The 72,089-nt window shown below is 37.7% G+C and overlaps 4 protein-coding genes across 5 annotated transcripts; 3 read left to right on the top strand and 1 right to left on the bottom strand.

Annotated features, from left to right (window-relative positions):
- The first annotated feature begins 16,787 nt into the window (after nucleotides 1-16,787).
- Nucleotides 16,788-21,448, top strand: LOC134671369 (upstream stimulatory factor 2). Of its 2 annotated transcripts, XM_063529207.1 has the most exons (7): nucleotides 16,788-16,917; nucleotides 17,094-17,137; nucleotides 17,292-17,378; nucleotides 18,355-18,438; nucleotides 18,992-19,113; nucleotides 19,980-20,164; nucleotides 21,186-21,448. In XM_063529207.1, exons 1-7 carry the CDS (start codon nucleotides 16,865-16,867, stop codon nucleotides 21,337-21,339), a joined length of 729 nt encoding a protein of 242 aa, XP_063385277.1. In that variant the 5' UTR covers nucleotides 16,788-16,864; the 3' UTR covers nucleotides 21,340-21,448. The 2 variants fall into 2 exon arrangements, with proteins under 2 accessions (XP_063385277.1, XP_063385278.1); XM_063529208.1 differs by lacking the exon at nucleotides 17,292-17,378.
- Nucleotides 21,449-21,567: 119 nt separating this feature from the next.
- Nucleotides 21,568-24,291, top strand: LOC134671375 (mRNA export factor Gle1-like). The gene is given in 3 exon segments (XM_063529213.1): nucleotides 21,568-21,906; nucleotide 22,060; nucleotides 23,118-24,291. Coding segments are annotated over 3 exon segments (708 nt in total). The 5' UTR covers nucleotides 21,568-21,745; the 3' UTR covers nucleotides 23,664-24,291.
- A 6,757-nt stretch (nucleotides 24,292-31,048) lies between these two features.
- Nucleotides 31,049-43,078, bottom strand: LOC134671362 (zinc finger and SCAN domain-containing protein 12-like). The gene is made up of 10 exons (XM_063529199.1): nucleotides 42,861-43,078; nucleotides 41,887-42,080; nucleotides 40,752-40,804; nucleotides 39,860-40,046; nucleotides 38,384-38,892; nucleotides 36,710-37,167; nucleotides 35,692-35,814; nucleotides 34,098-34,246; nucleotides 32,577-32,671; nucleotides 31,049-31,470 (listed from the first exon to the last, which is right to left on the bottom strand). Exons 1-10 carry the CDS (start codon nucleotides 42,966-42,968, stop codon nucleotides 31,256-31,258), a joined length of 2,091 nt encoding a protein of 696 aa, XP_063385269.1. The 5' UTR covers nucleotides 42,969-43,078; the 3' UTR covers nucleotides 31,049-31,255.
- A 6,505-nt stretch (nucleotides 43,079-49,583) lies between these two features.
- On the top strand, nucleotides 49,584-51,453 carry LOC134671097 (protein FAM177A1-like). Its single transcript, XM_063528878.1, has 2 exons — nucleotides 49,584-49,854; nucleotides 50,505-51,453. Exons 1-2 carry the CDS (start codon nucleotides 49,696-49,698, stop codon nucleotides 50,781-50,783), a joined length of 438 nt encoding a protein of 145 aa, XP_063384948.1. The 5' UTR covers nucleotides 49,584-49,695; the 3' UTR covers nucleotides 50,784-51,453.
- The last annotated feature ends 20,636 nt before the right edge of the window (nucleotides 51,454-72,089 follow it).

The following is a 72,089-nucleotide window of genomic DNA, read 5'->3' as shown; positions in this document are numbered from 1 at the left end:
TGAATAGTAACCATTTTATACTATTCGACCGTTCTATCCTTAAAATGAAATCGACTAAGTAAATGACTAGGAGGCTGATTTTGTTATAACAATTTGATATACTTTTCACCTCGTTTTGATATACATAAACTTGAGTCATGTGACCAGACATCTCACGTAGTGACGACGCTTATCAGTGAACAAAGTGGCGCCTCAAGATTAGGAAAGCCGACCCCGCGTAATAGGATAATGCGAGGATAAAGAAGATCAAGGTGGTATCAAAACAAGATGAGGCAGAATCGGCCCTTGGCTGTGAACTGGGCGAGGCAAGTTAGACAAGAGTAAAAATTAAAATCTCCATTCGCGTCTTGTCTGCTCCAGACGCAATAAGCTACAATGGAGTTTATTTTTGAAATGGAATGAAAATCTTTATTTAAAGCGGCAACTATTTATTTTTAAGTGTGAACCTTAACTGCGAAAACGGGTAGAAGTTTTTGAATTGCTCCTATATATAAGGCAGTACAACTTTAATATTGAGGACAAACGATTTCGAGTAGCATGATACCGACGTGAGCGACATCTATCAGAAGAGTAAATGTATCGCACCCACGCCTCAATTCATTTTGAGAAATGGTCAGTAGCAATCATACACTATTTTTTAATTTCATTACGTTTTTCATTTATTAAAAAAATCTAAATTATGTGAGTACTTCGATGAAAACGATTATCCGATCTTAAGAACTCTAGTCCAATAAAAAACAGGGTCATATTTCTTCTTATCCTGTTCGCATTTTGCGGTAGCTTTGAAATTTCTTGCAGATACTTGCGGATTTCAAATACTTCGCAAAGTTGGTATGAGTAACCACAGGCGCCGATCTTGAAATTATTGGCAATCCAATTTAAACTTTCTGCAAGGATCGTAAAGTTAAAATTTCATTAACGTCACGCTCATAGAATATTAACTTAGCCTGTCGGTTACAAAGTCTCGCCCCCGTTACACCTACGCAGGATTTATCGGTAATGGGGTTGCAAACCTATGTGTCAACAACCGGTGTTGACACGTGTTTACAAGTTTTACAAAGTGTTCTTTTTTTTAAATCATTTACCTATATTTACATACAATATATATACAGTGGTACTACTAAACGAAATTAATAACTAGATTAAATCTAAAATAGGCCCCTGAGGCATTGTACCAAGGATGCTGGCGGCATTTCCCCGCTGTATCGCAAAGTATTCTAGTTTAATAGATTGAAAATATCCTGGATGACTTCGAGAAAATAGTGATAGGCTGTGCATTAATTTTCTCGAGTTCGCTATAAAATACTGAGCAAACTACCTTAACAAGGTAGAACTTTGAAGAACATTAATTAATTAAGAAACGAAATATCTAAATAAGTAATTTAATATTTTTTCTTCTTTTCTAAAGCCTCTTGTCAATTGTTTGTGTCACAAATAGAATCAAGTTGTGAATAAATAAAAAATGTACCAATCTATCTATCAACTTCATATGTATATATCCGTCAACTTCCAAGAAATCCGAATCCCACGTAAGCTGAGCTTAATTAGGTAATATTGAAGAATGTAATGGCAATATTGTATATGATATCCTCTCCTTTTATTTCCCACATACATTATGTATAGTTGACATTTCCCTCTAAAGTACGAGTAACCGAATAACCGAGGCACTGACGCATCTTATCCGTTGTTCCGCTGGGACCCGCATGTAAATGAGCCATGCATGTCAAGCTTACGGTATTCCCAGGACATTTTAGAGTAGTAGATAAAACAGCTGCGTCGATTTCGTGACAAGGTAGAAACAGTTATTCTTGTCAAAATATGGCGAACATTTCAACGCATTTATATCGCGGACAAATCACATATTTACACGCTTTTAGTAGCTTCACTTCAAATTTTTTATTCGATCTACAGAAAATTAATGAATCGAACAGGAAAACGGCAGTTGAATTATACCTATTACGAAATTTAACATGTATTTTTTTAAATAGACTAGATCAGACAATCTAACGTCAAATTCCACATACCACATAAAGGCACAGACAAAACATCCACCAAACTGAGCATAGTCGTGCTACCCCCTCTGCCACGCGTACGGTAATTTTACTCGATGTTCGAGTCAAAAGTTCGAGTCTTTGTGTGACGTCCGTGTCTTTAAACGGACCAATCACGGCACGGGACTTCGCTCACCTCGTCCCACGCACCCCCGCATTTTTGGCATCATCGGTTGCATGAAATAAGGTACTTGCGCCTAATAAGGCCCACTTTTAATTTAATTTTCTATTTTTTTCATTTTTGATATGAACTTGCAATTTTGTCTATGATACTAACCAAACATGGGCGAGAAATTTAAACTCATTTACACTTATAAAAGTGTGAAATTTTGAAATTGAGCAAGCTTTAAAACTGGGCCTTATTAGGTGCAAGTACCTTAATTGCTCTAAACTCGGTCTAGAGGAATCCTAGTCTATGCATAAAGGGGACGACGGACGACCTCAGTAAATCTCAGGAAAAGGCTATCATTTTGCGGTACAATACGTCACAGTAAGGCGATAAAGGCTACGTAAAGAGGGTTTAGTGTCACGGAGAGTAACGTAACATGTAAGATTACGCGAGCTCGGTGGAGTCGGATTCTTGATCTATCCAATGCACTGTACCTTAAAGATCTTGATGGATAGAGTTTTTCTCTCGGAGTCAGGGGTTCCACACAGAGCCACTAACATCAAACAGCAACACTCGTAACTGTACATCGGTGGACCTTATTACAAAAGGCATAAAAGGTCCACCGTAGCCTAACCTTTTGGAATAACACTAAGGCACATCACAATATGTCTAAGGGAACTAGATGTATCGTGGGAATGTTTGGAATGTTTGTGGGAAACATTCATTTTAGGATGTTTGAGTAAGCTTTAATCTATTTTATGTGGTAATATTTAGTTAGTTAATATGCTACTCGACTGAAAAGGAAAGGTAATGTTATTCGAATACATGTTGTATGCGTAATATTGTATTTTACGATTACAGTTTTAAAATGTGATACCAAAACGATAACAATATTAGGACATACGTCTAAAGAAAACTATCTATATAGTATAAAAGTATTTATCCTACATGGAAAGTGTTAGATCCTCTGTATAATTTTTTGCACATTATTGGTAGGTATGATTTCAATACGATGACTTGTAATTTAAGGATGACTCACTTTAGACCGGGCCGTGTCCGGACCGGAGGGGCCGGTGCATCGTTTTCTATGGAAAGCATCACGTGATCGCCTGTCATGTCATAGAAAAACAACGGCCCGGTCTAATGTGAGTCATCAATTATGCCTCGATGTAGACCATTCCGCAATTGCCATCGGAATTCTATATGTATCCCACATTTGCATGCGTATCTTAAGTATTCCCCAAGCACTCGGCAGGTAATAAGAGATAAGGTGCCAATAATGCCTTAGGCTGTTCGTGATATAGGATTATGGACTTTAAAAGAAAAACCTTAGAGTTTGTTTTAAGAAATGTATACATTGGCGCAGATATACTGCAATTTGAATATCACAAATTGCTGTAGAGAACTCTAACCAGGTTATTTTTTGCAGGAATACTCGAAACGGAACCGCGGTAACTTCAATGTAGCAATTCATTCATTTAAGATAACATTTAAAAACATTGGAAAAATTATGAATAAAGCAAAAAAATATGATTAAGTGTTCAATATGAACACATAATCATATTTTTTGCTTTATTCATAATTTTTACCTGGTCTATCGTAAACCCAGAAAATTAGAAGGGAAATCCATCGGGTTTTTTTTTCGTAAAAGTGAATATAAGTGGAATGTGAATGTAAGAAAAAGTATGTAGCATTTTTTGAACTCAATGCATGCTAACTTATCTTATCTCATGTAATATTGAAAGACCGCTGAAACGGATCCGGAAAGCGGTTTACTGAATTATTCAGGTAAACGTAAATTTGTAACTGTGAGTCTTGACAAAACATTTCCGCCTGAGATGTTACGAGGAGAGATAATCTCTCGCGTAAGTTAATGTGGAGATGTGTACCTACCTACGGTGAAGAAGATGAGAATCAACAAGCGACTGAGTAAAAGTTATCTTCCAAAATATTTGGATACTTAAGTATATTTTTTTGGTAGGTAAAGGCAAAATACATACGAGTACAGTCAACAACAAGAGCTATGAATACAGGCAAAGTGCCAAAAATGTGTATACACGACCTTAATGTACAGGCAATAAAGTACTGTATACATATTTTTGACACTTTGCCTGTATTCATAGCTCTGTTGTTGACTGTACATGTTGCTGTGGCTTACATAAAGAAAGAGAAAAAGCTTTTAAAGCAGTTTATCTAATATCCCCCGATTGCCCACTTTATTATAATGTAATTTGTATGTTTAATTTTAATTTTTTGGTCATTTTTATTTATTCATTTATTGACGTGTAAATTCACATGTCAACAGATAAATTTATGCTTTCACGAGAAGCTTTATTCACTGGGTTTTCTTCATAATTGTGAATCTTATCTTTCCATCTTCTTATTCACCTTTCAAAAACACTCTTTACCTATCTTTACTGTTTATCCAACTTTCTCTCGCCCACGATTTCTTTTGTATTGTAAAAACAAAACAGTTTTTTCAAATAAAGAATACGTAAGATAGACGGGCTCCGTGAATCTTTTATTATTAACGTAGGTAGATCTTGCAGATTTTGTTTATTTCACAGAGCAAATTTTCGTCTTCATCCAAAGACCAGAATAAAGCCACTTGGCATGTTTCGATGTGCAGTGTGAGGAGGTTCGTAGAGATGCAACATTTGCTTTCAAAAAGCTTTTCGCTGTCCTGGATTTGCCAATAGCGGTACGCTTACGTTTCATAGACATTTTTAAGCATACCGATATGTAGCATATTAATAAATGTACCTATTACTTTATTTGTTTGTATTATACCTATGTATTCTAGTGACCCGCCCGGACTTCGCACGGGTTAACAAATTATACACTCAAACCTTCCTCAAGTCTTTCCTCTTGTCTTTTCTCGCACCTAAAACTATGTTTGGCATGATGACTAGCGTTAAAATCCCAAGTTCTGAAAGTTCTAGTTCTAGCCTGTTGACCGTTAGGAGTATAATCTGCCGTAATTGAACTTCAAGATATTCACAAGAGACGACACGTACTAGATCCATTCTAGATACGTTATAGTTTAGATATCAACTAGTTCTTCTTTGCAGCGCAATTCGGGCAACCAATGTCACTTTTACGTTAGATATAGAGTAAGATATCTATTAGATGTGAATTGGATCTCCAAGTCATATCCAGTGGAAATCGTTCAAGAGTATATCCAGAATCGCGCAGATGTCAAATTTGACAGGTTAGATCTTAAACATATCGTTATCGTATTTTGGTGATGTCTAAAAGAGGGTCCCCGCTCCGAGTCGTTCCTTGTGCAAAGGCTGTCCGTGGTGATCCAGCGTGGAAATGCTGCGAGCATCACCTTTGCACCGGGAACGGCAGGGAGCGGTTTGTTTTCTTAAATTTATAGTTTTATTTTTTATTTGTGCTAGTTGTAATTTGTATTCCTATACATCAAACCATGTAATCATTTTCTTTCAAATAAAATAAAAGATATCTAGTAGATGTCTATTTCAAAATCCGAATCGGGCCCAATGTATCTGGTTTGTTGTACCTAATCCGGCGACCCTAAGGTATCGTTTGTCTTGTCACTACACAAACGCCGCAAACGGACACTGTTAACTTAGGACAAAGACCTTTAATAAAGCGGCTTTAAGATAACGACCCTGTTCATGTTTGTATAATTAAATGGGACGACATTACATGTAGCGTCGTCTGACCTGTTAGGGTAACATTCCATTTCTAACCGCAGCTGCATTACTGTCAATTTTACTATGGAAATTGACAATGACAGCGACGCGTTCAGTACCGGTAAGTAGTGCAGCTGCGGTTAGAAATGGAATGTCACCATTAGAATAATCGCTGTCATTGTCAATTTCCATAGTAAAATTGACATTAGTGCAGCTGTCGTTGGAAATGGAATATTACCCTAAGTTGCGTTCTCTCGCGCGACTCCATACATCTTGCGCGACTTGAACTATGGACTCGCGCACGAGAACACAACTCATGCTAGACGGTCTGGAGGTATTTTTGTAATTGTTATAGTCTGCCCACTTTTCTAAGATCAAGTACGCCATAGTAAATCAATGGCGAACTTAATCTTAGAATTAAGACAGATATGTATAGTATGGACTATTGCTATGGATTTTATTTAATCGTCAAAGAACTCAAAGGCTGTTTAATAACCTCAGGAACTCAAATAAATTCACATCAAAAGGAACAAAAACGAGTAAAATTAATGTTTAGTAGGTATACCTACCTACATAACTCGTGTACGAAATGAAGATGCCTAGGATAGATATTTGATTTTTTTATTATCTATTAGATAATATAAAATTCAAAAGTGTAACTAAAACATTATATGACTCGTATATTAAAATCAAACAATCAAATGCTAAAATATTCAAATGATATTCAAGATACACGGCGCGATTCGAACTTTAAGATATCGCGCTGTTAGACATTCACTACATATGAAATAGTAAAGATATGTGACGTTCCACGGCAAAAGGTATCTACCTTATGGCAGCTGGCGCTTACGCTTATTATTAACGCCGCTCCAATATTCAGTCGGGATAATGGTACCTTTCGCCGTGGAACGTCAAATATCTTTACTATATATTATCTAGTGCATCTCTAATTCATTTCCCGAATCGCGCCGACAGTGAGAGGCAAAAAATGTCTAAATTATTTCCGAACATTTTTAGACAGTGATTTACAGACTTCCCGGTCTTTGCGGATGAAAGATCTCAAAGTTAACCCACTAAATCAAGCTTCACAAAAGCTCCGGAGATAGCGATTTGAAATACGTGCTTTTTTATGACATCAAAAACGGGATCTTTTTTTAGAAACAGAAATTATACTAAATGTAGTCTGTTATAATTACGAGTACCTATATAATTTTTTATGTATAGGTATCCTGCCGTAAACACCTGCTTTTAGTGAAAATGCGTTTTCCCTGGTTAAAACTAGATGAAAATTCGTTTTCGCCAGGTAAAACTAGTTTTCCGTAAGCCCTCGGTAAAAACTGGTTCAAAACGCCAACGTTTATTGACAGTCAAAACCAGATACATACTTATCATTGATTTATTTATACAATTTCTTCAATATGTAGTTTGCCCATAATACAATTTCAGGATACTGATCATAACACCTACTTTAATCGTAACGTGGTAACCCCTCTACCTCCATTATACAGGTACTATCGTCTAAACCTGGGAGCTACAAATCATCCTTTCTATTCGCTCTTTAATTTCACAACTAAAGAGTGAGAGGGATGCAATGAAAGATACATTTACTAGTCGAGTTAAAGCCTACATACTAATTTACCGTCTGATGCGAGTAACACATTGTGCTTGGTAAATTGGTTAATTTAATAGAATAATTAAGAGCCCTTCAACGTGCACACTAGCGCCACAGCTAAATAATCGTGATTATTTAAATTTAACGAAAGATATTGAAAAAAGGGGGCCGCTACGTACTCTAATGTGTATTTAAATACCTTTTGAATACATCAAACTAGTTTTTATGTTGCTGGTTTCGTCGGTCTAGGAACTCAAAACAAAAACGGCCGTTTTAACTTTGGACGCATAGATTGACGAATCCAGCAACATAAAAACTATGTCTGATGTATTCAAAAGGTACTAAAGGTAAAAATCAAACTACAAGTTATTTTCAAAAGTCGCTGAACTAATGTTGATCAGTATGAGGAGTACAGCCTACAGTTAAATTTTTTGCTCATGTTATAGGCCACACCTGGTATATCTAGTATCTAGGTATTAACATTAAAGCTTTTAGCCACCAAAGTTCTAAGTATTATAGTAGAGATATTTATAATTTCTAATACGTATGTTTAAATAATTCTAGCCATTAATAACAAAGGCTAGTGAAATTTATAAAAGCTTGTAGAATCATTACTTACCTATTTCTCTAAGTCTATGGTAATTTTCTATAACTAACCAAGATACTTCATTTTCCTACGAAAATAAAGTACCTAGTGTCGAGACAGCAAAAAACCGGTATTGGGCAGATGTTCTTTCTTTTGTGCAATAAAACACAAAGAAATATTGCGCTCAACTTTATTCCTTTGTGTAAGAAAGGTCCGGTCGTCGGATAAAAATCGTATGATGGCCAGTTTTACCTCACGTGATTTATTTAGAGTTTCATAAAGGTTCGCGTGCCTAAGGCCAATAAATAAACATTGCCTAAGAATTGAATAGGGGTTCGTGTTGGTATAAAAATTGCTATAAAAATCCTATAAATACGCACCTCTTATTGTGCGCATTATGTGTAATCTATTCTTTTGATTTGGTTACCTACGATACAGGCAAGCCTAGTGTACAATGTGAAATATGTTGTGTAAGTGAATAATCTTTATAATTCGATTTGTGGAATAGCTGTAGGTACTTTATGTGACATAGAGGAGAGACCATAGTAATGTCTGCTTTCATGTAGCTTTCATTAGCTAACTTTAGCAATGTCAAATAAATATATTCCAGTCTGTCATTACTTAGTATTTCTTCCCTTCCCCTTCGCATAACATTACATAAGGACCGACAGTACAGTCATAAATTGGATTTTTGGCATGCTTTGTTGGAGAAACGGCGCGCGGCGCTGTCCATAAGTGTCCATGCCTATTATAGGTACGAAGTTTCACGTTTTTTCAACGCCAGACTATATTTAAAAAAAATCTTATGTATGAGGTGGAAACAACAACTTTTGCATTTCATCGACAATCAATAAGCACTATCTGCATACCTACACGATAGTAACTATGTAGGTCTAGGTACATAAAATATTTAACTTCAAACTTAACGTACCTTGACATTCTGTGCCGACTTTACGAGCGTAAGTACCCACGTTAGCCCATGAAATACCTTCAGCACATTTTTTCTCTTAGCGAAAAACATTTTTCCCTTGTCCCGCTAAGTAGAAGTGAAGGTTCGAAAGTCGCCCTAATGACAAACTGATGGACCCAATCTTCGACCGATAACTGCCGGATTGAATCAGGGACGTTCCTTCTTCACAAAACGTTTCGCACTAGTACTCGCCTATGCCAAGTATAACACGACCTCATAATGAACAAGTATGCGTAGCGGGATGTCAAACTTAATGTGGTTTACCTATGGGGGTATAGTTAGGCAGGTTAGCTAATAGAGTCCCTTAATTGAGGCTTGGGTTTACAAAAACATCCCAGTCGACTTGTTATCTATGAATGTTGTGTGGGCTTTTCTGACGTAATATTAGTAAATACCGAAAGGCGAAATAAAAGTAACATTCGAAAATTGTATTCAGTGTGCCAGCGTTTTCGGGTTATTTCAGCCTCACAGACTTAAAGCAGCAGCAACAACTGCAGCTGTAGTAAAAAATACAAAGATAAATCTGGAAATAACTTATGTAGCAGTAGTTACAAGTACTTATTGAATTTTATGAACACTATTTACGGTGCCGATTTTTGGATAAACAGGTCTTAATCGGACATTATCACTATTATCAGTCACATTTAACAAAGCACTTACTTACCTTTTATTTGACACTTTCGTACTTATTATTGCGTACGTACTAATTACAAACATAATTATACCTATAGTTCTAAAGTGATTTGTCTAGGCTGAACTGAAACTAAACAACTCATTGAAACTCGCAACCCCACAAGTACCTGCTGCCAATACATACGAGTAGGCAAGTGTAAATTGTGCGCAGAATTCGCATCAAGTTACCTAAGTATTCTCCAAACAATTAGGCTCACAACTCAGGCTAACTTTCGGGACGTTACGCACGTCAATCATTATATTCATTATCGATGCCTCGCCTCGTCGGAGAACTAATTAGAACATTATTAACGATTGAAACATAACAGAGCTATAGCCGGTCAAACAACTTTGTCAGTAGAAAAGGCGCGAAATTCTAATTACTATGGGGCGATTGTCTTTCGTGCCTACATTTTTAAAATTTGTCACTTTTTTCTACCGACGGAAATGGCTTGCTTGACAGACTTTTAATTGATATCAAAATAGTACGTAAAATATAAAAATAATTAATGGTTTAATAGGCTTATTTCACTTATTTATGAGTTACGATGCAACCATGCCAGCTTTACAATTAGATAGGTGCAAAAAAAATGTAAATTACTTACTAATTCTAACCATCTTCTTGTCAGTGAAATATGAAATCCTCAAGTCCACAAATTAAAAATATTTAAAAAAATATGAAAGGTACCTAATTCGCAATAATAACCCTGTATTAATTATTAAACTAAATTAATCCTAATGTAGTAATCTAATCATAATATACGTTTTCATTTTAAAATCTTCAGAACCACTTTGACATTACAAAGTGGAACAAACTCAAATGAACTTTCAACTCAACATTTTGGAGGATCGACCATATATTAGATACCTCCTTACTTACCCTACCCACGGCTCGCTGCGACATTTAGCTACCAAGCAACCGGGCATTTCACCGATTTTGTTTCATGACGATATCATACCCTGAAATGAAAGAGAATCGACAAAGCTTATCTGCGCTGTGGCCCGCTGCACAATAGTGCCAGTTTGCGCTCATTGAGCTCGCTCAATCTCTTTATAGTCTTCTGTGTAGATATTATCAGTGTAAATAGAGAGGTACCTAAATGTTGTAAGCGCGCTACAGTTTTTTGAAAACGTAGCTTAAGTTAGATTCTGCAGGCCAAACCTAATATTGGAAGTTATGGTTCATTAATTAATTTTGATTGTGTAAATTCCATGTATGTACCTATAACAGCACAGCACAATCTTAAGTTTTTTCCCATTGTTACATAAGCCAACAAAGCGATAGCGATGGCAACAGCCAACAGTCATTCATAGATTTTTATCTTTTTTTTTTCAAACTTCTATTATGGAATTCCTACTTACTAGCTACTTACTATATTGCGCTCCAAATAAGAACGTGTCACATATTTTTGCGGCCCTAGTTATGTAAGATACCTACTATTGCTGATGACTGTACCAGCAGCAAAAATTAAATTGCATCAATACTTTTACACACTTTTACCGATTTTCTTCCGTAAGTACTTACCTAAATGTTCTACATTTAATAATTTTGCACCGAAAATAAATTACAAGGTTAACAGGTCTCAAAGACAAATATTTAATTTCCTCCGTTTCCTAATTTACAATTTCAATGGAACACTTTTCAAATTATTTACTTACCTTAGTTAAGTTTTCAGGCACGTCCTCACCTTGTTTACAAAAGTTTCCAAAGCTGGATTTAAACGAGTCCTGCAGAATAACAAATTGGACAAATTAAAACTTGGCTATCCAAATACTGGCCAAGTTACTTGGAAATGGCTAATGGCACTCTGATTTTGTTAGTAAATGGACATTGCTATTAAATAATGTACCTACCTACAGACACCGAGAAAGCTTTCGTTAAAAAAGGATTAAAATATTTTTTTATCTAATTTAAATTATGTAGTGTAACAGAAAATAATACAGATAAATAATTACTTTTGGTCATGGATTAAAACGTTCGAAAGTAGGATCGAACCTATATCAAATCTCAATTGAAGCATACAAAAAAACAAGTAGGTACCTACGAGTATCACCAGCTGATCGAAAAGTAATCTACTTCAAAGGAAACATTGAGGGAGCAATAGTTTTTGAATTTCTTACATAAACGACGAGTTAAGGTAGGTAAGTAACCACCACGGAAGAAAGAATGAGCGCGCCGTGCTCGTGCATAGGTCCTTAGTGTTGGTTTACAAGGAAATAACAGTAAAAATAGAATGATAATTGATATTCCTGTACCTATCCTTTTTTTTAGTTTATATAAGATAAGTTTTATAGTTTGTTTAAAATAAAATAAATAAAAATAAAATAAGATAAGAGATCTTTATTTGCATACCATAGTACAGATGTTATATACATGGACCCTGGAAAGGGTGTAGAAAAAATTGGTGGTTAACAATGTCATGGTTTTGGTTATTATTACTACTGACTTACACTTAGGTTCGATATTATAATACTTATACATTTTTTAAATTGCACTTATAAAGTTCAAGAAATTTGTTCCCCTATAGCACGGACTAGCCTATACCTACCTATAGTAGCCAAAACTAGTGTGTGTGTGTGTGTTTAATTTTTTTAATCTTGCGTAGAAAGTTGATTGCCGCAGCCAATCATCCTATATAATTATGATGGATGCTCTGGCCGATCCCGAATCCATCCAGTAATTGGATTTCCACACCGCGCCTCCTACCATGATATGCTTAATAGAGACATCGAAACTTTTAAAACTAGTCTTTTTAAGGTTCCGTAGGTACCCAAAGGATAAAGGTCCCTATTACTAAGACTCCGCTGTCCGCCTGTCTATCTGTCTGTCACCAAGCTGTATCTCATGAACCGTGATAGGCATTTGAAATTTTCACAGATGATAGGTATTTCTGTTGCCGCTATAACAACAAATACTAAAAACAGAATATAATAAACATTTAAGTGGAGCTCCCATACAAAAAACGTAATTTTTTGCGTAATGGTACGGAACCCTTCATGCGCGAGTCCGACTCGCACTTGCACTGTAGTCCGTAGAAGCAGTAGGTTTAGAAAGATTAAGAAAATAAAGGCACGTATTTAACCGGTCAACTAATTAATCGAATTTTGGTAGTTTAAAATAATAGAAATGTGTACTAAAATTAATAGTTTGGCAACTAAAACGGAGCCTTAAAATATATCAATATCAGTTGTATTTTAATGCCGTTACAGCTTTTGTTTATTTTTAGGCAGGTACCAAATATTTATTTGGCAACTGAATTATTATATTGGAGACTATTTATGAAGCACATTTTAAAAAGAAAACGGCTATCTATTAATTTAAAAATAAAGTTCTTTTAAAATATTTTGTTTGGTTACTTACACGCGGTCAACCTACCTCGCTTCGCTCGTCGTCGCACCTATCTTTTGACTCTGGCAGAACACAGTAGTAACAATTGAAATTAGTAATTAAAAATTTAAAGACCTAATGGTATAATGGCCATTAGGTGTTTAATGATTAGGAATTTCGACTATAAGTATAGTACGTAAATAAATTTGTGATGTTTAGTGGATTAGGAAATTTGTCAATTTAAAGTACAGTCGCCATCAGATATATCGGAGCGGCCAAGGTGCTCACAAATATCTGAGCACGTCTCTATTGTCAAGGCGTTAGAGTGCTTGTTCAGATATTGTGAACACCTTAGCCGCTCCGATATATCTGATGGCGACTGTACTAGGTATGCATTTTTGTTTAAATTTAAATTATTTAAAAAATTAGTATTTAAAGCTTATGTATATAGGTATCTTAGGTATTCTGTTTATGTATAAAATATATAAACAACCAAATATGATCGCTTTACAATATTAGTTGCCAACTTATTATTTTAGACGCCAACCTATCAATTCAAGTTCCCTATAAGTTTTAGGGTGGCTTGATTTTGCTGCCAGTTTTTTAATAATATGATACTTACATTTGAGGCTAAAGCCCGCTCCACACTCGTGCGCGAATCGCGGCGCGAAGCCGCGAACGCGAGTCTAGAGTCGATTTCGCATATCAGCGAACTAGGCTCCACACTCGCGTTCGCGGCTTCGCCCGCGATCCACGCGCATAGTCTGGAGGGGGCTTAATATAAATTTATTGGTGCTAAAATATCAATGCACAGCCAAATTATATTTTATATGCCCAGTGAAAGTTTGTTTAATATTTTAGTTGCTCGGTTAATAATAAGCCGAAAATAAATAGGTAGGTAACTTCTTAAACTTATTAGGTACCCGCTACCGTAAAACTATAGGACCCTAGTCATTTCAACATTAAGATTAAAAACATGCTAAGTATATCCATATCCCTAAGCACCCGACATAATCGCTGAATTCGCTAACCATAACTAAAAACATTATCCCCCTTCTTCGTCTTCTAACTTCTAAGTAATTTTTCTAACTTGAGTCATTAAGAGCCATCTAGCGGATTAGAGGAACACTATAATTTCGCACTTTCAAACACGTGACATTATGACATAGGAAAATAGCTCACTCGAATACTTAACAAAATTTTTGTACCTTATTATTTTTATTCACTTATTTTATTTAAGAAGAAGAAGAAGAAGAAGAAATACATTTATTTTAACGTCACAACATAGTACATGTAAAAAAAAGAAAAGTATGCAGACATAAAACAGATTAGGACGCTAAAATAGGATCCCCACTCAGCATGATGCCGCGGCAGACCGTGGCGCTGGTTTTCTGTGACTTAATCTAAAATTGAATGGCGACACGTATTAAGCCTCCTCCAGACTATGCGCGTGAATCGCGGGCGAAGCCGCGAACGCAAGTGTGGCGTCGATTTCGCAGATTGTTCACGCCTTCGCGCCTAGTTCTCCGTTTTTTGTCGGTATTTCGGCCCGCGTCAAAGGAGACGCGAAGCGCGAACTTGCAAGACTCCACATTACACACTATTTTGGCTCTTCTGTGGCCAGATAAATATTAATTATATTATGATTATATTACATTAAGCAGCTATATTTTACGGTTTCACAAGAAATCAAAATGGAAAAACAGCTAAATCACGTATGATGCCATAGATAACTAACAGTTAAGGTACTGTTACACATGCTCTAAAATAGCATGCTAAAAAGCGTGCTATTGAGTATGCTCAATACGAGCATGCTTATGAGCAATTTACATTTGCTAGCAATACGCATGCTAGTTTTAAGTATGCTCCTGAATAAGCATACTCGAAGCAAACACTCCAAATACACATGCTATTTTATAGCGTGCTCTCTCGCTCTCTGTCAGTTCAAACAAAGCTATGGACAATCAAACAGCTATCCGTATGGAGCTGAATAAGATCATCCTTTTGCTGGCGATGCAATGCATCATGCATCCAGAAACTTATAATATATCAGCTCGGCAAAAAGAAAAGAAAGAGAAAGATTTGGGTCCGTGATTGGATATCTAGAAGACAGGACTTTGGAGCAAGTGCTCAATTTCTTACAGAAATGCGAGTGGAAGTTGCTGCGGGTTATAAAAATTATTTGCGGATGCTACCGCATCAATTTGACTTTTTAGTTACTCTCTCAAGTTGAAAGCGCTATACAGAATAAGCAATCAATCAAGCCCTCAATAAGCAAGCCTGTTCACACGCGCTAAAAGCACGCCCCCCTCCACCCGCGCTGCAGGTAGCATGCCCAAAAATCGCACGACCGTTGATTTTTGAGCAAACTCAAAACGAGCATGCTCATTATTAGCAATGTTTCGACACACATGCTACTAAGTAGCAATTGCTCAATAGTGGCATGCTTTCGTGCTAGAAATCAGCATGTGTAACAGTAGCTTTAAACTCGATCAGCTGATGCTTTTCCGCCATCTTGCCGCAAACCAAACTGCGAAATCGCCGTGAAGTGTGCGATTGTGGAGTCATACATCAACTTGTTTTTACTCGTATATCCAACCCTTGATACCCTCTCGTCCTTGGTTTTTTAAAAATCGATCTCTCTCTAAAAGGCACACCAGTATCATTATTAGACTCCGCTTGGGTTTTTATTCTTCGCCAGAACTCTTGCATCGCTTCAAGCTCAGGGACTCCCCTATGTGTGACTGCAATATGGAAGTCGGTACATTGGACCATATTCTTTTTAACTGCCCTCGTAACTCACCCTTCTTTAATTTATACTCTGTCTTAACAAAATTAAAAATACCCCTCCCTATTAAATCTATGTCCTTATTATGCCTCACCGAAAATAAAAAAATATTCCGGATTCTTGCCAGGTTTCTGAGGAAAAATAACATTGTATTATAGTATCTCTCTAATTTGGCATAAGAGATTATATAATATTTGTGTCGTCTGCAATTGAACTAATCACTCACCTTTGTTTTACTTTGCTAAAACAAAACGTGTAGTGGCCCTTGTCCTGTGCGGGCGTGGGTATTTGTCTGTGTTGTCCTTTGTTCGCAGGTGTACACATCAAAACACTTGACATTGGCAAATTTGTGCCAACTAGTTTGGCCAGACCGCCACTAAAATAAAAGAAGAAGAAGAAGAAGAAGATACATCAACTTCGCGATATGTTCGCTCCGCGACGTCGCGCCGCGATTCACGCACATAGTCTGGAGGGGGCTTTACGCCAACGACACACAAGTAAATTATTTACATTGATTAAAAAAAAAAATGTATTTCACTTTCCATTAAAGATTCCATGGCTTCAATGCTTGTTCAAGTGGACTGAAACGTTTATCCTTGGTTGGCTATTCTGAACAAACGTGATTGTATGCCCTAAACAAATACAGGCGTATCCAGACTAGTAAATTTTTCGCAAATCTGATTAAATTGCCCGATTGAATCAGTACGCGAAGGCCAATTTGGCTCGCCGAATTCAACCGCCGATAATGACCGATATTACCGATAAAATGAGGTGCGTGCCCAAGAATACGAATTTGTGACGCCAGTATTTTCTTTCTGGTGCTTTTATTATATAGAACGCTCTAATATCCCCATAAATCCAAAATTAGTGATTAAATTGGTAATTGACTCCAATTTCATTTCTGATCAAATTGGTCGATTTGATCATCCCGTCTGGATACCGCATCGTTGAAACATCTTTGGTTCCGGTAATGTCAAATTTAGTCTATGACATTTAAAAAACATAAGGTGTCTATGACTTCGTCACATGACCCTATTATTTTGTCCCCGTGATCAAGTTGAGAAAATTCAAAAATAATTACGCGCAATGGCCAAAGTGGAAATTGACATTGATATGCATGACCATTCTCTCGAAAACAGGTAAAGTGCAATTTGTGTGAAAGTGTGATACGGTGTGAAGTGCATTACATAATTATCTCATTAAAAATAATGCTATCGAAGGTCACAGTTTATTCGCAACTTGGCAAACGACGCAGTCTATTCTATGAGTTCGCTATCAAGTGATTGTAATTTTATTTACCGCCTTTTGTTTGCAGTGGAGACGGTGAACTTATGGGCATGGTAGACGAAGAATCTTTCGGTGAGTGATAATGATAACCTTACAAACATCAGCAATGTTATTGTCACTTTGTTAGGCGGTTTGTTTACCTATGGTAAACAATTAAATTATCAGGAGAGTAATTTGTTTGGGTTTTATTAAATTAAGTATAAATTGAATTATGCTTGAATTTCAGGGAGTGCTGAGGATCGGTCTCAATTAGTGGCTCAGTCATTATTCGAGTCCAATGCGGACGCCACTACATATAACTTCAGAGATTTATGTAAGTTTGGGAATTGCAAAATAAATGCGTAAATAACAATCCTGAAATGCATGTTTATCGCCCAGGTCTTGGGCAAAAAAATACTAACAAAACAGAACCCAGCACTCCCCTTTTCTAGCGCTCAATTTCAATTCAATACGAGTTGATGATTACACTATTACTACTGGAAATGAAAATACCTAGTTCAACTCTTCTAGAACATGGTGTTTGCATTAAGGCATGCTCCCGGTACTGATTTTGTGTGGTCGGCCAAGAAATTCCTGGTTTTATCAATAAAATCAGTACCAGGAGCATGCCATACTTGCAGTACTGCTTACAATCTTGCTAAAGCAGAAGGCAGCTATCTGCTAGTGTGAGAAAGATAGATAAGATGTTTATTAAAACTTCAACAACACACAGACAATAATAATATGAAGCTTAGCTGTTTCGAGACTGTAAGCATACATATTAGATTAACACGTTTGTTGACAGTAAGAGTTAAGCCTACAAATACCCTATCTCTCAACAAACTGTGAGTGAAAGTGTTAACGAGAATGAGCAATAATGTATTAACAATCAATTTAGAGATATATGTATAGTTCTTTAACATTGTTGTCTTTAAAACTTAATTGGACAGCATTAAATATAATGGAAATAACTATAATCATGACATATTCAATATATTAAGAAGTCACTCACATATATTAACGCATTCACTGCCACCCTCTTTTCCTGGACATTCACCAGGTGCCGCACTTTGCTGTCACTATATATTATGAACGCGTCTGTGCGTCAAAGGCACAGTGTGAAAGTCACGGTGACGCATATATATGTCGGTGGCAATGAATGCGTTGAGTCTGACGGAGTGAAATATGTCGAGCGTTTTTCGAGTGACCCATTCTTAATATATTTAATATGTCTGTGTCTCACGGAAGACATTCATGACTTTGTGGGCTCTGTATGGCAGTCAGTTATAAGATTTGAGTCCATTTTCCAGCTGGCGGAGTGACATACAAGTTAGTTCAAATGACATCTGGCGAGGAGTCCACCAATAACATAACAGCCCACTCACCAACACATGGTAAGTCACTTATTTTTTAACACATTCAACACCAAGAACCCGACTGTCGGGTACACTGTTCGTAGCGACTACGCGCTACATACGGCGAACCCGTGGCTACGCGCTACGAGCGTAACCCGTAGCACTTAGTGGTAATGAATGTGTTAATACTAATAGTATTTTATGCCTTCCTGATTTAGTAACTGACAACAGACCATCCAGCTTGAGTTGCGTTCAATCTTTAAGTTGCGCAAGAATGCAACTCATGCTAGCAGGTCAGAGATGCAACAATAGGTATATCCAGAGTTTAACATGTTCTTTTTAAAATAAAATTAATATAATTTTCAAGCAGACCTATTATTTTGAATATTTTATTGTAATCTATGAAATCTTAGACTGTTATTCGATATAACTTTGCTTATCAAATGTGTTGATACAATTGTCACAAGGTATTTTACTCTATATTCTATGCTTTTATCTTGTTTTGTACTAAAATGAGAGATCATCCTGTTGAATTGGGGCAATCAAACTGTAATTTTCTTATCTAGAATATTAATTAATCATTTTTTATCAGTCCTTCCAGATGGTGAATTTTTTGTAATAAGCAACCCAGTGGAGGTGTTTGGGGCTGGCACACCACAAAAGAAAACTATCCGCACGGAACGGCTGCAGGCAAAAGCGGTGACTGCTAAAAAAGTAAGTAAAAAGTAAAATATGCAGAGTCAAATAACTATTGACAATATTCCATTATTTTCTTACCTATGTAGATTATAGATGACATGTTCGTTAGTTGACACACTTAGCTCTGTGGCCCTTGGTATTAGAAACCTGTACAGTATATGCAATTACGATTTTTTAACCTCTAGCCGCCCATACGTGAAACCTTGCCAAGCAAAATGAAATTTTATTTTGTCAACACAAAGTTCAAATTAGAATGGAACTGGAGACCTTTTTTATAGGTCTCAGGGCGGCTAGAGGTTAGAGTACTTTCTGCATGTAAAATTGAGATGACATTTTCGATTGAACAAACCCAATAATAGTGTGTCATTTGATTATTTGAAGAGATCTTTGGGGGAGTACAGACGTCCTGCAATCCAACTGCAACTTGTATGGGAACATTGGGAACTGCACGCCAAGTCGCCAACTGCAACGTCGGCGTGCAGTTCCCATACGAGTTGCATTTATAGTTCGGTTTTTTTAGCATTAGAAATAAAGTAAACAATCTTGATGTGTCTTTTAATTGAAAAACACATTTTAAAATATGTTACGGCAAATATGTAACAATTATGAATCTAATACAATCATTTATATTCATCTGCTTTCTTAAGTAATAGTTACTGATTAAAAAAAAAGCGCTTTTCAATTAAAAGACTATGCAAGATCGCTTACCTTCTTTCAAGTTATTTCTAATGCTAATAAAAACGAACTATAGGTTGCAGTTCATCTGTACTGGGTACGGGCCCTTGAAAAGCCGTTCAAAGATTTCATTTACAGATCAGTTTGCGAAATAGTCAAGTGGGTCAATAACACTATCTGATATTGAATATCTAATAAACTTTCAGCGAGACGACAAAAGGCGAGCGACACACAACGAGGTAGAGCGGCGCCGGAGAGACAAAATCAACAATTGGATCACAAAGCTGGCTGCCCTAGTGCCCAACTCAGGTCTGCCCGACACAGCGAGCAAGGGCGGCATACTGGCAAAGGCTTGCGACCACATCACAGAACTTACGGAGAAACAGAAGAGGTAATGGTGCATTTTAAACATGAATATTTCCTTACAATCGAAGTTTATTAAGACCCCTTTTACCGTAACCAAATGTGTTAAATCTAAAACAATTTCGTGCTTCGAATTTGACAGTTAAGGAGCATTCCACGGGCTGTCCCGTACAAACGCATTTTATTTCCTGTATTGCGACTTTTTTCTCGGCATTTAAAGCAGGCAATTATTATTCTGTGCATATTTTTGACCATATTGTCATTGAAAAGGAAACTCTTATACCTTTAAATCTTCAGAAACTTCGCGTTTGTACGGGACAACGGTAGTAGTATTGAATAATAAGCAGATTACAGTACGTTATTATTATTACAAGACATCGTGGGTAAAACCTTGGCGCAGTACAGCTCCATACATTTTGCGGTAACTCTGATTGTCAAAAATTGACATTCGACAATTCAGTGACCGCTAAACATATGGCGCAGTACAGCGTGTTTTGGATGTCAAACTAAGGGGAACTTTTTTTTTCTAAGATCCTATTTCTCTATTACGATCAATTCTCTTTGCCGTAACTATTTTTAGGGTTCCGTACCCAAAGGGTAAAACGGGACCCTATTACTAAGACTTCGCTGTCCGTCCGTCCGTCCGTCCGTCTGTCACCAGGCTGTATCTCACGAACCGTGATAGCTAGACAGTTGAAATTTTCACAGATGATGTATTTCTGTTGCCGCTATTACAACAAATACTAAAAACAGAATAAAATAAAGATTTAAATGGGGCTCCCATACAACAAACGTGATTTTTGACCAAAGTTAAGCAACGTCGGGAGTGGTCAGTACTTGGATGGGTGACCGTTTTTTTTTTGCTTTTGTTTTTGTTTTTTTTTTTGCATTATGGTACGGAACCCTTCGTGCGCGAGTCCGACTCGCACTTGTCCGGTTTTTTTTGCTTTTTTTTTTGCATTATGGTACGGAACCCTTCGTGCGCGAGTCCGACTCGCACTTGCCCGGTTTTATTATACACGTATTCATACTTCCTCTTTCGTTTTCAGATTAGAAAAGTTAGAAGTAGACAACGAAAAGCTGGTACTAGAAATATTAAGGCTCAACCAAGAGTTAACAGAGCTTCGGAAAGAGAACGTGACGATGCGGAACCAACTGGCGGACAACTGCGTGGTGCCGCGGCCGAAGGCGCAGAAGCCTTAGCTGGAGCCCTAACCTGTGCTGGTTTAGAACTGAACATAGAACCTCTATCACCGCCTTATGGGGCGTTTATCGCGGTCACCACACATAGGCCCTCTGACACTAGTGGCACAAAATAAATAATAGTACTAGGTACAGAAGACTCACTCTCTAACAAAACGCATCTTGTTACGATCAGGACAGATATGGCAGCTAGGTGGCGACAGCGCCACGCGCGGCTTAAGGCTAGCCACCAAAATTGGTGTAGAACGGATGTACTTCTAGCTACCTATAGCAAAGCGATGAAATCGCGGAGTGAGCCACGCCGGCTAGTGGGGGAAGTAAGTGCAGAAATGATTGCAGTATGCACATTTATCTCAGGCGATGCCGCTGGGCAAGGTTGTTCCTTGGGTCATACTAAGTTGATATAATGCCTCTAGCCACGAGGTCAGCATCACAGCATCCACAGGGACTTTATTACTGTACTGCTCTGTTAGCTAAGAAAATAGTGAGACAGGGAGACTTGCTAGTTTCTAGTAATCCAGAGGCAGCCTTCCCTTTGGCTGCAGTCACTGCAGCCCTCTGGTCGCAGTTTCCAGAGTTTGGCAAGCTCTTAGAAGCTTTACTGTACCGCTCTGTTAGCTAAGAAAATAGTGAGCCAGGGAGGCTTGCTAGTTTCCAGTAATCCAGAGGCAGCCTTCCCTTTGGCTGCAGTCACTGCAGCCCTCTGGTCGCAGTTTCCAGAGTTTGGCAAGCTCTTAGAAGCTTTATTACTGTACTGCTCTGTTAGCTAAGAAAATAGTGAGACAGGGAGACTTGCTAGTTTCTAGTAATCCAGAGGCAGCCTTCCCTTTGGCTGCAGTCACTGCAGTCCTCTGGTCGCAGTTTCCAGAGTTTGGCAAGCTCTTAGAAGCTTTACTGTACCGCTCTGTTAGCTAAGAAAATAGTGAGCCAGGGAGGCTTGCAGGTTTCCAGTAATCCAGAGGCAGCCTTCCCTTTGGCTGCAGTCACTGCAGCCCTCTGGTCGCAGTTTCCAGAGTTTGGCAAGCTCTTAGAAGCTTTATTACTGTACTGCTCTTTTAGCTAAGAAAATAGTGAGACAGGGAGACTTGCTAGTTTCTAGTAATCCAGAGGCAGCCTTCCCTTTGGCTGCAGTCACTGCAGCCCTCTGGTCGCAGTTTCCAAAGTTTGGCAAGCTCTTAGAAGCTTTATTACTGTACTGCTCTATTAGCTAAGAAAATAGTGAGACAGGGAGACTTGCTAGTTTCTAGTAATCCAGAGGCAGCCTTCCCTTTGGCTGCAGTCACTGCAGCCCTCTGGTCGCAGTTTCCAAAGTTTGGCAAGCTCTTAGAAGCTTTATTACTGTACTGCTCTATTAGCTAAGAAAATAGTGAGACAGGGAGACAGGCTAGTTTCTAGTAATCCAAAGGCAGCCTTCCCTTTGGCTGCAGTCACTGCAGCCCTCTGGTCGCAGTTTCCAGAGTTTGGCAAGCTCTTAGAAGCCTACTTCCATAGATTATGCCCATACTTGGTGCCAATATTTTTACCTCGAAAGGAAGGACAAACAGACTAAGATTTTTATCTGTCTAGAGGCTACACCTACAATGATGAAGGTGTTGTAGAAGAGCAAGATCAATTTTAAAGAGAATGTCCGGCATTTTTAAGTTGAGATGTACAATTTGGATTGCTAAAACACCTAGATTTGTTAATGCTCCCAATCCTCATGGCCCTCGATTTGGTTGGCAATGGCTGGCTTCCTTTGTCAACCTAAAACCTGAACCAGACATAAGTGCAACTCGCAGTTTCCAGAGTTTGGCAAGCTCTTAGAAGCCTACTTCCATAGGTTATGCCCATACTTGGTGCCAATGTTTTTACCTCGAAAGGAAGGACAAACAGACAAAGATTTTTACCTGTCTAGAGGCTACACCTACAATGATGAAGGTGTTGTAGAAAAGCAAGTTAAATTTTAAAAGAGAATGTCTGGCATTTTTAAGGTGAGATGTGCAATTTGGATTGCTAAAACACCTAGATTTGTGAATGCTCCCAATCCTCATGTCCCTCGATTTGGTTGGCAATGGCTGGCTTCCTTTGTCAACCTAAAACCTGAACCAGACATAAGTGCTACCTTAATCCATGATTTCTTCAATGTCTGTGGTGCCGAATTTCATAAGCTGTACGGGAAGCAATTTGTTAAAGTAATAAGATTGATAAGCTCAGAATATCTGGCAATACTAGAGAATATAGATGAAGGAGGCCCAAAGACCAGACTGGAAGTGTTCTTGCAAGAAGTATTAAAGACAGGAGCGATGCAGCCCCCTACTGGTGTTTTACCACCAAATTTCTGGTAGCTACTAGCTAGCTCATAAGAATAATGTGTTAAAGACTATTTATTTTCATAATTGACTTTGCCATTATAATAAAAATGTGACTCCCCTTTGTTAGTAAAAATAAGTTTATAGATTAGATGTTAAGATCTAATCTATAAACCGTAGATTAGTATAGATCGAAGTCTAGGCATCGGCTTAGACTGGCAATAACTTGCATGCAATTTATGTTACGGTGCCGACTACTAATGTAAACCACATTCCCCCTAGCCCCCCAAAAAGGAAGGGAGGAAAGGTGGTTCAACAGCGCTAACTGGACCTGATAGCTACAGGTAGATACCTGTAGCTCAAAAGGAAGGACAAACAGACAAAAGATTTTTACCTGTCTAGAGGCAACACCTACAATGATCAAGGTGTTGTAGAAAAGCAAGATCAATTTTTAAAGAGAATGTCTGGCATTTTTAAGTTGAGATGTGCAATTTGGATTGCACATCTCAACAGCATCTATCATCTCGCAGGTAGATATTAGCTATTAGGTCAAGTTTGGTATCATTTGCGTATAAATTAAAGAATTGAGACAAAAGCGTATAATCACTGCACCTACACTATAGGGCCTCAGTAGCAGCGTGCAGTAGCGTGTAGAGTAGAATCGGACGTCCAAGGGGTTTGAGCAGCGTCCACTGACCCTCGCACAGTTCAACCTGGATGCCACGCCGCATGCTTTAATTGCCGCCCCCGCTCGATGACTCTTTACAGAGTACTAAAGCTCGGTTTTCCTAGGATAGTCTCCATAAAAAATACGGCTAAATATGGGAGCCGCTATATGACTGCACCACTATCCTAGGAAACAAAAAATAAGCATGGCATAAAACTCGGCATACAACACCTTTTTTATACAAGTATGCTAAGTATAGTCAGCAGTAGCTAAACGGCTGTGGTGTACGAAATTACCTTCACACACAAGTAGGTTTTGATACTTGTACCTAAACCTTTTGGCCGCCGGACCTAGTCCGCAAAGACGCTCACTCACACGCCAGAGCAAATTTTAAGTAAACAACTAATAAAAAGTTTAGGGATTGCAAATAGTGATATCGATATTTACAATTTATGGTAAAAATCTTTTTAATTTAGCTTTGTTCTTATCCTGTTTTAATTTAATTCCAAATTGCCAAAATTAAACATATGTTTTACACCCGAAAATGTTTAAAATATAGGGATTTAACATAAAAAACAACCACTAAACAATGTCGATTCAAGACGTGATATCGCCGCACTAGGCTGTACGAGAAGTCTTTTATACAAGACAACGGCGCGCATGGACTGCCCGCAGTGCAGATCGACAAGGACTGTTTCCGCGCGGATCAAGTAATAATAGTCTCTAGGTCAACGGCGTAAGCGCTTGTCGGTACGTAAACTTTATTGGCGTAACGTTAAAGCTGCGCATCATGTGTCGATAAAGTCAATATACCGGAACTGTTTTAGTGAAAATTACACGTGGGTTGAATTTTTAATGAGTGAAGATATTATTCCGGAATTAGAATCTATAATTAAATTTCAGTTTGGTTTACATTAATATAGGTAAACTCTTATCAAAAAAACGTTCAACGACTTGTTATAAAAAAATTACACATTAACTTCAATGTTATAACAAAAAACTAAAGTCTGATAAACAGGTATGTCCCTGTACCACTCTTGTGCGAAGCGGTCGCTGCGGTGTATCCCTTCCCACTAAGCTATAAAAGAACATCAATTATTTTTTTTATTTATCTCTTCTGCAATTAAATAGTCCACAATCTACAAGGGCAAATTTACTTGTCTGACTCTAGTTTATAGAACTAAAGAAGCTGCCTGAACTTTAAATATAGTTATGCCTATCTGACTCTCGTTCTACGTATTCTAGTACTCGTAAGTAGTTATACCTACTACTCGTTGAAAAAAATTGGCGATTAACAAGTGTTCAAATATTTAGATAAAAACATATTTCTGACTTTATATTTACTTTAAAAATTCCCATATCGAGTTAACATTCCCATCCCTAGCTGTCTTTTATACAAGACAACGGCGACGAGGAACATGAAAAATGTTGAAAATTGGAGCAATTTTTTTAAATGCCTTATTATAAAAAAAGGGATTTATATAGCGGCTTAAAAAGCAAATAAATGAAAAAACAAAGACCTTAAATATGAACACGAGTGTAAATGAAATTGCAATTGTTATTATTTTCCCATTAACTCAGTGGTTGAATTTGTGTCTTGTATACAAGACGACGGCGCCAGCGTATCGTTCTATCGTTGTCTTCTATACCGGACAACGGCGGTCAAAGGGTTTTAACATTATTAGTACAGGTCGGCCTTGTGGCCCTGTGAGCGCAAATGTTTGGTGATCGCGGTTAATACTATGTGCTTATATAAGTGATATGTGGAACTGAGGTGACTATGTAAACTCTTGGTGCTGGAATGTGTGTGTTCAATCCGAGATATGAATAGTGGCGATGTATATTTGAACGTTTCGGCAACAGTGTGCATGTTGCAAGTTATTATGTACTTTTAGGTATTTAAAATAATGTAAACTAAGAAAACAGCCAGGATAAAAGTGCAGTGACCACTACCTTTAGACCATTGTCCTACAAAAGAGACAGTGAACATTGTTAACTATGTATGTTTTTACATCATTAAAGAATGTGTCACATGATTTTTCTTAGACATTATTTGGAATAGCTAAAGTACAGATGTAGTAGTATATGTAATTGAGAACCAAATATGAAGTTTCTGTAAATATTAGTTACGAGCACTGACTGCCTGATATTCTAAATAATTGTATGTATATTCCTGTTTGTCTTTGTTAACTCACATACCTGTCAACTTAGCAATTTTTCAGGAGTAATATGATTTATTGCTTATATAATTAAGTATGACCATCATGATTGACATATTTTAATTTGTGGCCTGAATAGTATCTTACGTTTTCTTGATGTTTTGTTTACCGGCAGTGCAGCTAGAAAGTAATCTTATTTTTTAATCATGTCTTTAAGTATTATTAACAAAAACGCAGTGAAAGCTAGGAATAGCGGCAGTGGCGGATTTGCCCTAAGGCCAAGTAGGCAGCAAATTGTGACAAAAAATTCGCTGATGATGCAAGAAATAACTCCAAATGTAGTCCATATGATGGCCGCTGTGCTGAGAAAGGGGCGGCTACAGGACCTGGATCCTAGGGCGGCTACAGGACCTGGATCGTAGGGCGGCAACAGGACCTGGATCCTAGGGCGGCTACAGGACCTTGATCCTAGGGCGGCTACAGGACCTGGATCCTAGGGCGGCTACAGGGCCTGGGATCTAGGGCGGCTACAGGACCTGGATCCTAGGGCGGCAACAGGACCTGGATCCTAGGGCGGCTACAGGACCTGGATCCTAGGGCGGCTACAGGACCTGGATCCTAGGGCGGCTACAGGACCTGGATCCTAGGGCGGCTACAGGGCCTGGGGTCTAGGACGGCACAGACTGTAAATCCGCCACAGTATAGCTGTACTATATGGCCAAAATATTATTGTTCTAGCAATTGATTTATAGTTACTATTGGATGTATAGTTTGTGTAAAATTATGTGTTCTCGTTTTTTTTTGTTTTACCGTGCGAAATTGCATTAAGTGTTAGTTTATGTTATAGAAATATTTTGTTTTGTTCAAATTATTTATCAAATCAACACTTTTATGTAATTGCATATTATGTGAATAATACTCTCAAGAAAGAACGTATTATGAAAGCTAAATTTTACATTAACCCATTCAGCGCTAACCACGACTCGTCGTTTTGCCTCTATGAAGCATTTTCGCTACATACCGGGAAACCCTTGTTAGCGGCTACGACCGTAGCTCAGCGGTGAATGTGTTAATTTGATCATACTCAATACATTTTTGCCACAGTAAAAACATCACAGTGTGTTATAATAAGACTAATAGAAAGGAAGAAATGGATTTAGACAACAATTTGGATCCCATTTGCACATATTTCGCTTATTGTTCTTACTTCAGCAAAAATAACTTTATTTGCTTTGATCAAATGGCTATGTTTATTATACAACTGAATATTTATAAAAGTATATAGCTGTTGTAAGTGACACGAAAGTCATCGAACGAGTAAATTTTAGTGTAATTGGGTCCAATCGTTGAATATCTTAAGTTTTCCCCGTTATCTTGGGCGCAGAAGCACGGAATTTTCATTCGGTTTCCGTACGGAATGACAGGTGGGAACGGGACATCGCTCTACACATGCATAGCGCTGTCTCGCTTGCACATGTCATTCCGTACGGAAAATTCCGTGCGTCTACGGCCAGGGTTATAAAAAGGTGTGTTATTAGATATTGATAGTTGGTATGTGTATATTTATTTACAATCAGTTTATGGAGGCGTCCACAAGCAGTACCGAATCGTGTCATGAAATATGTTAGCTATTTATATAAATAAAAAAAAATAGGCCCCTATAGTTCGTTTTTTTAGCATTCATAAAAATAAGGTAAACAATCTTGATGTGTCTTTTAATTGAAAAACATATTTTAAAAGTTACTGCAAATATGTAACAATTATGAATCTAATACGATCATTTATATTCTTCTGATTTTATAAGTAATAGTTACTGATTTTTAAAGAGCGTTTTTCAATTATAAGACATGTCAAGATCGCTTACCTTCTTTCAAGTTCTTTCTAATGCTAAAAAAACGAACTATAGGTTGTTTAAAAGAGATCAATTATTTTATAATTATAAGCTATTTCCTATTCAGAGGGGCTAGACAAGATGACAATAGTTGTTAGAAAACGCCAATTGAAACTTAACCCTTTGCCAATTCAAAAATGACAATCGAAAGTCAGTCTTACTCATCGAAAATAGAACACATGTTTGTGACCCGTTCGATATATATTTTATGTTTGTATATCACGGAAGTTTTGTTCATTATGTATCTCTATTTATTTAAATAACTAACCGATGTGGCGCATGAATACAGATCAAATTAACCGTATCGATATTGAAATCTAAGTAATTACGCCCTCTATATACTGCGCTGTGAAACTAAATAGTTAAGTGTTGTTTTTGTACCACAGTGGTACAGTCGCCATCAGATATATCGGAGCGGCCAAGGTGTTCACAATATCTGAACGCGCCCCCTAGCGCCTTGACAATGGAGGCGTGTTCAGATATTTGTGAACACCTTGGCCGCTCCGATATATCTGATGGCGACTGTACAATGTAGATGATGTGATGATTAACAAAATTCCCATCATTGACTAGAAATATGTATAGAAGATGCATTTAAAATCATACCCATGTTTTGTAATATTGGAAACCCGATCATAATACATTTTGTATTTTTTTATTTAGGTATCTCGAGACCCTAATGATTGAAATATAATTAAGTGTTGATGAGAAACCATCTTTTATTTATGATTTTTCCAGATTTCCCTGTTCATAGAACAACTAAGATTACAGGATTACCACTTATCTCAGGCGGTTTGTAAAAAAGCGCAAAGAATTTTTAGTTTTGGGACTAAAACTAGTTTATAAATATGTATATACGCCATCGCCACGACTTTCGTGCGCGCGCGCGGTGCGTCATCGTGAACCTTATCCGAATGCATGAAGGTTGATATTGGGATGTCGCCAGTGGCGGATTTGCTCTAAGGCCAAGTAGGCCCGGGCTTAGGACGGCAATTTTTGACAAAAAATTCGGTGATGAGAGCAAGAAATAACTCAAAATATACGGCGCGATTCGGGATATGAATTAGAGATTCGCTAGATATGAAATACTAAACATGTGACGTTCCACGGCAAAAGGTACCGGCAATTTTTGACAAAAAATTCGGTGATGAGAGCAAGAAATAACTCAAAATATACGGCGCGATTCGGGATATGAATTAGAGATTCGCTAGATATGAAATACTAAACATGTGACGTTCCACGGCAAAAGGTACCTTTTGCCGTGGAACGTCACATATCTTTACTATTTCATATCTAGTGAATCTCTAATTCATTTCCCGAATCGCGACGATAGTCAATATGATGGGTGCTGAGAAAGGGGCGGGCTACACAGTGTTGCCAGATGGTCACAAGTCACATTTTTCGTGAATTTTGGTCTTCTCGTGTGACATGTGCGTGACTTTCGATCATGAGGCAATTTTTGTGACTTTTTAAGCTAGTCGAATTTTGGACAAGTTTAATTCTGCAATTCGTATTATTTAGGAACGCAGTGAACGCACCCAAGTTGACACTTGCACTGGCACTTTGACGTTACATCCACCATCAAGTTTATTATAATAGTCGTGGCAAAATGAGACTTGTTACCTTGACATGACGGTGTTATTTAGTTTGATAGTATACCTAGTAATTATCTATACGCCTCTGGCGGCCTCTTGATTCGATCGGACAGTTTAATCTGATTGGCGAAAATTTGACTAATCTGAATACGCCTTAAATCGGAGATTGACGCCAATTTTATTTCTGATCAAATCAGTCGATTTGTTCATCCCGTCTGGATACCGCTTAAAGGCTCTCGTGATTGTTCAAAAACTGATAAGAAAGTTGCATTTTATCCACATGTGAGGCAAAGTAATCAAGTGCAAATTTTGCTGGTAGAATTGATTATTTTCAGGAACAAAAATATCAATAGATTTATGGTGATATTATATTAGTACCCCTAAATTGAAAAAATGCCCCAAAAAGAAAATACTGGCGTCACAAATTGGTATTCTTGCGCCCGTACTCCGTTTTATCGGTAATATCGGTCATAATCGGCGATTTAATTCGGCGAGCCAAATTGGCGTTTGCGTCCGCACGTCCTGATTCGATCGGGCAATTTAATCAGATTGGCGAAAAATTTACTAGTCTGGATACGCCTTAAAATTCATGAAATCGATCACAAATAGCATTAAGTATGAAAATGTGTGTTTCAAAAAGAAAAATCATATAAAGTTAGTAGATTTTTTGTGTAATATATTATTTTCTGAATCTGAAAATCGATTTAAAGTTGGTCAAGCAGATCTTGTCAGTAGAAAAAGGCGTCAAATTTGAAAAATGTAGGCGCAAAGGGATATCGTCTCACAGAAAATTTGAATTTCGCGGCTTTTTGTACTGACAAGATTTGCTTGACCAGCTATACCTACCCATACAATACAATAATATAAAAATGTGACTTAAGCAGCAAAAACGTGACTTTTAGGGAAACGAAACGTAACTTAGGACTCCAGAGCCCTGGCAACACTGCGGCCTGGGGCCTAGGGCGGCAAAGACTGCAAATCCGCCACTGGATGTAGCCGCGCGTGTCAGTCGAGGTCTTCTTTGGCAGTCAAAGCGTTAAAAAAAGTGGTCTTTTGGTAATTGAAACAACGAAAAGAAGTACAAATTCTATATATATTATATCACAACTTCAATAACGGTGAATCCTTTACTTCTTTAAGCGCCTGGCGTCCGTTAGCTCGTTGGGTGGATGGCATTCCGTAAATCGCGGGGCACTTGGATGAGACTAGCTCAGGACCGGGATAAGTGGCGTACACGAAGAGTGGCCTATGCTCAGCAGTGGGCGACAGAAGGCTAGAATGATGATGATAATCCTTTACATTTCCATGTAAAGCTTCTAAAGGACGATGTTGACTCTCCTCTCTACTTCCTTCTGAAGTATCTCCTCTGTAACTATAGTATTCGTGGGAGTATTCTCTTCGAATTCTCTCTGGTTCTTAGCGACTGTTTCTCTGTCTTTTGTACAGCGTGTCGATGTCTTTAGGTGGTTCTTCAAGTTGTAGTTATTGAGGAAGCGGCTTTTGCAGTAAACGCATTTAAATGGCCTTAGGTCTGAAATAAATTATGAACTTTATTATTGCTTGTAATGCAAATAAATAAATGTTTTTCTCAGTTTGATACACAAAGTAAATAGTTATTAGGTAGGTGTGCACAGTTGAAGATTGCGTCACCATACTGGCTGGATCGGGTGTCAGAGTCTGATAACCCTTGGAGGAAAACAACGCCCGTTAAAGTGTGCCCATTAGCACAGTGTAAAAACAGTGACAGTGGACCGACGCCTTTGATGTCTTGTGTAAATGCCGACACCGCGGCACAAGAACACAGTAGGGTTGTCACAGACTTTTAGGGTTGTAACGCTCGAATAAATATTTTATTTTATTAAATTACTAAACTGCAGAACAGAATTCAAGACCAAAAAAAGTAAGACAATGTTGCCACTGCAATAATTTGTTTGTAAAATAGTAAATTCCTTTTGATAAATAATCACGCTAAGATAATGTATTCATTAGTAATTTTACTCCTACGATTTAAAAAAGTACTTTCATTTAGTTATTTTTACATAAATACAAGACGCGCTAATAAAAAGTGGCAACATTGTCTTACTTTTTAGGGTTCCGTACCCAAAGGGTAAAACGGGACCCTATTACTAAGACTTCGCTGTCCGTCCGTCCGTCCGTCCGTCTGTCACCAGGCTGTATCTCACGAACCGTGCTAGCTAGACAGTTGAAATTTTCACAGATGATGTATTTCTGTTGCCGCTATAACAACAGATACTAAAATCAGAATAAAATAAAGAATTAAATGGGGCTCCCATACAACAAACAAACGTGGTTTTTGACCAAAGTTAAGCAACGTCGGGAGTGGTCAGTACTTGGATGGGTGACCGTTTTTTTTTTTTGCTTTATGGTACGGAACCCTTCGTGCGCGAGTCCGACTCGCACTTCCCCGGTTTTGGTCTATAGTTACGTTTTGCAGTATAAATAAAAATACTAAGACACATTTTTAATTTTGCTTCTTTGGGGTCGTATCCGTCATCCGATATCGGACGGTACCTTGCACCTTGGGAGGTAGCATTAAAATAAGAAACAATATATATTGGATGAAAATGGTTTGAAAGTTTTAAAACCATTTTCTTCAGTTTAGTGTTGAATATTTACCTAAATGGTGTTTGGTATGTTTAGTGAGGATGTCTCGGCGCACGAAGCTCTTGGGGCAGTGTTGGCACTTGAACGGCCTCTCTCCAGTGTGGTACCTAAAAATCATCATCATCATCATCTCAGCCATGGCTGACCTAAAAATAAAATACGAAAATATCGTTTTTATAAAATGTCATCTTCCTCGCGTTGTCCCGGCATTTTTGCCACGGATAATGGAGCCTGGGGTCCGCTTGACAACTAATCCCAAGAATTCGCGTAGGCAGTATTCTTTACGAAAGCGACTGCCATCTGACCTTCTAACCCAGAGGGTAAACTAGGCCTTATTGGGATTAGTCCGGTTTCCTCACGATGTTTGTTTTATAAAATGTATCCGGATCAAAGGGCCAAAGCTTGGAGGGCTAATTCGCCAAAAATAAAGGAGAACGATACAAACACAATATAATATTTAAAAAAATTACATAAGTGATAGTAAAAAATAGTGTGATCCTAGGAAGGATCATCTACGTCTAAGGCAACCAGAATTTTGGGTCTGTTCCTGCTAATCCTGTCAGAATAATTTAAGAAATAACGTCCAGGATTTGTAAACTTCGTCACATCATGGCGTATAGATTTTTTTACCCATATGATGACGGAGTGAAAATACAAGTCTATACGAAGTGGACTTTTTAAATGGAGCACTGAGGGCAGATAGTATATCCCGTGCTGCTACAACAAAAAGGTCCTTCCCTTACTTGGCATTTACAGATATTGAAAAAAAAAATGAATTTTCAATCAGCGACAAAATCGACAATTTTCATTAAAAAAAATCGATGCCAATCGATTCCATTTCAATCCAGGTCCAAAACCTTAGAGACCAATACAGGTTAGGGTACCAAAAAGGACAAGCCACAAACGATGTCTCATCACCTCATGTGTGTAGTCAGCTCGGCGAGCCGGTAGAATCCCTTGGAGCACGCGGGACACTTGTGCTTATAGTCCTTGCTATGGCGCATCATGTAGTAATTGCTAATTAATCTACTATAGGATCACCTCATGTGTGTAGTCAGCTCCGCGAGCCGGTAGAATCCCTTGGAGCACGCGGGACACTTGTGCTTGTAGTCCTTGCTATGGCGCATCATGTAGTAATTACTAATTAATCGACTATAGGATCACCTCATGTGTGTAGTCAGCTCGGCGAGCCGGTAGAATCCCTTGGAGCACGCGGGACACTTGTGCTTGTAGTCCTTGCTATGGCGCATCATGTAGTAATTACTAATTAGTCTACTATAGGATCACCTCATGTGTGTAGTCAGCTCAGCGAGCCGGTAGAATCCCTTGGAGCACTCGGGATGCTTGTGCTTGTAGTCCTTGCTATGGCGCATCATGTAGTAATTACTAATTAATCTACTATAGGATCACCTCATATGTGTAGTCAGCTCCGCGAGCCGGTAGAATCCCTTGGAGCACTCGGGACACTTGTGCTTGTAGTCCTTGCTATGGCGCATCATGTAGTAATTACTAATTAATCTACTATAGGATCACCTCATATGTGTAGTCAGCTCCGCGAGCCGGTAGAATCCCTTGGAGCACTCAGGACACTTGTGCTTGTACTCCTTGTTATGGCGCATCATGTGCACTGCATGGTTGCTGGCCTTGTCCGTCGTCGCTCCGCACTCCACACACACGAATTTCTGAAATAAATCATTTATAAAGCGTTATTTCTAATACAAAACTCCCATTAGACTGTAACGCGGAGAGAAACATGTTCAGATACATACAAACATATTATATAAGAGCGGAAAGTCCAGTCTTTCTTTTACCATCAATCCTCAAAACTAACCTGTTTTTAACTACTTCAATAAGGTCTACTATAGTTCGTTTTTAGGGTTCCGTACCCAAAGGGTAAAACGGGACCCTATTACTAAGACTTCGCTGTCCGTCCGTCCGTCTGTCACCAGGCTGTATCTTACGAACCGTGATAGCTAGACAGTTGAAATTTTCACAGATGATGTATTTCTGTTGCCGCTATAACAACAAATACTAAAAACAGAATAAAATAAAGATTTAAATGGGGCTCCCATACAACAAACGTGGTTTTTGACCAAAGTTCAGCAACGTCGGGAGTGGTCAGTACTTGGATGGGTGACCGTTTTTTATTTGCTTTTTTTTTCGTTTTTTTTTGCATTATGGTACGGAACCCTTCGTGCGCGAGTCCGACTCGCACTTGCCTGGTTTTTTTTAGCATTAGAAATACGGTAAACAATCTTGGTGTGTCTTTTAATTGAAAAACACATTTTAAAAATAAGTTACGGCAAATATGTAACAATTATGAATCTAATACGACCATTTATATTCTTCTGCTTTCATAAGCAGAGATCGGATAGGGTGAGCTGTTTACCTTATAATTTGACATGTCTTACGTCATATTATAAGGCAAATAGCTCACCCTATCGGACCTCTGTTCATAAGTAATAGTTTTTGATTTTTAAAAAGCGCTTTTCAATTAAAAGACATGTCACAATCGCTTACCTTCTTGCAAGTTCTTTCTAATGCTAAAAAAACGAACTATAAACCGTGACCGGGGCATGTTTATCTCAACTACTAACTAGATTAAACCAGATTACAAACCCACAAAAAAGAGTTGAAAAAGAAACAGTTAACTTACATATTTAATACCTATATCTGACAACACTAAGTTTTCTGCTATAATATACTCCGCCGGCACACCCACTTTGTCAGTGTAGAAGGTGCGAAATTTAATTTTTTTACGGGAGGTCCCTTCGCCCGACATTTTTTCAATTTGCCGTATTTTTCTACTTACAAAGTGGGTTTTGCTTGCTTGCGTTCACTGATGTTCCTATACGCTTTCTTAATCTCGATTGTCGGACTGTAATTTAGTCATTCAAACTGCATTTCATTTTCATTTAGTCATTCAAAGTGCTCGAGTGGAGACCACGGACTAGCAAGCGCAGCGTAGGACGTCCACCCACAAGATGGACGGACGACCTTGTTAAGGCCGCCGGAAGACGCTGGATGCGGGCCGCTTCCAACCGGTACGAATGGAGGTCCAATGGGGAGGCCTATGTTCAGCAGTGGACGTCTTATGGCTGAGATGATGATGATGAACTGCATTTACCTTTTTGTTCGGTTTCGGCACATACTTCTCCCCGGTATGCGTTCTCTTGTGTTTATTGAGGGCGTCTGGTGTGCGAAACTCCGTGTTGCAAACGTCACACTCGAGATTGGTGGAGTACGAACGCTGTAAATTCAATCAAAGAGATATCAATCCTTATTTATACTTTTTATTTATATATACGAAAAAAAAACGCAATGAAATAAATTAAAGAGATTTCATGTTGTGAAGGGGTCAAAAGTAGCTCGAAATGGTTCGTGTAATATTACACACGGTTGTTGCGTCGCCAGTTCCTTTTTCTTTGAACTTTTTTAATAAGAGATTTTACATCTTAGTGAATACGCGATGACATCTTTTATAATTAGATAGTCACGAAATTTTGAAAATCCCCCGAAAAGATGTCTGCAAAAGCTCGACAGTTCGAAGTTGAAAATGTACAGCAGAATAATATCTTAAATTATAAATCTTTTTACTGCTAGCCTTTTATATCCTTAGCTAAGTTTCATCAGGCGTGTCTCACTCCGCGATTTCGTCGCTTTGCTACAGGTAGCTAAAAGTGCATCCATTCGGCCCCAATTATGGGGTTTGCCATAACCGCGCGTGGCGCTGTCGCCACCTAGCGGCCATACCTGTGCTGATCGTAACAGACGCGTTTTGTTAGAGAGTGAGTCTTCTGTACTTAGTACTATTATTTATTCTGTGGTTTCATCAAAGTAACACGTGAATACCCACACACTATCAATTACTGGCCACAAGGTGGCTAGTTATTGAATGGTGCCCGTTATTGAAACCTTATACTAAAGTGAATTCTGTACAGAAGTGATTATAATTCATTTTTAGTATAAGGTGACCACTTATTACACAGACGAATTACCCTACATAATTTATTTGATTAAGTGACTCTTATTTTATTTATTTCTGAAGGTGTAATTCATCAATGGTCGGTTTCCCTTCAAGGCAGGGGCTTCTAGACCCCTAGAATGGATATTTGATTTGAAGTTAAAAAAAATCTCATTCTCACCTGATGACTTTTAAGATGCCTCACAAAGTTAGTTCTATTGTTCCATTGGCTCCCACAATAATCGCATATCAATATCCTTTGCGGTCTCACTTGCGTCGAATGTTTCATTTTGGAATGTCGTTGTAACCCCCTTAAGCTAACAAATTTCTTCTGACACATGTTACAGTAGAAATTAGTTATGTTGAAATTATTTTCCTTCTTCTGATTCGTTTCTTTATCTAATTCATCTAATATTTCAGTCTTTAGTTCTTCTAAATCTATATCGTCTTCTAACTTTATATCAATATTTCCTGGAAATTCTTCCACAATTTCCACTTCGCCTCTTACGTTTTCGAAAGTTTCTATGCATTGGCCGGTTTTGTATTTTTGTGAGCTGTTGCTATTTTCGTCTATGTCTAGTTTTTCGCTGAATAAAAGATTGTTTATGAATGGTGTCGCTGGCGATTTTATTGGTGTTACTGAAAAAATAACAGTAAAAATAAGATTACCTAGCCTTAACTACATATTGTATAACATAACACTCCTGTGTAGATCTTCGTACACCTGCAATAAAATGTTGCTCTTATGGCTCTATAAATAAGATCGTGTCAGATATTTTTGCGGCCTTCGAAGAGTAACATATTGTACTGTACGCTACAGGTCAAAGCAAAAATAAAATTATGAGTTTTTAATCTGGTGAAAAAAATCTGTATCAAAATTATAAACATTGTTTGTAAAATTGGCTAATATTTGAAAATAATTATGAAGGGAATAAGGTTAAACAATTGTTTTTAAATTGAGCAAAACAAAAGAAGTTAAGTCTCAGATACGAGAACTCACATACGAGTAAGGTAGAAGTACTAGTGCTCGACGCTGCACTAGTATTCGACATGGGCGCTTAATGTCAAAGTGACAAGGATTAAATTAGAATACAGAAAAATCTTCGCCGTTCAAATTTAACCTGTATTACTTTGACATAAAGTGCCCATGTCGAATACTAGTGCAGCGTCGAGCACTAGTACTTTTACCTTACTGAGGTACAATTATTAAGCCAATCAATCAAATTCTGCAATGGACTGAAAATACTGAAATACGCAAGCTATATCTAGCACTGTATCAACGAACCTTTAAAAGTACAGGGTGGCCAGTGGTAGATTTCCTATTTCATAATATGATTTAAAAAAAAACTAAAATATAAAAACCAGAACTGTATACTTATATAAAAAGTTGATGAATGCGGATAAAATTTTTTGAAACTCATATTTTCTACCGTGCTTCCTATAAGATTAGCTGACGGTGCATCGCAGTATGGCGTATATTAAAATTAATATGCCAACTTACGCCTAGGAGCCCCATTCTGATTTTAATTTATTGTTCTGAATTTTTTGGTCCAGAAAAATGACTACGGTCAGCTGACAGATTAAATCCGTAACAGTTTTAGAAGAAAAAATTAAAATCAAAGTCAGGGTCTTGTAGTAGGTACTCAATAAAAAGCAGTTTTTAGATACGCCTCAATAGCACGTGCACGCTGCTCTGCTGGCCAGCGATCCATTGTCACTAATTAATCCGCAACACTCACGAAACTAAAAAAACCTCTGCGTCTCCTTGGCACTACGCGTTCGATAATTATTTAGATTTGAAATCGGAAATTTGCCACTGGACACCCTGTATATAAACATGAATTTTGTAAATTACCTTTAGGTGACACTAGCAACTCATCCAACGAGAACTCTTTGTTATCCGTATTCTTTAAAGCATCCTCTAAATTTCTATCTATAGTACATTGTGTTTCTGTCTCCTCAACGTGATTTTCGCTTTCATACTTCAAAAATTCATTGACAACATCCAAGGAATCCATAGTCTCATCTAAGTTTCTTTCTTGTTTTATTGATATTTGCAGCATAGAGTCCTGGTTTAAGTTTTCTATTATTGGTGGAGGCTTAGAAGCTTGGTTTGACTCTTGTGTCATTGGTGGCAATGAATTTGACCCATCATCTATTAGTGGCATATCCAGATTATTTAGAGCTTTCGGAATGTTAAAGTTATCTAGAAATTTTGGTGCATCTGGTTTATCTAGAAGTTTGTCTAAAAGTGTGGTGCTAATAGACTTGGCTTCTTTTGTTTTTTCCGTTTTTATTTCTGTCTGTTTCTTTGGTGTGTAGCGGTCGTTGTTTACAGGGCGCGGTGTAGAGAAAGGGCTGAAACTGAAAACAAAATTACACTTCGGTACGAGTATTAGGTACTATTACGGGACAAGAGTAACCATTGGGTTTCGCCGAAGCCAGGGTGGATTGCTTCTATGCCACTATCCGCAAGAGGGCCGCATCTCTGGTGCGCCGGATTCGCGCCAGCCCCAACATCATCATGAAGATGACAGGGGACAGGCTGGACTATTTGCTGCGCTGCAGTCGGCTACATAATTATACCGTACTCAGCGATAAAAAAAATGTGTAATATGTAGTTCGTAGTTCATAGATATAGATGTACATAATATTAATTCGTAGTTTTAAGTACTAACCCACTTATTCATAAACGTTTACTAAAGTTGACAAGCCGATAATAATCGTTTGTCCCTTTCCGACGTATTGGTAGGATGGAAAGGGACAAACGATTATTATCGGCTTGTCAACTTTAGTAAACGTTTATGAATAAGGGTGTAATACATCATTTTAGAATTTTTTTTTTTTTACTAACCAAGATATGAGTGTAACTTACTTGAAAAATTACTAATCAGATCTTTAATTTTTGATTCATAAAGCTAGCAACTAATCATAACCAAAACTTAATGTCCCCATCTATGTTTTACTTACAAATCTGACACGGCAGGCGTTTTAGGTACAATGAAATACAGTATAGGGTCAAAATCTTACCTAAATCTGAAAAAAGAAGTGTATATTACAACGCGCAAGGACACGTGATCGTCTACGGCTACGCACACGCATCCGGTGTGCACCCGGCTTGAAATCTTACCTAAAATCGAGTCTCAAGTCCGAGTCGATGGACGCGTCGTCCTGCAGCCAATGCGAGTCCAGCGAGTCGTCCAACACACCTGCCTCCTCGTCTATGACCTCCTTGATAATCCGGGCTTCTGTGTCTGGCAAGAGCCGTATACTTATTACACAGTGTGCGTCTACGCACATGTATCCGGTGTGCACAGGCTTTAAATCTTACCTAAAATCGAGTCTCAAGTCCGAGTCGATGGACGCGTCGTCCTGCAGCCAATGCGAGTCCAGCGAGTCGTCCAACACATCTGCCTCCTCGTCTATGACCTCCTTGATAATCCGGGCTTCTGTGTCCGGCAGGTCGTCGTCCGGCATTATGTCGTTCATGAAGTTACGGATGCTTGTGGTTGTTGATTCTGGAATTAAGTATAGCCGATTAAGCAAGGACGAAAAAATATTTGGTTATCTGGTTCATTGTTCACTAAGACAAAGGAATATTAATGAGACTGAGACTAAGGCACTTATAAGGGCAAACTGGCCGCAAGTTTCTTAGCAGACAGAAGTAGAATGTAAGAATCCATATTATAACATGGTTGCTTGGTAGTTCAGTGTTATATACACTGTAGCACTTATGTTGTCTACGACTAATACTGAGTATACTGACTGACTGACTAAATTTGATGTAAACTTCTGCCAAATCTAATAATTATGTAATGGGATTACATATCATACATATCATAAATTATATAGGTTGGTATCATAAAATTCTAAAAATGCTTAGTATGCCAACATCTATGATACAAGTTAGCAAATATAAATCTTATTGTAAAGCATGAATGTTACTTTGACAGAGTGTGCATTTTTAGTCCTATGTGCACATGAAAAAGAGGTAGAGGAAGACCCAGAACATCATGATGCAATAATATAAGGAGTTGGACTGGTATTACGGACGCAACCACTCTGGGCAGATAGAGAGGACTTTCGCATGGTGATCGTCGACATCCGTTAGGATATGGCACGTTGAAGAAGAAGAAGTGCACATGATGATATTTATCATCATGATGATGATGATTATAATGTCTTTAATGGTTCTTGGTACTTCAAGAAAGAAATTAGCTTACCATTGTCATCATCTCTAACCCTTTGGTAAGCTGGAGTACTGTTTCCAGGGAATCTGAAAGTAAAATTTTTTAATTTTTTATCATAAAACATTTATTATAATAAATTATATCCATTGCACTCACAAAGCGTATGAATTCAAGTTCAAAAAAATTATAAATTTTGATAGGCTGTATCTCGGAAACTATTCGATCTACAGAGACAATTCTAGTCTCGTGTTGTAGCAAATGTAGTCTACTTTAAAAACATCTTGAGAAGGAATTATCAAAAACTAGTCCTTTAGGGTTATAATCGCCTAAATCTAAAATAATTCCAATGTATCCAAAGTTGCGTTTGGCGCTTGAGGTCAGAAGCTTGGATTATTCATTGGGCGAACATCATAAACAAGTCAGCAAAAAATCAGTACCGGATTTGATGGTAACGCCAAATGTACTTATAAAGTTACTGTATTAATAAGAGTATAAGCCAGTAGCCATTAAAACTAAAGTCCTAAATTCAAGTGTCTTGCCATGTATGACATACGGAAGCCAAACTTGGAAATTCACGGCAAAAGCTCAAAGAAAAATCATTACATGTCAACGGGCGCTAGAAAGAAGCATGCTCAATATAAGAAAAATAGAAAAAATAAGACACTCAAAAATAAGAGAAAAAACAGGAGCAACAGATGCCTTGAGCTATGCAAAAAGACTAAAGTGGAAGTGGGCAGGCCATACAGCAAGACTTACAGATAAGAGATGGACATTAATAGTCACCAAATGGAGAGGTCCACTTGGCAAAAGAGGCCGGGGCAGACCACAAATGCGTTGGGATGAAGACCTAAAAAGAACAGCCGGCACAGACTGGATGTCGACAGCACAAGACAGGGACAAATGGGCAGCATTGGAGGAGGCCTTTACCCACTAGGGATTCATTAGTAAAACACATATTATATAAGTCTTAGTTTTACTTTAAATTTTTTTTATGTAAACTTTTTACAATGAATAAAGGGCTTTTTTATTTTTATTTTATTTTATTTAAGAGTATAAGCTGATGACGGCAGTTTAAATCCGGTCTCTGCCAATGTAGGGCTTGGTCACTCACTCTTTAATATATCACATCTATATTAGTTATAATATTGTTACTTGTTACAAAGCTCACCTAAAAGTCCAAGAATCATCATGATTCTTAAGGAATGTGCTCAGATCTACATTCTCCTCATTATCTTTGAGACCCTGGTAACTTTTGAACAGCCTGTCCGAGTTGCGACACTGCTTCTTGAAGCTGCAGGCCGCTTTCATGTTGACGTAACAACCCCGGCATAGTTGGAATGTGAAAGTGTCTGTGCGTTTCACCTGAAACAATAAGATTTTTATTCCTTACAATGCCAAAAATTTGAATATTGTATTTTTTTTGTTAAATATTGCATTCAATATCAAATCATTAAACAGTGTTAGGGTATTATAGTAAACCTGACATAGTCACATAACTAGTAGTAATAGTACTTACTCACTTTATTGCACACAACACAGGTTCACATAATATTAACAGAAATAAAGGTATGAAAGCGAAGGTGAGGGGGATAACTACACAGGACAGTCAATTTGCATTCACATACTCGCTTATCTTGTTTGAGGCATTCTTTGATATCGCTTCACTTAACTTCAAACTCAAGTAAATCCATTCGACTCTTTCAGCAAATATCTACCCTATTATCTTAATACCAAAATCTCATAATCTGACAGATGGATTTACCAGAGTTTGATGTTAAGCAACACAATTGTTTGTGGTTTGTGTTGCACTTAAACACGAAGGAATTGTAATGAAATTACTGTTTTGTCTTAGTGACCCTCTACCTATCCTCCTCCTCTCCTAGGTACAATCATGTTATAGTTTAAAGTTTAAACAGCAGTCTAATATTAGACAGTACGCGTTAGACACTTGCTAATTTTGTACTAGTAACTGTATGAAGGGAGAGAAAATGACGACAAAAGACCAGGACCAATAAAATGGTACGGCTTCGAGCTTTACACACCAAAAACAAAAAACAACGTACCATTTTTTGCCCGTAGCACCTTTCGTGTTTCTTGCAAAAGCAAATTCAAAACAACATTGACTTTCGTAATGTAACTTACCTGTAAACCGGTGCAGTAAACAAACAACCTTCGGTTCTTCTCAGTGTACTGCAAAAGCTCTGCGGGTTCCTCGTACCGTACTAAACATCCTCGACAAAATCTATCCATTTTGTAAAACCACTCTTATCGATAAAAACTTAATATCTTAAATCATATTACTTAGAATATAGTGCCATTATTAGAAATTACAAATATAACAAAGTAGTTTACAGAGAACTTCAGGGCAGTGAAGCCAGTGAACTTCCAATCAAACCTTCAAAGAACTGACAGTGACATGAAGCTATGACAGATAACACAAATAGGGTATCCAGACGGGACTGACGAAATCCATGATCAAGCCCCCTACTCTGTTTGTTCTGTTTCACGGCGCAGCAACTAGTATCATTTCTCTCTCCTTGCTCTTTTAAAAATGCCGTTTGTCAAAAAAGGACAACCATACTGTTGACAAGATGGACTTCAAATCCAAGTGGCCCCTTTTTAGGCGACCCAGGTTGTGCATGTGTGCGTAAAAACGTATGTGTGCTCTTTTAGGGATGTGAAAAGTCGATTTTAATCATGTTATATATCGATAAACGCTACACAGCGGAACGCAATAGCGATTAATTGAAGCTTCAATATCTTCGTTAAACATAAACATAATTGAAATGCTAATGGATAATGAATATATTATAACTAGATGAAAACCCGGCTTCGCTCGGGTAAAATAAATAATAGTAATAGGTAATACTCATTTTGAATTAAGTAATTATTTACTTTTAGACTTCAAACCTTCATCAAGGCGCTTACAAACCTATCTCATCTCAGAAAACTTTAAATCCGTAACATACAATTATAATTCGAAAAATTTACTATTCCGATATATCTAAAAACAAATACCAGGCTGTCCCATAATGACCTGGCCTGACCCACTTCTGCGCAACATGTCATGACATGTTATGCACTATTGGATAGCACATTTAATCAGTAGTTTGTAAACGGAAAAGCAGCAACATGGTTGCTTTATTTTCAGATTTATAGAACGTTAAGTCAAGGTTGTCGCAAGATTTTTAACAATGTTCAAACTTGAGTACCGAAGTGTCATAAAATTCCTGGTCAAAGGAGCATTATCTCCCGCTCAAATCAAAGCTCATTTAGATGTCGTATTCGGCGAGTCTTCACCTTCTTATAGCACCGTAAAACACTGGGTAAACGAGTTTCGATTTGGCCGGGAAGCTATCGAAGATCTGGGATATGATTAAAGACCAGTGGAGGTCCTCACTCCTGAAAATATCAACAGCGTCCAAGAGCAAGTTTCAAGTCATCGCCGCCTAAAGACCAGAGAAATAGCAGCAAGGCTAGGGCTTTCTAATAGCATAGTCCACCGCATAATTCACGATCATCTTCACAAGAGTAAGGTCAGTGCAAGGTGGATATCTAAATTTCTATCAGCTGTTCAGAAAGAAGGACGAGTGAAATGACTTCTGAAATTTTGGAGCTCTGTGACGAAAACCCTAAAAGCATAATTGAACGGCTGGTGACTGGAGACGAAACAATGGTCCTTTATTATGATCCCGAGAGCAAACGCGAGTCGATGGATTGGCGTTTTAAAAACGAAAAGCCCCATATTAAAGCGAAGGTGCACCAGTCCACCAAAAAGCTGATGTGCACAATCTTTTGGGATTGCCATGGCATCCTAATGGTCGATTTAAAAGAACGTATTACCATTATAAATGGCGAGTATTACGCTTCTTTGATCCACAAATTGCGGGCTTCAGTAAAGGATAAGAGGCGAGGAGAACTAGCCAAAGGTGTACTGCTGCTACACGACAATGCTCCCGTGCATACCGCCTTCGTGGCCAAGGCTGCAGCTCGCGAGTGCGGGTTGACTGAGGTCAACCATCCCCCGTATAGTCCGGACATAGCTCCCAGTGACTCCTTTTTATTCCCAAACCTGAAGCAAGACTTGCAAGAAATTTTTTTTTTCATTGACGAAGACCTGAAGGCAGCCGTTTTAGGTCATTTTGAAGACAATTACTAAAAGTACTTTTAGAAAGGAATAGAGATGCTTATTCAAAGATGTCAAAAGTGTGGTGACATTAAATGCGACTATATTGAAAAGTAATAATAGTTTTATTTCGTTAGCATAATAATATTTGGTTCAGGCCAGGTCATTATGGGACCCACCACGTATGTAATAAAAAAACCTAATCCGCTTTTCTGGTAGCAGTTCGGTTCTGTAAGGGTCGCAGTTCTAACCTAACCTAACCCACTTCTGGTTGCAGTTTGGTTCTATAAGGATCACAGTTCTAACCTGACCCACTTTTCTGGTCGCAGATCGGTTCTGTGAAGGCCGCATTTATAACCTAGCCCACTTTCCAATCTCAAAAGAGGGAACCCTTTTGTACCTACCCTTCATGGCACTAAAGTGAAACTACTACTATTTCATTCTTTAATATTAATTAATATTAAATTCGTTTACAAAAAAAAAACTGGATAATTGCGAGTCGGACTCACCCATCAAGAACGGAACACTTTTTAATATTTGTTGTTATAGCGGCAACAGAAATACATCATGTGTGAAAATTTCAACTGTCTAGCTATCACGGTTCATGAGATACAGCCTGGTGACAGAGGGACAGTGGAGTAAACTGAAATAAAGGTTCCGTCACACCGGCGCGTTTTCAGAGCCGAGCCTGAGCGTTTTATATGAAAAAGCGGCGCGCCCCGCTCACGCGCCGCACGCGAAACGCGCCTGTGTGACGGAGCCTGAAATGTCAAACCGGGCAAGTGCTCGCGCACGAAGGGTTCCATACTTTTTAGTATTTGTTGTTATAGCGGCAACAGAACTACATCACCTGTGAAAATTTCAACTGCCTAGGCCTATCACGGTTCATGAGATACAGCCTGGTGACAGACAGACAGAAAGACAGACGGACAATGAAGTAAAACTGAAATAAATGTCATATACCTACTAAGAAAAACCCGGCCAAGTGCGAGTCGGAATCGCTAATAGGTTCCCGTTTTTTAGTTACCCTTCAGGTACGGAACCCTAGTATGAGTGTAATATATTTGTAACCGGACAGCAATGTGAGACCCTTGGAGAAGCAGAGGTCTAGTCTAAACTCCCACTTACTATCGGCATTAACAGCCTTGTATGCTTGTTTACCACCAAAATGTCATATTAAAACATATTAATAAAAATTTACTCGGTCAACAATGTGAGTCCCTTGGAGAAGCAGAGGTCTAGTCTAAACTCCCACTTACCATCGGCATTAACAGCCTTGTATGCTTGTTTGCCACCAACATGTCATATTAAAACATATTAATAAAAATTTACTCGGTCAGCAATGTGAGTCCTTTAGAGAAGCAGAGGTCTAGTCTAAACTCCCACTTACCATTGGCATTAACAGTCTTGTATGCTTGTTTGCCACCAACATGTCATATTAAAACATATTAATCAAAATTTACTCATTTCATCAGTCATATCCAGCCTAGCATTGCATTGGCCCCGCTTAAATATTTCTTTAATTTGTTTTTAGTATTTGTTGTTATAGCGGCAACAGAAATACATCATTTGTGAAAATTTAAACTGTCTAGTTAATCTAGTTATCACGGTTCATGAGATCTTGAGATACAGCCTGGTGACAGACAGGCGGACAGCAGAGTCTTAATATTTAATAGGGTCCCGTTTTTACCCTTTGGGTATGGAACCCTAAAAAGTGACCAAGGCCTCCAGTGCCCCAGGCTGGAATCAAAGCAGCGTCCTCTGCTATTGCAGCAGGTGCCTGTGCCATTCTGCTACCGGGCCACCCACGGCGGCATAGGTCGAATTTTTCCAAGTATACTTATGCACTACTTACTGAAGGCTTATGGAGCCTCGCCATCCCTTAGCCTAAATTAAATATTTTCTGAAAATAATTTGTTTTGTTCTAATAATATTGGAGTCCTAGTAATAGGGCTCCCGTTTTTACCCTTTGGCTACAGAACCCTAAAAATCAACCTTGTTTTGGTACTATGTACTACGCTTCACTATGACTCTAAAATTTTAGCAGGAATTAATATTTTTTTTGTTGTCACCTGTCAAATTAGAATAGAATAGAATAGAATAGAATATAGCCTTTATTGACCAAAAAATTAAATTTCAGCACATATTACATTTAAATAAATACACATTTCATTTATATCAATAAGTTTCAATATTTTCTCCTTAGTAACTTTATTAAATAATTTTTATGTCATTGCTTTTTAATAATTATTTCATCTGCCTTCTTGGCATAGGCCTCCCCCAGCTCTCTATCCCTTGCCGTCCCTATCCAATTCGATCCCGCATGCTTCTTTATGTCATCCGACCACCTCATTATTGGTCTCCCTTCTCTCCTTTTTCCATCTCTAGGATAACATTCCGCTACCTCTCTATCCCACTTATCTTTACCTTCCCTTGCCATATGTCCAGCCCAACCTGTTGCAGTCAAAAGTGTGAACTGGTCAAAAGAATTTTAACCGACAAAAACAGGCAAAACTGCTTTTGACTGAGCATGTTGGTCAAAAGTAGTTTTACCTGAAAATCATACCTATTTCTGGCAGCAGTTTCGTTTTTAGGGCGTAGCAAAAAAAAAATAACCCTAACCTACCTATCTCTGGGAACAGTTTTGTTTTTTGAGCGTAGCAAAAAAAATAACCCTAACCTACCTATCTCTGCGAGTACTTTTGACTGATAGTAACAGTCACAACACAATTACTACCTATTAACCAATGATTTTCAGGTAAAACTACTTTTGACCAACATGCTCAGACAAAAGCAGTTTTGCCTGTTTTTGTCGGTTAAAAGTTCTTTTGACCAGTTCACACTTTTGACTGCGACATATATACTATCTATATATCTTATTATATTTAATCTTATATTCAACTTACATTGACTCCGGAGATAACTTATTATTAGTTTTATGCAGTTCACTTTCCAATTCACCGATACACCTCAAATTTGATTCATAGTCTAAAGCACAGTTATTAAATATGTCCACAATACACTGTAGCTTTTAGCACTGTTTCACACTGTCAATGTACTTAATTAGAGTGAGTTACAGTCAGCTGGCACTTAAACTCAAAGTTTCTTTGAACAACGTCATTTTCATCTCACTCACTTATTCGTTTATCACAGCTGCTTCAAGGTTGCTTTCACTTGCATTTCCAGGTAGCTAGTAGTGACTTGACATGTAAGAATATTTGGAACCATTCTGAAATATTAAAATACAACTGAGAGACCGATGTTTATACTAAACACAATACACCCATGGAACACTTAGAAGTTCAAATCTCGTTACGTTACGATGGCGTTTGCACTTTGCACTATGTTCGGTGACTATTTTTTATTGTTAACACAGACAATACACTATTTAACAGGTTTTTATCACGTCTGGAGTACCGGATAAAGTATTTTCGAATAACAGCCGTCGTTGACGTCTAGGCAGTGTTGCTATCGTCTTAAAAGCCGTAACAGACTATCGCACGTTCTGGCTTAAAAAAAAATTATGTAATAATTATACCGGTATACATATCCATATGAAACGAAACTTAATGCAAATAATAACCATTATACATACCGGAGTCATCAAATAAACAGTAATATTCGTCTTGCTTTTTATTTAAAAAAAAACGACCAACCTAACTTGTAAGCATGTTTGCAGTTTCTAAACGCAACAAACGCTGTCAAATGACAATCAACAAATTGAACATTTGCATTCTTTGTCGAAATTTTTTCACTTTTAAATGCAAAATACTCGACAATACGAATTTTGCGGATACATGTTCTCGATTCAAAAGTGATATTTTTTCAAGCTCTTTCGATTGAGCATAATTTCTTTTGGTTTTTCCGTCAGAGCCGCTCGCGTTTATATATAAAGAAGATGTAATAAAATAATTCAATTATTGCGGACCACCTATTTTAGTAGGTATTTATGTATTTTAATTAAATATCTGAACTTTCCCTTGGTTCTCTCCTGGGGCGTGACTATAAAATTGTGATCTGATAACCAGAATAAAGAAAAAAAGCGTTTTTGTTCATTTTAGGTATAGTTAAACCTTTGAAGTAAAATTAAAATTGCAAGAAATGTCGATAGTTCATCGATATGACTTTATCGACATGGCTACAGCAAAGTGGGTCGCTTTGTTAATCGTACACTAAACAAAAAGTGGTCCCACTGACAGCTCGCTTGGAAGGTGTCTGTTTATATTCTTATATCTATGTCCATGATGAAATCAGTCGATTTGTTCAGGAAAATAATTGGTCAATCTCATCTAGCGTCCACACGTATGTACACAAATTAAACCACCAATTTGCATTCTACTATGAAAATTGGCATTTTTGCGTCCGCACCTGCTGATGTGATCGGGGAATCAAATTGGCATTTGCGTCCGCACGGCCCTGGGGGGCTATCGCGAAAACTGAAATTCGCAAATTGCGGGGATCTTTCTCTTTTACTCCGCAGTTTGCGAACTTCCTTTTTTGCGGTTGTAGCCCAAGCCAAACTAGTGGATTGCATCTCGTTTTGATTAAAAGCCATCACACACTGCCGCACCACACGCGACCGTGATGCGGTACGGTAGTGTGTTAGGGCTATTACGTGTAAAGGATAACTGTTTGAGCTATAGTTAAAATTACCGGAAGTTAGGTCGCTGAACCATGATTACGGCATTTTAAATAAAACCCTGATTAGGTTATGAAGTCATGTAAAAAAAAAACTTTGAAACATGTTCGAAACGAAAATAAACACTATAAACAGAGTGATTAGTCCTGTCCTGTGCTTTTAATTCGCTTTAAGTTACGAATTTCAAAGAATTCTATTATTATTTACTAAACATGGAAAGTAAACACGAAGTACCAACTGATCAAGCTGATATTTGTATCAACAGGCGAGTGAAATTGCTGCATTTCAGTGACGGCGTAGAAGAAGTTATAGAACAGCAAAATGTTAGCGAATTAGATGCTGCACCCAAGCATGAAGAAACGGTTGATCCGGTAAGTAGTTTTTATCTGTTTAACTTCAAAAGAAACTAGAAATTCAAGGATGCATTGGATATTTTCTTGCGTGAGATAAGTTCCAGCCAGGCGGCCTAGCCAAGGTCACAATCGCTATCGCTTCGACAACGAAAACCATTATGTCTCTCTATCACACTTCCATATTAGTGCGACAGTGACAGTTGCGTTTCGATCGCTACGGAGCGTAAGCGATCGGCATCTTGGCTACGCAGCCTGCAGTCAAGGTCTTTAAGTATTGAATATTTGATACAAGTTTCGATGTGGTCAAGGCCTTTGAATGTTTAATTTAGCGATGACTAATATTTGTCGCTTTATTAGGTTTCGATAGTTGAATTGCGCATTAGTTGAGCAGTACTGACTGATTTTTATGTGGTTGCTTCAACCAATTCATCGCTAGTAATGTAAAGCAATTATATATGCATATTAAGATTGGAGAAATAATTGGACATTGTAGTTTTAATAGTGACTTATAGGTCCACAAATTGCGACCTATTCATGATATACAATGCAATAGTAGGTATTTGATACATTTGATCTACATAGAAAAACATTAAGACATTGTTAGTCAAAATACAAATTTTCATTGTTAACAAGTTCATAAATAATTGTATATTCCACTTAAATTTCAGAAATCCCTGGACTGGGGTCCATGGTTCTCTCACTATGCCTGGAAATCCGGCACCAAAGTCCTCAATGCTGTTGATTACGCTGGCGAGTCACTGGCTAACTTCTTCGGTATAACCACACCTAAGTACCAGATAGAGATAGATGAACACGAGCGGGTAGTTGAAGAGCAGAGGAAGATGGAAGAGGATTCTGTTGGTTGGGTGCCGAAGAATGGTGGTGGGGATGTTCCATTGGTGTTGACGGAACCTATAAAGGAAGTTGAGAAACCAGCGGAAGTATAAAACAGAAAAGTACATTATTTGTAAAGTTTGGGTGTTACATTCATCACATGAAAATTAAAAAAGAAAAGCATAATATATGAAACACAATTATCTTATTAGAGAGGGTGCAATGTAGGGATAAAGTTTGTGTCGTTTTCAAGGGTATTTTTTATATCAGATTATTTATTCCGCAATACATAAATGTCATAAAGATTTTATTTAGTTGATGAATTAGTAAGGTTATTTCATAAAGATTTATTACAGTCAATGTATCTATATTAACCATTTTATAACTATGGTAAAGATTTTATTTAGTGTAAGGATTAATCTCACAAATAAAATAAAAACATGTTTAATTGAAACCATGTTGCATTTTGAAGCAGAGGTAGAGGATATATTTTTATTTTTCTTCTGATTTATTTTGTTCTTTAAGTTTCATAATTTAAGAGCTTTAATATAATTTACTAGTCTAGTAGTATTATTTATAATAACTTGATATACATTATTGATTGCTTATAATGTTTGCAATATTTTTATCAATAGTATTAGCTTGTAAATTATTAATAACATCATTTTGTGCACAACTTCACACAAAATTAGGATTCTAAAATCTGCAATAATTTAGTTTGCACTAAAAATATATCGAAATATGATGTATTTTTTTATTGTTTGTAATAAAGTTGTAATATAATTTGTCTTTCATTTAAATTGATATTCAGATACACCTTAAGAAGTGGCTTAATGAGTGAATTCGTGGGGGATAGAGTAATACCGCGTAACAAAGTAGTCAGTTGACTACTTATTTATTTCGCATACTAATAAGTTATTCAACAAATACGAATAAGCCCTGGGTATGAGACCTGCGGCCCCTGGCATTCCCGGACTTGAGAGACTGTGATGTCATGGATGAATTCATGCCATTCATGCTACTAGACTAGAGAGGTCTGATATCAATGAGAAAAGAGTGTATTTGTGTTTCAAATTCTCTTTGCTGATATTAATAAAAAAACTAATAAGAAAAAATATATAACTATAACGCCATCTAACGGGCAATAGCTGTCGATGCCGAAATCTATCTCATACTACGTCGACAACTAAACGTTACAATCAATTTTTGCTAGATGGCGCTAATACTCATTCGTTCGCAACGTTCTTAACCTGCCGGCAATTAAACTTGTTGTGAATTGTACTTATTTAGATTAAGTGTATTGAATTGTACTTATTTAGATGTATTTTATTGTCGATTATGTTCTTCTTTTGGTTTTGGTTATTTAACAAAAAAGGATTGGTGAATAAATTAAAAACATTGCATTCGCTCATAGCATACTAAACTAACATCAAATTAAGACAACATAGGTATTTAATATTCCGAAAGTTGGTTCAAATAATACATACATAATTATTTTAATCGTGGTCAGACGTCAGCTCCAGATTGTTCGGTACTTTCGGGCCGTGAGGTCACAACTACACATGCATACAATTTAGCCTTTCGTTTGAATAAAGGCTTACGTTCAGCTAAACTTCACACTGTAATCTAAACTCTCTCTTCATTCATATAAGGTTGAATTTGGTCTAATTAAACCTTATGTTATAAATTACACCCCCATCGAAGCTTTAATAGTCGTAAGCGACGCCAATATTCTCATTGTAACTTTAGTCTTACTGCTCTAGTGATAAGGTTGATTTTACAACGGTAAAAAGCCATATGTTATTGTTTGTCAGTGTTTAGCATGTGATATGTCGAAATGTAAACGGTTCGAGCGGTGTCCGCAGATCAATATGCGTGTAGCGCGAGGGTGTTTAAGGCGTGCGATTGGCCAGCGTGTGTGGGGCGGGGCCCTTGTATGAGGCGGCGCGCGGTCTCAACTGACGCCTGATTTTGGCGCCAAATTGAGAGCGCGTTCCATTTGCGAATTTGACTTTTGGAGTGGTCGTTTTGAGCGGTCAAGAAACAATAATATATTTTTTATATTCCTTTGATTACTTAAGGTGATAGGTAGTTGTATGCTTTTTACTATAATATTAAAATTTAAAACAATTATTTTAAAATAATAGGTTAATACCGCTTTAGAAATAAAAATAAAACTGTTTTATTTTGGGCCACTACCTTGGTAGATACTTTAGTAAGTAGGCATTCGCAAAGTGATATTGATAATTTGTTGGTAACTATTTACTTTGCTGTCTAGTTACAGGTTTGTCATAAATTAGTTCCAAAACCGAAACAAGGCACCCCACTATCCACATGGAATTGTCTATTTTCCCCTTAGTGTTTTATAAGCTCCAGCTACTTTATATCCGTTGTTTATACCTACAATGTTTATCAGTAAAAAGGGCGTCAGGGGCCCAAGCTCAAAAAGTCAATAAACAGCCAATAAATCACGGTCCAGTCTACGTAGTCTATGGACATTGCTCAGCGAGCCGGCAGACGTGATTTATGCGCGTCTCTGCCCCCTTTTATTTATCTGCTACCTGTAGGTAGCAACACTAAAGCTTTCTTAAGACACCTTTTTTGTATTCGTATTAAAAAAAGTAAATTTAGTTACCTATCTACCTACGTAGGTAGGTATAGGTACTTAGAATAGAATATAATATAATTTATTCGTGAGCACAAACAAACGAGACAATACATAATATAATAGAAAACACAAATTAAGAAATTATAGACTTAATGGAAATTTATTTATTTACATTTAATTAAACGGTTATAGAGTAGGACCAAGATAACTCTGCCATGATATTTGCAATGACAAAGTGTGGTAAATCGAAAATGTCATCATTAATGTCATATTTCTGTGAAAATAAGTCGGTGCAGTTGCAGTTAGCTTAGACGGACTAGACTCAACAGCATTTATTATATTATTATTACTTTACCTACTTAAATTATATCCAACCTACCTACCAAACGACACAAATTATTCCCTAATTCAATAATTCGTTAACTACATAGGTCATTCCGGACAATGTAGCTGGCACAATACTGGTGTGACCAGCCCATAAAATGATCGTACAAAAAGTCCTAAGCGCCGCACTACCAACACTGAAATACACCGTTATACCCAAGACAGTGTAAAAATCCAACCCATCCATTAAACATTGCAAATTCCATAGACACGCGTTCAAACCAGTTTTTTTTTAATCAACCAGTAATACTGGTTTCCAGTTTTGGTTCTTTTATGATATTCGCGTGGATTTGCTAAACATAATTATTTCGTGTGGCAACTATTGTTGAAAGTTCACCGTCCGGTGTAAATGTAGTTTTATTGCGAATTCTTTTTAATTTAGACCCAGGTGCTATGGTGCTAGCTTTCTGCCGAGTCACGACCCGAAAAGTCTGATTTGACTTATAAAATAAAAGTGCCGAAGCCAATATGAAATCTGAATGAAAATTGTAAGATTTGATCGCCTCATTTGTTGAGATGATACGTAAATGTTTTGATTTTAGCACTATGTCGGATCTGTCTAAAAATTAACTCGGGTAACTGTGATGAATTCACCATAAAATCATTAAATTAATTTCTACCAGAAGTGATCAAGAGAAGTTAAGAATTTAGCGTAAAGTGGGCGTAGACGGTGTAAGTTTTCCTTTAAAATTTGCTATTTAAAAATGTTGAAATTGAATAATAACATTTGAAGAGTCCGAATCAAGATTAAGAATTATTTGAGTTTTTTTTAGCTAGAGCCAAAAGAACTCTTGCAGGATAGGAACCTAATTACATAAATTTAATAGGTAGGTATTCTCCTACCTTACTGTAAGACTGCAGAACTCCATCAAGAATTTTATAAGGTTTACTCGGGTAATTCCGAATGTCGAAAACTGTCGGATAATTCCGAAAAGAGACTTTTATTATGATGGGATGTAGGGTGATTTTCATCTGAATTTCGGAATTATCCGACATTCGGTATTACCCGAATACACCTTACTCTATATTATACCCAAATAAGAGTTAAAAGCATCGGTTTACATAGAACACTAATTGTAGGTACCTATTATTAAAACTACATGCCTTATTTTTTTGTAAACTAATCAATATGTAATATACTGTCTAAGAGCTAGGATTCGAGCAAAGAGTAGGTACCTATAATAAGTATATTAGGTATACGGATTAGAGTCTTAAAAATCCCTGCTTAAAAAAGAAAGTAGAGTACTTGGTAGCCATTTCAAATTACCATTTTACCATTAGTTGGTTTTAAGTAGTTGATTTCTGATACTCTTAGACAAACTGTTACTTTTTGCGCGTCTATTTATGCTAATAATTCGAAAGCGCATAGAGCAGATGTTCTACTTTTCAACTTTGCATGCATTCGCAATGTTGTTTATTAAAAAAAATCTTTTGTGGCCATTTAAAAAATAAAACCTCCCTTGACAAAGCACGATGCAAATTAGACAGATACACAATTATTAAACGATCTAAGTAACACGAACAGCTAAACTAAAATCGACGCTATATAGTACGATTTAAAATATATTTTTGCATGACAGCGTTGCGTATGCAAAATATTATTTTTATTCCGGTTGCGAATATGCAATTTCAACTTTATTATTGCAATCTAAAGTTCATAATGTTTCGGGGAGTAGACGATTAGGAAGAAACGAAAATTTGCATAAACGGCGACGCACACCTTTCGCTGATCCGTTCGATTTGGTGCATTTGACTGACAGCTTTTGTTGCGAAGAGTATTTTTTAAACATAATGGTTTTATTTGCAACTTTATATATGTACTTACATACCTACAGAGTTTATAAATATGAAATATTTTTAGAAAGTACTAGTTGCGTTTTAAAATAATCTATCGTAACGAAAACCGAAAAGATCATGCACATGCATGCAATTTTTTTAAAATAAGTACATAGGTACTTAGTACAGTCAGCTTCATAGTAATGAAAAGTACATCGCGTAAAAAGTATCTGACACCCTCCAAATACCTTTTTAAATAGAGATATACCTATCTATACAGTTACTTAAAAGTAAGGGTTTTTTTTTGCGTCACTCTAATTGTTTTTATTTATTAAGACAAAGACATACCTATCTGCTCTTATAAAGTTACTTAAAATAGTACCTACTTACCTATAAGTACCATAAGTAATTTACTTTTTATTCACGAAATAGGCAGAATCCAATACATGTCAACTAGATATTACTGGAATTAAAAATTAAATAAATCAATTAGTAATTTAATTTTGTCTTCAGTACTTTAAGGTCGCTACTAAACCTACCTAAATTACCTATCCTACCTACATACCTTGCTTTATCAATACAGTCTGTACTCATAATAGTAGGTATATATTTTTACTACTAACAAATCACAGTAAAAACATCTGCACTTCCGGTGCATTCAAACAATAAGTTCTTCGAAAGGTGCATGGGCATGGGGTATGCAAAATAGATGCTCTAGCGCAACCCCTTGCTAATCTAAGCTTAATGCAAAAAAAGGCTTAAGTAACAAGATCTTCCTTTAATAATACGCCCTTTATATGCAGATACTTTCGCAAATTCATATCAAGAACTGCGTTTTTGAAATTTGAACTGTAATAGCATGGTACAAAGTTTGATTGAGCGACGGTTTAAATCATTTTGTTTTAATTCTAAAGGATATATTTGTAGCATACAATAAGTATTTCAGTTTGTATCTTGCTATCGAGCAATCGAATACGTACGTAGATAGATATTTTAAAGTAGTTTAGTAGGTACTAAGCAAAAAACATATTGGAGGAGGTGTCGCTACTGACTAGCAAAGCTTAGAACTGTCAACTGCTTCAACAACAGGTACTCTACCAAATCTCTAATCTATATTTAATTCTTAATAATGGGATGAGAGTGACCGTTAAGAGGAGTATAACATACCAGTGGTGGCGCGTCAAACATATCCATGGGCAAGCCGGGGCTAATTTGGCTTACATATTTCCTCTACAACTCTGCTCAAACGTCCAAAACCAGGCAAGCCGGTGGGAATCGGCTTTTGTGGACGCGCCGCCACTGTAACATACACAGCTATTTAAACAGAGAATCATTGTTTTTTTCTAGCCAGGCAAAGTTTCGCATGGTAGGCAATGTTGAAACAGTTGACGGAACTTGTAAAGTTATAAATTTTTATTTAGCGTAGCTAGCGCATGTTTTTAACTCAAACCGGACTGTTACACATAAGTACTTATATACTAAGGAATCTACTCCATTTCATTTTACATAGTAAATTTATGAACTACGAGTAAAACTCAATTCTAAAATCGTAAAACTGCGCAAACAACTCCACCATTTCCGAAAAGCCATAAATTCTTCTCAACCCGACATGTTTCCCAAACTCGCGGCCGCGTCACTCCCCTGCCCAACCCTGTGACCCTTAACCCCTCTACCTAAATATGACCCGACCCTGGACATTGTCCAGTGAATTAATCGGCTGGTACCCCCTTTGTGGACCGGGGGAGGCGGTCATTGTGTTCGCATTAGACCTTTTTAAAGTGTTTGGACCGGTTTGCGAATTTCGATTAGTATAGATAGCGGGGCTGGTTTGGCACGTTTTGGAACTGGTCGGGTGTTTAGGCTCGCTTCGGTGAAGGCGGAGCGTATTTTGCATGCTAGTTATTATTATTTCTATACACAATTAAATTTTATGGAATAAATCAGGTACCTATTTAAAAACCTTCGTAGGTAGGTTTATTCTTACTTAATGGACTATGTACTCTATGTAGGTACTTACATTAGTAATTTCTCCATTATCTCAACATTTAAAAGCGTCTCGCTCATGCTATTTGGCGCTTTTTACTTCCGCTGCTTTTGTATCCCGAAAATTATAAGGATAAGGTGCAGGGGCCATTTAGACTGCGGGGTAATTTAAACTAATTGAAATATATTTCAGGTTTTACATTATTAACTACGAGTAGAGTCACACACAACACATCTTTTTCGCTATCTGGACATATATGGTACTCTAGTTAAAACATGGAAGATATTTCGATTAGTTGAAATTATCTCGCGGTCTAAATTGCCCCCTGCACCTTACAAGTATTACAAGAGCCTATAAAAATGCGCTCAAGTAAAGTTGCACGCCGCGCTGACTCTCAAAATTTTCGATTCTATTTTCTATTTCTAACTTTATGTTATCGTGTAGATACGTAGGTGTGTAGGAACAAGTTTAACAATGTCACTAGTTTACGTTCCGAACTAGTGACATTGCTATATACATACATGGTTACGATTACGTGATTACATTTAGTATACTTACTTACCTCTATAGAAAACGAACTAAAAAATTGACGACTTGCGACCCACTTCGCCCTATCGATATAGGTATTAATACATTCACTGCCAGTGATCCACTTGGCGGGTTGTCAGTTCGTAGGCGCTTTTCGCTCCAAAGCGGAAAAAATGCTCGCGCTGGCAGTAATGTGTTAATATTTCCGTGTGTATTGAACGTATTATGTACAACCCACTTTGTACATACCTGTATTTGATTAAAAATACCATGATGTTAAGAGACAACGAAATAAAACCATTTTTTTTCTGTTAAAAACAAGGGTATTGTTGTAAAATAATATACTTAAGATATCCTATTTAAGTGCTATCCAACGTTATCATTCTCATCCATCAGCACTCCACAAGTCAACAGACAGACAGACAAAAACACATACAGACAACTATATCAGAATGAAAGCAGAGCGATGCTATCGCCGACCCTTGCGAGGTACCAAGTGTGAAATTGATGATCTTATCGTGCTTATTGTAGTTTTGACTGTGCTAGGACTTTTAAATGTCAAGACAGTATAAATTATATTGAGTACTTTATAGTTAGATGGTATCATTTAAAATAGGGCACTGACTAGAGTTAGACCAAGAGAAGTCTGCAACGATTTTGATAGCATACGCAGTGCAAGTGTTATTTATACGTCATAATTTCATAGTTTGAAGTTTAAACTAACACTTGCACTGCGGGTGTGCTATCAAAATTGTTGCAGACTTCTTTTGGTTCAACTCTAGTCGAATGTTTTTGCAATTTTGTAATGTCATGACTAAATCATGGAAAAATGTAGGTAGTTAGGTATTATACAATTTTGTTGTTTGAATGAAATCGGACACATTAAGGTAAATGCCCCCATGCTAGATAATGCGCATTTTAGTGTAGGTATGCGGTGTATTAATAATTCAGATCTGGATGGATTTATTAGGAAAAATATAAAACCATTAGACCTAATACCACCTGATGTTAGACGTTTATAAAACCTGGCCTTCATGCTATACCGGGAGCATGCTTCTCTTTTTTTTAGACTAAGTTCTTAGATAGGTATTTCGTTAGTCGTTTATATCTGGACATTTAACCCCACGAACCGCGTAGGTAGTATTTATATTTCGTAAAAGCAATTCGACTTTCATTGATTCTGACCTTTGTAAAGCAGTCTAAATAAGTATCTACTAGGTACCTGCGTTGCGGTACTTACGTGCACTTTCTAAATCCCACAAAATAAATGATTAAAAATCGAACTACAAAAAGCTTCTTTCATCCGCTGCCACAGTATTCCTTACAAATCAAAGGTCAATGAATCGTTATTTAAATAATAATCGATATCAAACACGGGTAACATCTTTTGTCGTGTCGATGGGAAAAAATCTGGCAACCCTACCCCTGTTTACGATGCACCTTGTCGCAAATTAAGGATTCAACCCTAAAAAAAACGTGACCCCAAAGATTCGTGAGTAAGAGTTTTATCTCTTTTTTTATTACACATTATTGAAATGAGATACCACTGCTGCATATGAAATTGGTCTTTTTAAAACGAAAGGGTTACATTGTGCATATTTTTTTTGTACTTTCTGGAGTACAATAGCAGCTACTGTGGTTCGTGATGGGTCGTTATTTTGGTGTTAAAGTTGAATTTGTGTTTGCAATCGCATTAGAAAAAAAAAGTTGAGCCGACAAGTTTGAATAGGTGTAGTATTTTGATAGGCAATAGACTTAAAATATTGGATGTAAACTGAAATTTATGTGACAGAAATAAAAATATTTTTACGTCAAGAATGTCAAGATACTATTTCCTTTTTTTTCCTAACCTAGGTACCATATTTTACACCCAAAGTATAACAATAGGTACTTAAGGTAAACGTACTAGTGCTCGACATGCTAATGCCCAATAGATGACATCTTGCTGTCATCTCTAATGACAATGACTTAAGTTTCAAAATGCCATGTACTGGGACCGCGTCGAGCAAGTTTACCTTACCTAATATATATACCTATCTAGGTACAATGAAAAACCAGTTAAGGTTTAAATTCAAAGTAGGAACCTACTACTCTAATTTAAATTTCTGAGAGTTTGTACGTCAATAATTAATTAAAATATTTATCTCAAAAACAGTTTCTCAGTATACGTGTAATTTAATACCCTCCTATTAGCTACAGGTAGGTACTTTCCAACTGATAACCTACATACGTACATATGTATAGTATGTACATATATGTAAACTCGCACGTATATCAAGCTTAAGCCTTTGTCTGAGGATAGGGCGAAACCACGCGTCCCGGGTCCTCCTCCGGAGCGCTGGCAACCGTCGCCATGGCAACGCTACGTGTGGTCGGCATTCGGCGCACTTACCCCTTCTGCGGAATGTGTTAGATGGTGACAATTAAGGAATTCTTGGGAGGGTTGGGAGTAAATAAAAAAACCGGGCAAGTGCGAGTCGGACTCGCGCACGAAGGGTTCCGTACCATAATGCAAAAAAAAAACAAAAAAAGCAAAAAAAAAAACGGTCACCCATCCAAGTGGTCAGTACTAGGATGGGTGACCGTTTTTTTAGCCCCATTTAAATCTTTATTTTATTCTGTTTTTAGTATTTGTTGTTATAGCGGCAACAGAAATACATCATCTGTGAAAATTTCAACTGTCTAGCTATCACGGTTCGTGAGATACAGCCTGGTGACAGACGGACGGACGGACGGACGGACAGCGAAGTCTTAGTAATAGGGTCCCGTTTTACCCTTTGGGTACGGAACCCTAAAAAGCTAAGATGTGACTATGGATACGTAGGTACAGACTATTAGTATTCGTTTTGTTGTCACTGTATCTAGTTACACTGAGTACTTACACCGACATAAAACTTTACTACATGTCTCTATGTAGGTAAAAAATGCAATACCTTGTCTTGAAGATTATTAAATACCCATTTGATTATAACCAATATAGCATGTAGGTATAAAGGCTGCAGGCCCTATATACATCTTCGATTTAAAAACACAACTAGCTATCGTAGACCCGCAGAGGTCAGCCGGCCTAGCCAAGGTCACAATCGCTATCGCTTCGATAACGAAAAGCAATATGTCTCTCTATCACTCTTCAATATTAGTGCGACAGTGACAGTTGCGTTTCGATCGCTACGCCGTAAGCGATCGGCATCTTGGCTACGCGGCCAGGCCTGTCGAGCGATACATCAAGATATAAACTCCGTATCTTACTTACTTCGATGATAAAAAAATCTTTTTATTCAATTTATCCCGCTATCTACTTTATATGTATCTATCAAGAGATAGCCAGCAGGCTATAGGCAGGCAGGCTTAGCAAAGCGTGACTAAAATTACTTACTACATATATCGCACATCTCTAAGATTGTTAAACACTCAACATAGCATGTACCAGGCTTTAGCTACCCTTAAGTAGAAGGTTCCCGTGCCCCTCCAGTGCCCTCCAGTGCCCCCCACTCGACGCACAAGCGGGCAATTCCGCGCTGTCCTGCGCTCGACGTGTGCCGTCAAACGAACATGTAACCCCCTCCCGAGCTTAGTTCACCAACAAGGTGGACCAAGTTATAAGGATGGGCGTTTAAATAAGAAAATCGGTAGCGAAGAGCTGGCTAACACCAGCCACACAATCGTCCTCACACTGACGAAGATAGACCTCCTCACACAGTGGGGAGCGACCCGCTACAGCCGTCGCAGCCGGAAGGCGGACAGAGCCTCTCATACGAAGGTATCGAACGACATCCATACATAAAATGAATCATATCAAATCTATCCTATCGGACGCCCCAGATATCGCTGGTGCGACATGTTGGAGGCGGATCTGCGCGAACTTCGAGTCTACAATTGGCGAGAGGTCGCACAGGACGAAATTGGCGCTGTCTTGTGTCGGAGGCCAAGTCTCATTTTGGGTCACTGAGCGGAGTAAGTAAGTAGGTATATCAAATCTATCATTTAATTATCTAAAGTGCTTAGCGCACACGAAGAATGTCGTACTGACTTGATCCGCCATTTACCGACCATCCTCCAAAACATCTTCACATTTTCACATCCACCTTCATTTTCATCCATCATAATACAACATCCAAGTGTCACATGATTTTTATTTTTTATTTTTTTACTTTTTTTAAATCTATTTATTTCCCAAAAAAGTACTTAAATCTACATACATATGTGTGCAAAATCTCTAGTATGAGATTATGTGCGCGGTCACTAAACTCGCGTTTTGTTGTTACCTAACTATAATTCAGAATATAAACAAATATTTACTTACCTTAATTTAGCTAATGTTTTTTTTTTAGTTTGTTTGCCAGTATATTTGCCAGATCATTGTCTTTTGTGAAATATTCTTTTAGAATATTATTGACTTGCGATGGTTTTATATTTTCTAATATATGTACTAATTCCTTAGGTAATTTATTTAATGTATCTGGGAGAATATACCAACAAGTTCTTTTGCCATATACATTATTTGCTTTTGGCACCGTGTATATTGGTAAATTCTGGAGTTGACGCAATTTATGAGATCTCTCTAATTTTTGCAGGTGAGTTATTTGATGAGATTGTTCTTTAATGATTGCTGCATCAACTTTATTAAATACATTCATTACTTTGCAGTATTTAAACAATAGGGCATAGTTCTCTCTGTACTTAGTTTTTATTTTATATGGTACTATGGTTTTAATAAGTCTTAGTTGGATATCATATATCTGTAAATTCATGAGAGCTATAAAAATCCCATATACCTTACGGATCCAGCTGCCTGTAAACTTCGCGGGGACTATAAGATAAGAGAACTTTCTCCTTGTTTTATCACTTATCAGGTTTTTCTTTCTCCTTTGCTTGAGAACCTCCTTCTGTTCTTTCCTTTCCTACCGTCCTCTTCTGTTGCAGTTGGAACTGATTGAAATGTGACTGGATTTCAGTGGCGGAGCGTCTATAGAACTCGATTTCCATCGGCTTGTCTGATATTCAGGCTATTGGGCCATTCTCTTTAAACTTATGAAGAAAAGAAAGGGCAACTTAGCTCCGGCTTGCCTACGAACTATCTAGACGCGCCGCCACTGCTGAATTTAGAATGTTGTACACCTGAACATGTACATCTTATGCAAGAAAATCTGTTGTAACTAGTTGGAATTCACATGACAAAAGGTTCCTTCAAATATCTATATGGTCAACTGTCCCGCTCAAATCTCATACCTGTACCACTCCGCAGCACGTGTACCTCCCTGCTTAGACGACCAAACAGCGGGGGAGGCTATACCCCACGAACATGATATATACCCTTAAACTTAAACGGATTACCTTTGATATATTACGTGGATTCGCGATTCAATCTCCCAGCATGGATAGTTGATCTCCCTTAGATGTGATTGCTTTTTGAACGTACACAGTAATTAGGATGTGATGTGGATGTATTAGAAAGGTTTACTTTGATGTCAGTGCAGGTTTTCGGGTTGAATAATTTATATCATGCTTAATTTTGTAGAAGGTTTAATGTTTTAGTCTAATAGTCGTAAATGGTTCAGATATCCTCCTTCAAATGTTGATAATATAAGATTGTGTCAATCTTTGAATATTGAAACTCAGTGTAGATGTAAGTGCGAAAGTGACGCATGGAAACCCAGGTGATAAAATGCGACCATGATACCGCTGCTGCAGAGTTTTGTCTCGTTGTTGTTGGGTTGCGTATGCAATATTGCGTTTCTTATGAACGTAGGTATGTGATTCGTTTGCATTTCTTTTCTACATCATGATATTCAGCGCTTGCTCGGCGTACTATAGTATGTAGGCGAACAACACGCGAACGCGAACGCGAAGCGAAGCGGCGCGGGGTCAATCAATCCTTTGATACCTATAGAAGTGTCCTACATGGGCGATCTCGTTGTGAACGCCTTGGGCCTTGGGCCCGCCGCGCCGCGTCGCGTCGCGTTCGCGAGTTGTTCGCTTACGCTTACGTAAGCCGCAGCGTCACTCTTTCACAATTTTCATTTGCTCGCAGACCCTTGATTTCCCCACCCATTACTCGCTGGTCCATCTCAGCAAGTCAGGTGTTCTCGTAATTGCAGAGTCGAGGACGGCGGAGACAAACCACAATGGAGGGCGTCACACGTCCTTTCATCACTTACAAAGGATAAGGGCATGCGAGCTGCGAGGCGGCGTAGATGCGGCGGTTGCTTTCTGGAAAGAAAAGGGTTTTTTTGAAGTCAATACATACACTATCACATGGTTTTGAAATAGTGCATTACTATACGAGTGCGAAAATGAAATTAAATGAAAAAGAGGAAATTCGCAACGAGTGGCGATAAATAAAAACACGACGAAGGGAGTGTTTTAAATCGATTCTAGTTGCGAATTACCTATTCGCACATGTATCGTACATCGTACAACGTTTTTAACCGACTTCCAAATCTCAAAGAAGGAGGTTATCAATTCGGTTGTATGTTTTTTTTTTTAATGTTTGTTACTTCATATTTCCGTCATTACTGGACCGACTTTGAAAATTATTTTTTTGATTGTATGTATATGCATACAGATTGGTCCCGCTTTTGTCAAAACCCAGTTCTGATGATGGGATCCATGAGGAATCGAGGGAACTCCTCAAATCTTAAAGGCATACATATAGTGATTTTTGGATTTTTATCAACAAATTAAGCATATACATCCAAAAAAGTGACATTTGATGAAGTGGAACTGCTGATGATGATCAGAACGGAACTCTTCAACGACGCATAGTTCACGTTTGGCGATTTGTCGTCTTCATTATATTTGTTAAGCGAGTTAAGTTTTGAAGCCACATTTTACAGTACGTATAACCCTATACATTTTCGACATAATCACGTAGTGTACTAATTATCGCACTAGGGCGGTAAAGTAGCACCATAGGTACTGTAATAGTTATTTACGATACAAGTGCGTAAAAGAGAAAATTCGAAACGAGTGGCGATAAATTAAAACACGACCGAAGGGAGTGTTTTAAATCGACACAAGTTGCGAATTATCTATTCGCACGTGTATCGTACAACGTTTTACAGTACATATGGCCCTTTAAACTTTTGACATCGCACGAAAAGTGCTATTTTACGCACTAGAAAAATAGGACCATATGTACTGTAATAGTAATTTACGATACAAGTGCGAAAATGAAATGAAATGAAAAGTAGGAAATTCCCAATGAGCGTCTCAAGGTAATTATGAACACCTCTCCCTCTTAGCAACTTCTGCTGCTGACTGCACAAGGAATCCCATATAAACAGCGCCTTTAAAATCTAACCTCACATTCCAACACTCAAATAAACCGATGCTCTGTACAAATTTGATTTTAAGTCGAAACTTGCTCAATTTAAGTTGAGTTTGCCGCCTCCATGCCGACGTATAGTGGGGGGAGTGTGGACAGGCATTCGAAATGAAGAGTGCTTCGCAACTATGGGTGTCTGCCCCTCTTGGAGCCATTGTATGGCGACTGCTTAGGTATAAATATAGGGGATGAGTACCCGGTAACGTGTGTGTAGGTAACTATAGTTAAGTAGTATTCCTGCCGATTCAGATTCCTTTAACAACTTGATATGGTTTTAATATGGTTTTGATACGACCTTGACAATCGTCTTGGTGATTGGCACACAAATATATTAAAACCTAGAAAAAAGCAGAAGGTGGTGGTGAAGGTGAAGGTGTGAAGGTGAAGGTGATGGGAGAATGTGAATAATATTATTAAAGGCCTTCTTTGTATAAAAGCTGATGTCTATCAGTCAGTATCAGCTTCTAAACTTGACCAATCAAGTTTTTACCAGCCTATTGCTATTGATTATCGATGAACTTTGAGTCCCACGGACATGATATCGACTTATCAAGTAGGAGGAAAAATAACATCCAGGTCCCACGGACGCGATTTCATACAAAATATTAAAATTAAAAACGCCTCAGAGAGAGGGGTAAAGCCAAAAGAGTATTTTGATGTGATAACGTCTTATAAATTGATGAACACCGGTAGCATGCACGAAAAGTGTCACGATGTGGACGTGGAAATCTCCATGGTAACGTTATGGACGGATCTCCATGGTAACGTTACGTAATGTAGGTATTGTTTTCTTATGAGTCTTATGACGTTAACACGCAAAATAATCGTCCGTAAACAGACTTTACAGACAACCATATTTTTTTTACAGAAGCCTTTTTCACACCAGCCAGCACGCCGTGCGGGTAGTGTACTCATATATCCGCGGACCGCTCTAATGGCTCGCGCTTATTGGAATACACCGAATTGTCACGACTGACGCAGGCATGCACCGCGCACCGCCTGAAATCCTGGGTGCGTTCCATTATGGGAATATGTGAGCTAGTATGAAGGGGAGTTTAATATGTCTTTGAGTATTTTATAAGGGGGTTTCTTACGTTTGCGTTGATTGAAAGTGTATTTTTTTTACCATGTATCTGCTAGAGGGTGATTTAATGTAGATCAATTGGTACTAGCTTTAGATTTATGTAACACTTTTATGACATTCTATTTAGACTTAACTGCAGCGTCACGGTTTAATTATTATTAGTAGTTTTATTGTGGCAAGTATTTCCTTAACATATTTTTTTTCACAATTAAAATCACTTAATTAAATTTGCTTTTGTTAGTTTATCGTTATCATCATCATTTACAAAATATGTCGCATAACTACAGTTCATATTTTACTATATTGGTGAGATATTGGTTGAGAATTTCGCCTGCCTTGCGTTTCGCAACATGTAAACAACAGCCAAGTTATTTACGTTCCAGGTAGACAATTCGTGGCCGGTTGCCACGGCGACGCAAGATGGCCGACGTCTGCTGCGGTTTCCAGTTCGCATCTAGTTCCAAATTGTTCCGCGAGTATTTTAGCGTACGTACATAATTACGTTGTATGTATACGGTATGTACGGGCTCACTAATTACAGGTAGCGTTGGCAAAGGAGGGAGAAACTTGGCTTTAGTTAAAAGTGTGACAGTTGTTTGATACGAGTTTTAGTTTGTGTGTCTTTGAGTTTATGTGACAATAGGAAGGTAGATGGAAACATACAGATGGGAAAATTTACGAAAATGTGCGTAAAGGGACAGAGTGATGACGTGTCACATTGGGAAATGGTACTTATTTCGAAGACACTACAGATGAGGCGGACATAGCGTAGAGTAGCCTGAAATAGATTACCTATAGGTAATTTTTAGCTAAGTATTTGTAATGAACGGTAGATTAAAAGAAACGGCAGAGTGCGATCGATACACCTGATGATGATAAATACTACCACTATATACTTTTATTTGAAAATTCAGGTCTTATCACGCGTTATTATCACCGAAATAAATAAATTTTGCAGTGGCTCTACAATTTTTTGTTTGATAAAAATCACTTCAATATAAATACGACTAAAATTACTTTGAAATATGCGAGACGCTCGAAAAAGACGAATCTGACTTATGAATAATTTAATCATGACCAGTGATAAAAATGTTTTCCTAACTATGAAAGTTTCCTTGCGTTTGCTTGCTGTTCCTACATCTCGTAAAGGATTAGTTGAGGAGGATTTAATAAGAGTTCCTTAGATAAGTGTAGCTCGCTCTCGAGAGAGTTGGGCTAGGGAAGGGACGCGCATTCTCTGTTGTGAATTATTGTTGCTGTCCACTTTTTGAGAACTTGGCCTTGTATATGGATGCCCTTCTTTTTATATTATAATAGGTAATTACCTATTGGTATTTTTTGTGCTTAGAATATATTTGTTTTTAGTGTGCAAAATATGCTAGTACGTCACTTATAAGCCATGTTAGAAAGTGACGTAAGTACTTATGCATTAATTTTGTCAATCATAACGTAAATGTCCCAGTGTTCGCCACTGTCTCAATGGTTGCCACCATCAATCTTGGTTCCAAGGAACAGAGGTAAATAGCAAACGGGCTATCAACTTTTGGAATACATCCAACACTTGGACGTTTACTTTACGCTTTGTGATAAGTAGTTTGATAAATCTAATACAGAAAATATAGGGGCTTAAAGTTAATTAAATTCATGTCAGAGTTACAGTATTAAATAAAACCTGTATATTTATTCTACTTCCTACTTCACAAATAAAAAGAACTGAGTTTGAACAGTAACTTTTTTATAACTCCTAAACACTGCAGGCTAATTGAATTTACTTCGTTCGTCGTCAGTTCCGTATTTGCCCGCGATATCTCATACATTGTCACCTCTCGTAAACGAGTTTATGGCTCGGTATCACTAGTATGTAAGAATTTCTGTCTCTTTCTAATAAATACTGCTAGAAAGAGATCGATTTTCTTTCTCGTGACATGTATGGTGGTATCAGTTTTTTAGATGCTCTGAGAGTAGTAATGTTAGATCGATAAAGAATTGAGATCAAATTTGATTGCCACTTCTATATTCCCTTGATTTTTTATACCTATTTCGAATCTACTACTTTTTTTCCAAAATACATCTAATGAACCCTCGTTCATAATACATGAGTTACTAGAAGGTGACAATGTCAAATAAAAAAAAAATAGGTAATTACAGCGAAAATATTTCTCACCTAAGTTTCTGGTACTATTTACATATGTCGGGGTAGCCTATGGGTTATAGCATCAGCCGCGAATGTTGAAAATGCCGATTCAAATCCGGCCTGAGGCACTGAAAACTTCGATAATTTTTCATTTCAGTTTATGGTTACTGTTCGTACATTGACATAATATTTAATACTGAACGAAAAGCCTTAACATAGTACCTTGTGGTACTCTAGAAACTCCTAAACAGAGTATGGGCTAATAAAATTTTCTTTATTCACTGATGTCACTTCCGTCTTTGCTCGCGATAGCACATACATTGTAATCTCACTCATGAACTAGTTTAAAAACTTTGGTCTCCGCATATACAAGGAAAAAGGACAAATACAAGGTTATGGTAACATTCCATTTCTAACCGCAACTGCACTACCGGTACTGAACGCGTCGCTGTCATTGTCAATGTCCATAATAAAATGAACAGTAATGTAGCTGTCGTTGGAAATGGACTGTCACCTTTATTTTCAAGCTATGAGTTAATACTTAAACTAGGTGTTCGTATGAAGGTACCAACTAAAGAGAATAGAGTCAGACCGAGAAAAGTCTGCAGCAGTTTTGATAGCCCACGCAGGGCAAGTGTCATTTTAAACGTCAAGCTTCTATGAAATTATGACGTGTATTAACACTTGCACTTCGTGGGCTATTAAAAATCGCTGCAAACTTTTCTTGGTTTACCTCTAACTACGGAATTCGAGAGGCAGTTTGTAATAAGGTTGAATATCGCTCAGCTAGCTCAGCGAATCAGCGTTTGGTTAGGCATTAGTGAAAAGTCGAGGTTAGAAGCGAGACGGGTAATTGTAGAACTTGGTACAGCTACAACTAACTATGCATGATATATAATGTATTTCGATAAGAGCGCTTACAGACTCACTTTATCAGCGTGTACAATGTCATATTTGTAAGCGCGTGTAAACGTGCATAACTTGTAATCTAGAGTGTCAATGAGTTTATAAAATCGCAAGCGGCAATCGGGCAAACATGCCTGTATAAGATCATAATTAACCTACACAAAATGTAATGATTTGCAAGCGTGGGTAAAGCAAGGTGAGCTTATAGTCGCAAAAAAGACTAAATTACATTATTGAAATACAGGGCATTGTTAGTAGTAGTTTATTCCTTTTAAAATACCTATAAAAGTAATAGACGCTTAGACCACAACGGTAACGGTATACATAAATATGTGTCGTTATCTTTATACTCTGTATTCGCACTTTCCTCCAGTATTTTCACTTAAGCTTAGCTTATAACCGCTAGTTGTGGATACTACTTCTTGAAAACTCCTAAACTTATTTTGAGACAAAAATTAGCTAATAAAGGCACCTAAGCGAACGTTAACATTAAAGGATGACGTCATAAAGGAATATGGGGTAGTGTGGGACCCGGATATGACGACCCGGATTATCCGGTTCTAGTGTCTATCACTCGGAAAACTCTTGACACGCTTATTTCCAGTTTAACTAGACCCCGAGGTCCCCGAGGTTCTTTACAAGTAGAGTGGGGTAAGATGTAGAGTACCTACCTAAAATTTGAAGCTAAATTAAACTGATCCTATTTTATATATATTATGTACTTTAAGTAGGTAGGTAGTAGTGACGGTCGTCCATATAATTAGGTTCCTATTCCTACCAACTTATTCGAACAGATGAACACTTCAAACAATTCGCAATTTTCGCGACACATCTTTTCCCATCTCCTTCTACACACTATTACTACAGTATTAGTTAGAAAGAGGTGATTAGAAGATGGTCATACCTAATATTACGCAAGCGCAGGTTAGTCAATATCTCGTAGAACGATGTCTGGGCTATAACCGCGAAAATCGAAGTTCGCAAATTTCGAACATAAAAACGTAAAAGAGAAAAATCCTGGCAATTTGCGAATTTCGGTTTTTGCGGTAGGCCCTCTGATCTAATGAAGATGATATAGTGGTCGCCTGAGCTTTCCACCATTCGTGAACGGTTAGCGATTGGAACGACATACCCAGTTCTAAATTTCTTGAAGAAAATGGGTGTCATCTAGTTAAAAATACCTCCGGTTTAGTAGAGAGCAGATAACTCGGCCAAAGGTGTAAATTTGAGAGACATTCGTACCGTTATGGCAGAAAGTTGATATTAGGAAACAAGAGGGAATGAAGACAGTAGGTAGCTATTATATGTAAAGATACTTAAACGAGGAAGGTAAAAAAACTCGTTTTACTTAGGTACACATATTTTAATTACTATGAAAAGTTAGTTAATTTGTATTATCAGGAATATCCAGAACAGTTAAACTTCAAAAGGTAAGATCCGGAAAAAACGCTCATAACTCAGAATGGGCACACAAAATGATGTTGTATATGGCGTGATTATACATTTGTTCCTTTGTAACGTCGATACACGCGCAAAGAAAATCAATACCTGCCGAAGTTAAATTTTAATCAGAACCTTAAAAGTTAATTAAACCCCACAACAGCACTCTTAGGGCTTAATCCGGTTCAACATACGCATAGTACGTTATATTATATGACAGGCTCTGTAAGGGACACACGAGCGGATATTGTAGAGCCTTTGGCGTTGCGAGCAGGATATTAGCGTGCTGATATATCATAATATATCATAATACTAATATGTGAGCGTATAGTTGAGCGGAAGAGGGTTGGGTGAGGGATTGAGAGTGATTGTGTCTTATTTGTTATCTAGAAAATAAACTTGAGAGTCGAGAGTAATAAAATTGTGTACATTTTGTGTTGAAAGTTACTAAAATTTTCCGTTTTTCCGTTTGATTCGCTTGATTGACACAGTACGTGTAATAGCAAGAGTTCTCCTTCAGATAGTTGACTAATGGCTATAGTCATACCCTTAAGGAGACTAAAACCTGCCTACCAAATCAAATCACTAGTTAGGCCTAGGTACCTTAATTAAAGCACCCGTCATAAAAACCTCCATACGCCACACGCCAGCGAACACAATTACTGGTAAGCACAACCGGCCTCACCACAGGCTCTAAACGCCGAATTTCCCCCCCTCCCCAAGGGGGTTAAACCTCCCACGCCCGGCTCACGTCTATCCATTTGCCAGCTAGTTCCGAGCTAAATTAATTTCAAAGCTCCTTATGTTACGTGCCTTGCGGCTTACTATGTACGTGTGTGTGTCCATGTGTGGAGCGAAGCTACTTTCGGAAGGCTTAAACATATATGTGTGGGTATATGTTACGGACAGCGTCTTGTTAGGGTTGAATTAGAAGCGATAAATTGGTCTGCGAGGAAATTAATGTTTCGTATCTATTTGGGGTGGAAATGCTTTAGTTGTATTTTGAAGTTAAATATGAGTTGAGGCTTCGGAGTTTGGGGCTTGTAGTTGGGAATTTGACTTTGCTATGTGCATAGTAGAATGAAGCGACTCGAGCTAAAGAGGGTACGTTTCGGTATATAATTGTTGTACTTTCATGCAATGCATAATAGGTAGGTATATTGAAAAGAAAAGCAGTTTTCTTTACGAGTAACCACGATTAAGAGCGAGAGTGTTCCTGTTGGTTAAAACATAAAGTTATAATAATTG

Source organism: Cydia fagiglandana, chromosome 15 (assembly GCF_963556715.1).
Source record: "Cydia fagiglandana chromosome 15, ilCydFagi1.1, whole genome shotgun sequence".
NCBI classification, from domain to species: Eukaryota; Metazoa; Arthropoda; class Insecta; order Lepidoptera; family Tortricidae; genus Cydia; species Cydia fagiglandana.
This window is presented reverse-complemented; position numbering and strand designations above follow the sequence as displayed.

Excerpts from the sequence above, each read along its gene's own strand:
- LOC134671369 (XM_063529207.1), top strand. The coding sequence starts at position 16,865 with ATGGCCAAAGTGGAAATTGACATTGATATGCATGACCATTCTCTCGAA. Across the intron at positions 17,379-18,354 it reads ATATAACTTCAGAGATTTAT|CTGGCGGAGTGACATACAAG; the intron begins GTAAGTTTGGGA and ends TCCATTTTCCAG. Across the intron at positions 18,439-18,991 it reads AGCCCACTCACCAACACATG|TCCTTCCAGATGGTGAATTT; the intron begins GTAAGTCACTTA and ends ATTTTTTATCAG.
- LOC134671362 (XM_063529199.1), bottom strand. The coding sequence starts at position 42,968 with ATGGATAGATTTTGTCGAGGATGTTTAGTACGGTACGAGGAACCCGCA. Across the intron at positions 40,047-40,751 it reads GGTTAGAGATGATGACAATG|AATCAACAACCACAAGCATC; the intron begins GTAAGCTAATTT and ends ACTTAATTCCAG. Across the intron at positions 37,168-38,383 it reads GTTGCTAGTGTCACCTAAAG|TAACACCAATAAAATCGCCA; the intron begins GTAATTTACAAA and ends TTATTTTTTCAG.
- LOC134671097 (XM_063528878.1), top strand. The coding sequence starts at position 49,696 with ATGGAAAGTAAACACGAAGTACCAACTGATCAAGCTGATATTTGTATC. Across the intron at positions 49,855-50,504 it reads ATGAAGAAACGGTTGATCCG|AAATCCCTGGACTGGGGTCC; the intron begins GTAAGTAGTTTT and ends CTTAAATTTCAG.